The following is a 72089-nucleotide window of genomic DNA, read 5'->3' on the forward strand; positions in this document are numbered from 1 at the left end:
CCCCTGACGACACTGAGTAATGGTAATCAAAACATCTTCGCTCACTAATAACTGAGGAACCCTCCCAGACCCTTCGGTAATTATCAATCGTGGTTCCCCCTGTACATCTGAAGTGGACTTCTACAAGTTCTTGGGTTGTCATGAAAAGTAATTCTGTTGTGTTATATAATGACAATAAATTGTTTGAGCTTGAACTCCATGGACGTGCGTGAAGTCAGATCCATGCCAGACTCCAAAGTAGTTGCAGCAGAGGGATCTGAGAAGGAAAATGGAGGATCCTCCGAGCTTTCACCAACCTCAAGAGAGATGTCTGGTGGAGGTGGTACAGCCAAATAATCTGACCATGCTTTCTTGGCCTTTTTCTTTGCAGATGGCTGACCCTCGGGCCAGGAAGATCCTTCCATAGTCACTTTAGCCAACAGTTTAAGTCACTGGTTCTCTAAGTAAATCACAAGGGAAGAAAGCTGGCTATGCAATATCTCTGGGATGAAAGCTTAAAAACCTCACAAGATGTATGGTCAAGGGAAGCATCTAAACAGAACAAACACTGCTCATGATGATCTTTATGGGGAATCTGTCTACTGCACTGGCATTACCCTTTTCTGGATGACATGAAACCAACAACCAGAACAAGGCAAAACAAAGATAATAAAAACAAAAAAAACAATGGTGCACTTATCTGAAAATGGTTTAGCAACCAGCAGATGAACCTTTGTGCGGACCGATGATTGTAGATAATGTTCAGACTGGTGGCAAAGAAGTTCTTAAGATGGTACATCTGGATGTCACCTTTATGCCCTATGCCATGCATGGGGAGCATACATGCAATATAGTATGTACCAATTACAACCTAAAGGCTTTGGTATACTGGCCGGATGTCAGCCTGACCAAGGCAGGCAAGTAAAAAATACTGCCACAGTGATATGGAAGGATATCTTTAATGATTATGTTGTTTTTTTAAGCACCTTTTTTACAGGAGATGAAGCCTCTCTACATTCCTACTACTATCATATATAAAAGTGAATTCATTGTTACTGCACCAATTGTGTATTTCATAGACCATCTTGGAAACCTTTGCATCATGTATTGAAGTAATTATGTTATCTACTTTAATGTATCAGCATAGCTGGTTTTAAATAGTTTTTATACTTTTTTTTTCTTTTTAAATGTCCATTAGCTCAAATATTTATTTATTTATTTATTTTACATTTGTTTACCGGGATAGTGTGACTGGATACATGTCCATTTTCAGTGGAGGCCCGGGGAGAAAAGCTCCACAAAGACAAACTTACATAGATTACACAGAAGTTAGCAAACAATTATAAAAACAAAGTGATTATATACAATGGGTTAGTAGTGCTCCCTAGTAGGGACTCACAATTGTCATGGACAAACAATTAAAAGTAAGAGACATCAGATTGGAAGCAGAGCTTGGTGATGTAGTTACAAGTTATAATTGCAGAATATGCTTTTAGTTTATAACTTAATCAGGGTTGGTACATGAGCATAGCCAATTCACTTTGAGATACTGTTTGAGGTTTTTTTTAAGAGACTTTTGGAGGAATGTAGGGTTATATAGTTTGGCAACACATTCCAGGTTTTGCCAATGAAGTTGGCAAACATGGATTCACCAGCAGAGTTATTAGCTTTGTGGGTTTGGACCAGTAGTTTATCGGCTGACCGTAGGGATCTTAGATTGCTATATGGCTTAATAATATTTTTAAGTGAGGGGGTATACTCAGGGCGGTACAACATTTTGTGCGCTATTAAGAGTTGATTGAATTGAATTAAGCTGGGCAGTTCTAGCCACTCTAGTTGTTTAAGGTTCTGGCAGTGGTGAGTTCTATTGGTGGAGCCAGTGGCGAATCTGGCAATATGATTGTAGCTATGGGACAGCTTATCTAGTTCGGGTTTGCTGAGGTTTGAGAGTACAGGCAAGGCATATAAGAGAGTAGAGAGTAGGTTTGATCGGGCGATTGCAGTCCTAGCCAATGGGGTTAAAAATGTCTTGTTTCTATACAGTGATCTAAGCTTCTTATTGATGGTCTGTATGGTTTTGTTGACCTGTAGGTCAAATTTGAGATTATTGTCTCTGATAACCCCTAGCAGTTTGGTGCGATTATCTGGGGAAATAGTGGTACCATTGTTAGATGTGACAGAGAATGAAAGTGTGGTGGATCTACTAGTGGGAGAGAAGAGTAGAAGTTTAGTTTTATTGGGTTCAGAAGTAGACATTGATTGGTGAGACAGTTCTCGATAGTGTTAAATTTATTTTGGGTTAAGATTTGCAAGTCGGATGGGGAGGTGGCTGAGCAGATGAGAGTGGAATAATCTGCGTATTGGATGCAGGTGGCTTTAGGGATAGCAGTGTGGAGGTTGTTGATAAAAATAGAGAAGAGTAGTGGACCTAGTATGGACCCTTGAGGGACGCCAAGTGTGAGAGGTACCCGGCTGGAGAGCTTTCCCTGCCATAGTACAGCATGTTGTCGACCAGTCAGGTAGGAATAGAACCACTGGATAGCAGGCTTGTTGAGGGAAATAGATTTTAGTGAAAGAATGAGAAGTTCATGGTTGACCATGTCAAAGGCTTTTGATAGGTCAAGAAAGAGGGCATAGGTTATCCTATTGTCATTCCTGTTTTGGTTTATGGCAGTAGTAAAGGAAAGGAGGGATGAGGTAGTACTGTGGTATGGCCTGAAACCATGCTGGGAGTCGGATAGTAAGTTATTCTGTGAAAGGTATTGCATTAGTTGCTTGTGTACACATTTCTCCATTATTTTGGCTAGTGGGTAAAGAATGGCAATGGGTCTATAGTTGGATATGTCTGAGGAGCTACCACCTTTATGGAGTGGGATGACGTGAGATATTCTCCAGAGGGAGGGGCTAGCATTTTCGGATAAGGTTCTGTTGATGAGGATAGATATGGGATATGCAATGGCATCTGCAGCTATTTGCAGGTACTCTGCAGGGAGGAGGTCAGCAGCGAGGGTGGTAGGTTTTAGATTTTTTAGAAGTGTTTTGATAAAACTAGTGGATATTGGTTGGAAGCTAAATTCCGGGTGATTATTAGATAGATTAGGCATGTGGTTTAAGTTAGAGGGGGTTAGTTGATTTGTTAGGGATTGGATTGTTTCAGTGAAAAAGTTATTAAAGGTGCTAGCTATTGCCTCTGGGGAACTATGGGTGTAGTTAGCCGGGATTGGGTTGGTGGAGTGACCTGGACAAAGTAGTTGATTTAAGCCTGCCCAGAACTTTTGAGGGTTGTTGTGGTTTTTTTGTAGGAGATTTTGGTAGAAGCTTTTTTTATCCAGTAAAACAGATTTTTTTGTATCATTCCTGAGTTGATGATATTTTAGATGGTCAAGTGGGGCTTTGGTTGTTGACCAGCTGGCCCAGGCTCTGTTTCTAGTTTTGATTTTTGCTTTGGTATCTTTTGTGAGCCATGGTTCTGTGTTTGATCTAGTTTTTATTGTACGTGCTGGAGCATGGGAATCAAGGATACTTCGGAATTTAGTGTTAAAGTGATCTATGGCCTCCTCTAATGTTAAATTTTTTAGTTTTGACCAGTCAACTGCTTTTAATTCATTTTGGAATATAGCAGCATCAAAGTTTTTCTTGTTTCTAAATGTTTTATATTTGGGCTGGTGAGGTTTTCCTGCCTTATGTTTTATGATATAGGTTAGACAATGGTCATTGAGGTCATCAGGGAGAGTACCAGCTGTGTACAGTTGGGGTTAGTTATTAACTAGGATCCAGTCTAGAATACTTTCCTTGTTGGTTGGTTTGTTTATCCTAGTGGGAGAGGTTATGGTCTGTTTAAACCCAGATAAGTTTATATGAGTGGGGGGGGGGGGTCGGAGGAGCAGGGGCGCCAGTCAGTGTTAAAATCACCAAGAACTATGGTTTCTTGGGGATAGGTAGTGGATAACCAGTAAAGGAGATCTTCTAGGGTATTTAGGTTGTTGCCTGGTGGAATGTATGCATAGACGATGTTAAGTGTTTGTTTTGGTTAATCTGTAGCTTGGTTATGAGGAGTTCCATGTTATTGAATTGGGGAGGTTGAATGGTGTCTCTATTAGCGGTTAGAGTATTTTTATAAAGGACTGCTATCCCACCTCCTTTCCTTGTAGCATGGTCTAACCGGTGAATATTGTATCCTGGAGGTAGTATCTTATTGTCAGTAGTACTGGGTTTTAGCCAGGTTTCTGTAAGACATATAATGTCTGGGGAGTGGGTTGCTAGGAGGACGTGTAGGTTGGGAATCTTATTGTTAATACTTCTAATATTTAGGTGAAATGCTAGGAGGGAACTAGTGGGAGTATTCATGGGTAGCTTGACTGTGGGGGTTGTGGTAGGGGAGTGGATGTTATTGGGTGTGGGTGGGCCAGGGTTGGGATGAATGTCATCATGTGTTGTAAGGTTATAGTGACAGGATATTCTGAGCTTTAGGAGTTTTTTATAAGCTTTATATAGTCTTTGTCTTTAGGGTTATGTTTTGTAGCTGTACAGGGGTGGTATTTTATAGGGGGTGGTATATTCAGTGTGCAGGGGAAGGTAAAGTGTTTGGTGTTATGTGTGAAGTCGTGGGTGTCTGTTTGACCATTTGGGTAGTGAATACCATGGTCAAGTGTTTGTTCGTAGGCAGTGAGATGGTAAAATAGAAACAGTATAGGCATTTGGGTAATTTGTGTTTTTTTTTGCTTGTTTGCATTTTGAGAGGGGCCGAGCCAAATTTGATGGCTGACTGTGCTAACAGGGTGTGGAAGAATGAGAGGGAAGGAAATGGGTTAAGGGGGCAGGGTTGTTCAAAGATGTGTGAGGTGCTGATTGGTACTTAGCAGGAGGGGAGTGGCAAGGGAGTGGCAAAGTCTGGTTTAAATTTAGCACTAGTGGGGGTGGGTGAAATTTGGGGGCAGGGAGGTGAGCAGAGCGAGCCGAGCACAGCGAGGGTGAGCGGTGTGGGACTGACACTGACTCTGAGAGTTACCTTGGGCTTTTGGTTTGGTTTGTATGATTGTATGTAAGCAGTGTTGTTGGCTGTACTTTAATTTGTTTTATTCTTTTTTAATTTTACACCAGTTTTCAGGCTAATTTTAATTGGATCCTAGGGGTAAACTAGCAAATGTAGTCAATAAGGAGGGAGTGAAATTACTTTACCAAATTAAAAAGTAAATGCTTGGGACTGGAACACTGTGTGAGTGTAAGGCTGATTCAAAGCAGTATAGCCCAATCTAGTGGCAATTGGCTAGATCCCTTCACTGTTGTTGTGCATATACCATTAAGTCTCAACAGTTTACAAAAACTAAATTGTAGTTCACCTATTACAATTGAAAAGCTGGAAGGAGTCAGGTTCTTGTTTCCTAGAGGTTTTACTTAGTAAAGATAGCCAGCTTCAGTGGAGAAGGTAGAAATTGCTTTATGCAATAGGACAGCAAATATGTTTCTTGAATATTTTCACTGAGCAGAATGATACAGTGAATCTTCAGGCTGACAAATTCAGCATTATCTTCACCACCCACCCTCCCTGTAACCCTTCATAAAATCCGTACTCACATAACTCCCCTAAATATTAGCAGGGAGCAGGTCATAGTGGCACTCACTAAGGCCAAAAGCATGGCCTTAATGGGATTAGATAATATCCCTGGTTGCCTCCTAAATATCTTGAAACATAATGCATCAGGACTACTTGAGTCACTTTTAGATTACAGACACAGAATAGGCTATATACCATGTGAATGGATCACTGCAATGGTTATCCATCTTCGCAAGGGTTGACCATCAGTCAACCCTGAAAACTAGAGATCCATTTGTCAGACTAGTCTAATGCATAAAGCCCTGGAGCACATTGTTGTGGAATTGATCACCAAAGGCATTGGCAACCTATAGACACTGGACCCAAACCAGTTTGGTTTTGTCAAAAAAAGTTCATGCCTATTTAACCTAGTAGACATCCCTGAGAGGGTCAACAAGACAATGGATAAGGGGAAAATGGTCACACCATCTACTTAGACTGGCTAAGGTGTTCGATACAATATGCCACTCAGGTATTGTTGACAAACTCATTGAACTAGACCTAAATCCTTACATAACTTGCTGGATTATCATCTGCCTCACAGGTAGGATCCAAGAACTCAGGATTGTTGAGAGCCTCTCCACCAAGAGACAATTCATTAGCACAGTGCCTCAGGGCTCAGATCTAGGATGGATCCTGTTGGACATCTACTTCTCTGAGGCCAAGGCTAATGTCAAGGATCTCTGGCTCTTCGAGTTTGCAAGACAATTGCAAATTGGGAGTTATCATAGATTCCGCCATCACACTAATATCTTGTAAGAGGGTATAACAGACAAATAACTGGTGCCAAAGCAACAGATTAAAACTCAATTCCAAGAAGTGCACTATAGTGCCTTTTGGGAAACAGTCCACCCAGGTTAATTAATAAGACACCCCTAAAAGTTGACCCAGTAGTTAGAGATCTGGGAATATGTAGACAGTAATCTGGCCTTTGTCCAACAAGTAGCCAAGGTAGTAAAAAATCATTCCATGTCATCCAATGTATAGGTATGGGTATGGCATCCTAGTCCGAGGAAGTTATAGTACCATTTTGCTCCTCAGCCCTTATCAGATCCATCATTGAGTATAATGCCCCTTTTGGCATGTACCTGACCAGGCGTATGCAACACTTGAAATACCCACAGAGGTTTCTCAGCAAGAGAATGCAGGATATTAACACATTGTCCTTTACTAATCACCTTAAAGTCCTATCTTCATACTCAGTCTCCTACAGGTTACTGACAGATGATCTATGACTGGGATGTAGCACAGCCTCAGATCCTGCCCTGTAGGACCTTTAGCACATCTGCAAAATGAACAGTACCAGAAACACTAGATCTAAGGATTTAAACTTTGTGACATAAATAGAACATTCTTCTGAGAAGATATGTTTCTCAGAGGATCCCCATGCTCAGGAATAGGCTCCCCGTCCATGTAAAGCAGAGCGCATTCTTAACCGTATTCAAATGTAACCTTTGACCATTGCATGGTAAATCAAAATTTCACCCCTTGTCTGACCCCTATTTCTCACTCTCTTGTGACAGTGACCAACAGTAAATATTCTCTAACTGACATATCCCCCCACTAAACCTTTAGCAACCTCCAACCTAACGTACCCCTCCAAATAGATGCCCATGTTTTTTGGGGATACATTTGGGTTAGTTTGCATGGCTAGCCTGATAAAGGCCCTGGTGATCATTAGCCTAGTATATTCCTATGAACTTATGTCTTTGATGAAAAGTTTCAAAAGAAGTTCCCCCGATTCAACAGCCTAATTAACACCAGTGGTAATCCCCAGTTTGATAATTGGGTGCTATACCAGTTGCTGCATAATCCTGTAGTAAGAGGAACTATCAGATAGCAATATGAAAATCATTTACCACCCCCTAGATAATATAATTTTACAAAAAAGGCTAGAATAAAAAGTTGAGAGAATGCCAGTGATTACATATAACTGAAGTATCTATAACTGACAATTTAGCTTACAGATGTGCACACAAACTACTTGTTGTTGTTGTTGTGTCTTTCGGCTTTTCCCGGTTAGGGGTCGCTACAGCGGAACTCTGGTCCGCTAATGATTGGCAGTAGATTTTTACGTGTTAAGTTGCCAGCTCTGATGCACAACCTTCAATGAAGGTACGCCCATTCAGGCATGTTTCCACACAGAAGACGCTCTAGCTGAGAATCGGAAAGGACATCTTACCGTGAGGCGGCAACTCTACCACAGCACCACCACCGCAAGTAACAAAAATTATTTGCAAAGATCATTACTTTGAATTTATTACTTTTTGGAAACTGACCCCCCCCCCCCCACCACCACCACCATCAAGCCTCACCCTGGTTACCCATGACTGATAGCCAACCACCCCATTTGTTCATCTTATAAGTGAGAGTGGAAAATTGGGAATAATGCCATTCATGTACGGGATGAAGGATTTTTCCACTGTAAGTGCTAACCTCCACCCTGTAGTTGTAACTTTCACTTTCATGTTTGCATGGAGGAACATGTAAACATGTGTGTGTGTGTGTGTGTGTGTGTGTGTGTGTGTGTGTGTGTGTGTGTGTGTGTGTGTGTGTGTGTGTGTGTGTGTGAATATATATATCTATATATATATATATATATATATATATATATATATATATATATATATATATATATATATATATATATATATATATATCTAGGTTCATAGGTTCATACTAGGCTATCTGCCCTAGGGCATTTATGAGCCTAGCCAGAGTGTGCTTGGCTTTCGCCACCCATTTTAAATTAATTTTGCTATGCCCTTTTTCGAGGTTAGTATATTGTGCCTCTGTCTAACAGTGACACAGAAGTGATACCCGGGGTAAACCTATGATCTCCCATCCACTCATCAAGATTCCTCTTGAAGAGAGTCAATGAGGGACTCTGCCTAACCTGGACTGGGATTTTATTCCAGAGTGAAGGGAGCCTCTGGGTTATGAATCTGTCCCTCCAGCATGTCCTATTTATTTCAGTGCTGAGGTTCAAGTCTCTCGAGCACGTAGCTTAATGGGATTTGAATTTTCTGAGGTGCAGCATGTCCATTAATTCCAGGTTGGACATGGCTTTATACGTCAGGCACAGATCGCCTCTGAGCAGGCGGTATGCCACTGAGTAGAACTGGAGTTTCTTTAACCGGGCAGCATATGGCATCTGTTTGAGCCCTTTGATCCTCTTGGTGAGGTACTTTTGGGGTCTTTCCAGTTGCTGCAGGTGTCTGTTAAGGTACATCCCAGAAAGGGCATTGTACTCAATTATGGGCCTGATGAGGGATGAGTAAAGAGGCACGATGACCTCCCCTGATTTAGATGTGAATACCTTCATGATTAGGTGGGCTATATAAAATGTTTTTCTAACCACGTTGGCCACGTGGTTGTCAAATGAGAGATTGCTATCAACTTGGGTCCCCAGGTCCCTAATTACTTCTTCTGTACTTAATGGATTACCACCTATGTGGTAATTTGTGGGCACTTTGTTTTTGCCAAAGGGGATGACTATACACATTTTGGCGTTTAGGTTGATGCCATGGCTCTGGCACCAGTTGTCTGTTTCTATGAGGCCTTTTTGGAGGATGCTTGTGCCGGCTGGAGTGTCGATTATAGTGCCCAGTTTGCAGGCATCTGCAAACTTGGTCAGCCACAGTCCTTCTGTGTTGGCCTGTACCTCAGAGAAATATATACCAAACAAGAGAGGTCCCAGGACTGAGCCTTGTGGGATGCCACTTGTAACTGGTTTGGAGTCTGACATGGCTCCAGCAATTTTAACCATGTGGGTTCTGTCCTTGAGCCAGTTTGCAACCCATCTAGTGACATAGGGGTTTATATTTAAGCTGGTGAGCTTATCTATAATGCCCGAGTGGGGTTTTGTAGTGAAGGCTTTTGCGAGGTCCAGGTAGGTTGTGTGGACCACCTTCCCCTCATCAATGGCCTTGATGACTGTTTCAAAGAAATCGACCAGGTTTAAGAGGCAGGATTTGCCCTTAACAAAGCCAAACTGGGTAGGATCCAGTGTCTGTAGGTCCCCAATATCTTTATTTATGAGGTCCATGATGATCCTTTCCATAGTTTTGCAGACCAAGCTAGTCAGGCTTATGGGGTGATAGTTTCCAGGATCCGTTGAGCCACCACCTTTGTGGAGAGGGACCACTGTTGCTGTACGCCACTCTTTGGGTACATATCCTGTAGTAAGGCTGAGATTGAACAGTAGTTTTATGTTTGGGTTTAGCTCTTCTTGGAGTTCATATAGGATGCAGCCCAGGACACCGTGTGGTCCCATTGATGCTGTGTTTTTTGCTTTGGAGAGGGCGGCTCTTACCTGAGCATCTGAGATGTCAGGGGGGCAGCACTCTGCTGGGATAGATATTTGCCCTTTTGGTGGGCAGGTGGGGGAGAAGTTTGCGCTGAACCTGTCAGCTAGGATGTTGGCAATGTCTGTGGATTTAGTGTATTTTTTGTCATTTTGGACTAATTCTGAGCATATCTGGGAATTCCCACCCAGGTTCCTAACATAACTAAAGAAAGCCTTGTGATTATCCTTAGTGTCCTGTGCAATTTTTCTCTCGAAGCTGGCCATAGACAAATTTATGAGTGCCTGTAGTTTTTTGCTAATACTGATCAAAGATGCCTTCCCTTTTTGGGATTTTGCAGTATCATGTAGTAGCTTCCTCCTTCTATTGTATAGTTTGTTTATGGCTGGGGTCCACCAGACAGGACGTCTGCCTTTGGAGGATTGGATGAGGATTCATATACAATATATATATATATATATATATATATATATATATATGTTTGTGTGTGTGTGTGTCTGTGTGTGTGTGTGTGTGTGTGTGTGTGTGTGTGTGTGTGTGTGTGCGTGTGTGTGTGTGTATCCACTCACTCTGCATGACCTGCAGTGTTGTACACTACTTAGCCAAAGGTAGAAGTCATGGTACTCCCTCTAGGTGTAAACACAACCCTGCCCACATAAGACATACTACTTCTACGTCCCCACAATGGCAGACCCTCCAGCATCCCTGCCAGTAGAGAATCTTATGTCATGTGAAACACATACAGAGATTTATCCTGCAATGCAACTCACCTGGCTTTGAATGAATTGCTTTGACAAGATATTTACTTCATCTAGTCTTTGCTTTGCATTGAGCCAGTAGTGGAAATGAAAAATATGTTAATAACACCATGCAAATCACACACCCATTTTCAGTTTAGCCAAATCCTAATAAGGTTTACTACACAGTGAATGCAATCTTTTAAAGTTAATTTTATCAGTATAGTTACTCCAAGTGCATTATTTCCTACTTTAACAATGCACCTGCTAGAAATATTAAAATGTGAATAAATTCTACTACACTACTTCAATGTACTTCAGATAAAATATTCAGTATATTTAGACAAAGTATATTACATTACTACACTAGAAAACAGTTATCCATCCTTTCAAACCCCTTCTTATCTGACATTTAGCATAACTAAGGTTCTCTATTTTGTTTTTATTTTATATCATGGTAATGTTCTCTGCAGCATTTAAATATCCACATGCATCACCATTTAGAATATTGCAATACAGTACATATTGTATTGGTTATAAATTACATATTGTATTGGTTATAAATTACGTATTGTATTGGTTACAAATTACATATTGTATTGGTTACAAATTACATATTGTATTGGTTATAAATTACATATTGTATTGGTTAGAAATAACTTCAAAAATATATGACTGTGTCTATTTTTTATTTTCATATTCAAGATCAGGCTGTTCAGCTTTATGATACACAAAGTAATCAAAGCAAAACTCTTCATAATAAGTTATGCCATGTCATCTGCTTTATATACTCTGTAGGTGTGGTGTTTTTTTCATTATTAAAACAGTTTTGTTTATTAAGAAACTCAAATAAATAAAAGTGCTCAGATTCATGCAAATGTACATCTGTTTTTATTCTCTGTTCAGAGAAGTGTGACATCACTGGCTTATGTCCCTAAATCTATTAAATACCATTATTTTATATATTGGGAGTATAAGTAATATGATTAATGAATTTTTTAAAAGTTAATAATTAAATTAATTCTTAGTGTAATCATCACACCTTTTCTAATTACACATTCCCCGGGATTCATGAAGCTCGATGCAAGGACGGCGTTAGCCTTGCACTGACCGTGCGGTGTAGAGATTGCGCAGCAGCACAACACGCTTATTAATGAAGGCGCACTGCCATAATTGCCATATGCATAGGAAATGAGTATGAGTGCAGGGGGCGTGTCCAAGCTCTGCACGGAGGCGTGATCATGTCAGCTGCATACGCGCAACCTAAAATGCTGACTAGTATAGCCTGCCTCCAATAGTAATCACTCCTGTCAGTGTCCATGGATACTGAAATGTATGCAAAGCATACAAGACAACTTGCGAACACCACAATAAGAAGTAAACACAAAGGCATGTTGCTGAATATTGTGTCCCCGTCCCTCAAACAAAGATATTTAAAACCCTGTGCCTGTATTCCATTGTAGTGTCACTAGTTATACCAAGTGGAAGCGAAATGCATCATGTTAGCACGCCGCCAATTGCCAAACCTAGCTCGATGGTATGGGTTACCACGTGTCCCACACTGTGAGGGACAGTCCCCCTCTAGACAGGTGTGTCCATACCAAATTCATAATAAATGTGAAATGTCCTGTGATAGTAGGACATAATTAAGTCCCCTAAGTTATGAAATAGTCCCATAGAGTACGTATGCCCATATATAAAATGCCTATATGTTACAAGAAACAGAATAAGAAAGTAAATGAAACAGAATAAGCAACTACATTGCTGCAACAATAAAAGCTTATATGTAGGCATAAAACTAAAGTACTATCCTTTGTAATGACCATGGGTATGTATTGGCCTGTAAACTCAGATGTGTGCCATGAAAATGTCCCATCTAGGTCATCTGAAAAGGTGGCAACCCTACCAATGGTCAGAACATTCACCCAATATCTGCCCATTCATGGTCCAAGTCATCCTTGCCAGGATGGCCCATAGATGAACGGGTATTACCTGGGTCTACCTACCACATCATGAAAGATAAGTATTTGCTGGTACCGATGTGCGTGACATACAGCATGTGATTGATTTGAAATGTCAGGGTAGACCTCACAAGCATATTGGTCCCAGAGATATGTAGTGTACGCAATGTGTTCTATTGAATGTGCCATGGGCCATCAACTAGAGAAGGGATGAATGTTGATTGTGGAATATGGGAGTGGAGGGTAACGGGTAATGTAATATATCGCGAATGGGAGACTGGGTTGGATGCACAATAGGTGAACTGGAGGTCTACGAGGGAGCGGTGTGTGAATTAGGAAGATAACCAAAGAACAAATATACACATCCACAATACAATCCCACAAACATGTGAACATTAAAATGTGCAATACACATGAACAGAAACGTTACCGGCACATACCCACATAATGGTCTGGCCTGAATTGAGCCATCCAACCCCAACACACCTGGATACATAATTGAATACCCAGCATCCCCTTCACAGCACACCACCCCCCCTTCCTGAATGTCCACCAAAACCAGCCATACTCGGGCTACTAGATAGGCGTGGCCATATCTACACATAGTGACCCCTACCCATATCTAGTAGACAGTCTCACCCTAGGCATTCTCAGGATTGCAAACTATGTATCCCTTACATGTATAACCCTACCTTACAGCCATAAAGCAAAGATGGTCATCGGTCCCCACAATTTTTGGATATCTCTCATGGGATGTGTATCTGTTCTAAACATTAGACTTGGTGTCACAACACGATGTCCAGTCCTGTATACATCTGGACACAAGTTGTATGAGCAGTAGCTGTCCACAAGACTGCTCAGCCTCCAGCCGTTCCTGCAGAACCTATGATCTGGGAATAAACACGTGACCATGATGCACATCTCACCATGTGCATTATAGGGAATATATACCTTACACATTCGCATAGCAGCAGTCGGATATAGGGTGCTTAAGGCACTGATAGTAGGAAATATGTCCCATATATCACGTACCAGTTGCATAAAACACTTATTTATGTAAAATACTCAAAGTTACAAGAAACAGGTGAAGCAAACAAACCGCTACAAGAATAAGCGTTCATTTAGGGAAATAAGTAAAGTTCTAACCTTTGTACTGACTGTGGGTATGTGTCAGTCTGTAAAGTCTGATGTGTGTCCCAAAAATGCTCCGCTTTGGCCATATGAAAAGGTGGCAACCTGAGACGTAAGCTGGTATGTAAGCGTGTATGCGCGACGGTAGGTGGAGGTGATTCAACGGTCTGGGAAATGCAAATGAGCATTTAGGTGTATATGCATGTGGATGTACAGACCAATACACACACACACACACACACACACACACACACACACACACACACACACACACACACACACACACACACACACACACACACACACACACATATATATATATATATATATATATATATATATATATATATATGTAGATATGAAGAATGAACGTGGTCTCTATATATTTAATCCCTGTAATAGTTAGTGCTTTTATATATCAGGATGACCATCGGTGAGCACACCTCTGCATCCCCAACCACAGGTAGAATGCTAAAAGTGGAGCGAATGATTTCCCCTTGCTAAGTCTGACTTTCAACTAGGTACAGGGCAATCCTGGTCCCCAGTTGGACAATCCTAAACCCGGAAGAACATATAAATACCCTAACAATTGAACACATGTATGTGCCAGGACTAGAGGCTGTAGAGGTCTGAATATCCTCGGAGTGAGTCAACATGCGGCATGAGTTCAGAGCTGTAGGGAATAGGGAATGACACATGTGTAGCAGTGCATTTTTCCCAACAGGTAAATGAATGCCTGCTGTGTAAGTGAAGTAATGAGGCATGTGTTTGAGTAACTATGCACCTTGGGTATACATATAAATGAGGCAGAACACAAATAGTGTAGTGGTTAGAGCATTCGCCTAACGAAAAGGCATTCACTGTTCAAGGTCGACAATAGCACATATCATTTTCCTTGTGGAATGAATGTTGCTCTGCTGTAAAGCCGACATTTAAACATATAAAGGTGAACGTGTGTATAGCATGGGACTATTAACCAGTTCCTTTCAATCAAAGTGGTATTGTCATAATGTATAAGGCACAAATAAGCATAAATAAGCAACAGTAAACATATGTAACGCACAGTAAGCATAGGCAAGTGCACCTGCGTGGGTGTAAGCAGCTCCCAGCGTAGGAAATGTATGTTAGTATGTACAGATGTAATATATATATATATATATATATATATATATATATATATATATATATATATATATATATATATATATATACACACACACACACACACATATATGTGTGTATAGATATATATCTACATACATGAGAAAAAAAAAAAAAAAATATATATATATATATATATATATATATATATATATATATATATAAAGAATGGACGTTGTAACAGTAAAGCATACACAAGGGATGTGAAGGGAATCAAGAGCAATGTTGGTATTGTAAAGTGCTTTCAGCGTATATCATAAAAAGCTGCCCAGGAGTGAGCAGAGCACCGCTACTCACACCACAGGCAGGGTATTACCACTCTGAGTAACATCGTTGAAATGTTAGGTCTACTTTACACACAGGCAGAATGTAGTCCCATGCTGGGGCCTCCAAAAATTGGAAAGCGCAAATGGATGTATTCCATAACACCAGGAAAGGCACGTATGTGCAAATATACATGGTGGGAGACTCTGTGAATACATGAGGCGGGACAGAATGTGTGTAAGACCTCAAAAGCTCTGGAGAGGGAAATGTGTAAAGGTGTGTCATGGCTGCGATAACAAGTGGATAATGGATGTTATGCCTGTAAATTTAACATGCGTGAGGTGGAGGAACTATGGGTATGCAATTATGGATCCAGACGTGCCAGGGTTGGATGGGCTGGTTCTAGTGGACCGCCCAGTCGAGGTCAGCTAGGTCGTAATAGGTATATATGCATACTCACATGCAGACAACAATATATGTTGATGTACAAATTCTGTAACACATGCATTCCATTTGTTGACATAAATAATAGGAATGTGACCATACAAACATCGACAGTACATGGAATAATAGGCTGCACAGAAGAGGGACAGGTCGAATCACACTATCACATTCCAATTACCATCGGTAATCCCTACATGAACATATAGTGACATCTGTCTGCTGTATAATGTGCTACATACTGATTACAAGATGACTGGAGTGTGTCGGTGTTATAATGAATAAGGCACTAGTATGCTGGTGAAGCTTATAAACATCATTACGCATGTGTAAGTGCATATGAGCAGGGAATGTATTGACATACTGATGTATATATATATATATATATATATATATATATATATATATATATATACATACGCACATATATATATATATATATATATATATATATATATATATATATATATCAGCAAGATATGAATATACATGTATGAATACATATGCAGATATGTCTGTATATATTAATGTAAATATATATATATATATATATATATATATATATATATATATATATAAATGTTACAGTGAAATACACATGTATATACCTAGGTTATGTTACAGCAGTTACAGGTGACATGTTTAGACCGGGCATATGTTGGTGGGAGGTCCTCTCAACAAATGTCTACTTACCACCCAACCCAGCTAGGCCGCTGAGACATACAGACACCCAATAAAGGTAAATACAACACTGGTTCCCAGACCACCAACTGGAAACTACCAGTGGGAGAGATCTACAAGGTCTATACTTTAAAAATGGATAGCGACGTCCCTTGCAGGACACCAAAAATATGGTGCCTTCAATTGATGGGTGTAACATAGTTAAGACCAGGATGTAGCTGTACATGGAACAGTAGGTTGTGCAAGCCTGGTAACACATGAAATGACACAATGTACGACATGTGTCCCAACACGGGGAAAGTGGCCAGTGTGTAGGGGTGTGTTCATATCCCACCTGCATCCACCTGCGTCCACAATAAGAATGAGTGCTGTAGAGTAGTGACAGGTGGGGGAACTATGGGTATGCAATTATGGATCCAGGAGTGCCAGGGTTGGATGGGCCAGTTCTAATGGACTGCCCCGTGGAGGTCAGCTAGGTTGTAATAGGTATATATGCATACTCACATGCAGACAACAATATATGTTGACGTACAAATTCTGTAACACATGCATTCCATTTGTTGACATAAATAATAGGAATGTGCCCATACAAACATCGGGAGTACATGGAATAATAGTCTGTGACCATCGGAAATCCGTACATGAACATATAGCGACATCTGTCCACTGTATAACGTGCGACATACCGATTGCAAGATGACTGGACTGTGTTGGTGTTATAATGAATAAGGCACTAGTATGCTGTTGAAGCTTATAAACATCATTACGCATGTGTAAGTGCATATGAGCGGGAAATGTATTGACACACTGATGTACATATATGTAATTACATATATATATATATATATATATATATATATATATATATATATATATATATATATATATATATACCCCCCCCAACATCAGGGGGTGTGGGGCGAAGCCCCCACCTAGAAAGTTTGTCGAGCAAATGAGCTGTCAGGCAAATGAGTGTCAGTCATTTGAGTTGTCAGGCAAATGAAGTAGACCCATATATATATATATATATATATATATATATATATATATATATATATATATATATATATATATATATATATATATAAAACAGCAAGATATGAATATACATGTATGAATACATATGCAGATATGTCTGTATATATTAATGTAAATATATATATATATATATATATATATATATATATATATATATATGTGTGTTACAGTGAGATACACATGTACATACCTAGGTTATGTTGAAGCAGTTATGAGTGATGTACATATATATAATCATATATATATAAACATATATTTATATATACATACATATATATATATATATATATATATATATATATATATATATACACACACACACACACACACACACACACACACACACACACATACATATATATATATATATATATATATATATATATATATATATATATATACATATATGACAGCAAGATATGAATATACATGTATGAATACATATGTAGATATGTCTGTATATATTAATGTAAATAGATATATATATATATCTTACAGTAAATATCCACATGTATATACCTAGGTTATGTTACAGCAGTTATGGGTAACATGTTTAGACTGGGCATATGTTGGTGGGAGGTCCACTCAACAAACGTCTACTTATCACCCACTCCAGCTAGGCCGGAGAGACATACAGACACGCAATAAAGGTAAATACAACATTGGTTCCCAGACCACCGGCAGGAAATTACCAGTGGGAGAGATTTACAAGGTCTACACTTTAAACATGGACAGTGACGTCCCTTGCGGGACACCAAAATTTTGGTACCTTTCAACCAATGGGGGGACACCATTACGACCAGGATGTAGCTGTACACGGAACAGTAGGTTGTGCAAGCCTGATAACACATGGGTTGACACAACGTACGACATGTGTCCCGACACGGGGAGAGTAGGCAGTGTGTAGGGGTGTGTTCATATCCCACCTGCGTCCACCTGCGCCCACAGTAAGGATGAGTGCTGTAGAGTAGTGGCAGGTGGGGGAACTATGGGTATGCAATTATGGGGCTAGGCATGCATGTTTTGGCTGGCAGACACGTATTAGGACCACCCCCGTAGGTGTAAGTAATATTCCGATGTGGGTATAGCACACGCCCATACCTCCAAAACTATAAGAGCACATCTACTAGACAGTCTGTAAACCATTGGGGGAATACATAGGGACCATATCATTGAACTGTCCCCGATTACCAGGGACGTCCATGATTACGAATCAGAATGCTAACGCAGTCTCAACTAAACCATCCTAGAACTAGTGATATTAGGAGGAAAGGTGGCGGAATACACATAATGAATAATGACAACATGTAAGAGTCATAAACTGCATGCACCTCAGAAAATGTGAATGAATACATATGTGCTCTGTGTCCATCAATGTGTCAGGTTAATAGCACCAACCTTCTAAATGTGTCCCTGAGGTCATTATGCAGTGTCCCTGATTCAGTGTTTATTCTTCCCCATTCGTATGAGAGGTCTGATAGTGAGAGAAAGTGCATGTTCCGCCGCCTACCTTAGAAGATTGATAGAATAAAAGGTATGGGGTTACCACCTGTCCACCTTTGCGAGGTGCACTCCCCTGTGGGCAGTTGTGTCCTGTATAATAACTGTAATTAAGGCAAATGTCCTCTGATTTAGGGCAAAGGCTACCTATATTATCTGTAGTAGTAGCATAAAGCAATTATGTTCCTCTGAAACACCTAAATGTTATAGGTAACAGTATAAGCAACTATAATGCTATAAGAGTATCCTTTTATTTATGCGAAACAGTGAAGTACACCCCTTTCTACTGGCTGTGGGTGTATGGCCCTGCAAAGTCTGATGTCTGTACATACAGGTCCTATAGGGCTGCCACCTTTCCAAATGGCCATAGTGGGACATATTCTGTAGAAATGTCAGACATTCCAGGACTAAACATACCTACAGCCGTGCATAGTACATGATTACAATTATTTGCACAAATAAAAGCTTCATCTAGTTGCATTTGAATTGCTTATGCTACTATACATAACATATAGAAGTGTCATATATAAAATAACTGTTGTATGCAATCATTAATGAAACATAGAATATAATAATGTCCTGTAATCTGGACATGTGCTATGTCTTGATTATTTTTGCACTGTCCCTCGCAAAGTGGGGCAGGTGGTTACCATAAAATCCTACCTTGGCCAATTAAGAAGGTGGCAAACCTATAATAGGTATGCGGTAGCATGACCCATCCGATGGATGTGGCTACCACAACCCAACTACTCATTTGTAATGCAGGCTCTCGGTTCCCATTTATCAGCCAGATGGGAGCAGAGTGTATGCAGAACACACAAATATGATTAATTCACTGGACAGGCCACTGATTCCATACAGTCGAACTTCATGCCGTCGCCTAATGGGCAGCCATTCTGGATACCGTAGTCATGTAGTCCAATGTGATAGGCATTACAAGGTGGGAGCAGATTGTAAGAGGAACACACAGTTATGAATGATTCATTGGACAGGCCACTTATTCTGTTCATTCGAACGCCATGCGGTCGCCTAATTGGCAGCCATTCCCGATACTGTAGTCATGAGTGGCCTTAGGTCAACTGGTGCCCTAGGCAGAGGGCACAATGGCACCCCCCCACCACACCACCCAGTGCCCCCATCCTGGTCTACCTACACCAAATAAATACTGGTAAAGTGCATCCACTAAAGCAGTGCCCTAGGCAGACGCTTAGTTAGCCTATGCCTAAGGCCGGCTATGACTGTAGTCATGTAGTCCGATGTGATAGGCATCACAAGGTATGCCTAAGAGGAACACACAAATATGAATGAATCTTCGGACAGGCCCCTGATTCCATCCAGATGAATGCCATTCCGTCGACTAATAGGCAGCCATTTCCGATATTGTATTCATGTATTCCAATGTAATAGGCATCACAAGGTGGGAGCACATTGTATGAGGTACACACACATATGATTGCGTCACTGGACAGGTCGCAGATTTTGAACAGCCGAACTCAATGCCGTCGCCTAATGGGTGGCCAATCCCGATACTGGAGTCATGTAGTACGATGTAATAGGCATCAGAAGGTAATATTGTGGTCCTCGCTCATACCCAGGGGTGTGAGTGACAGATGCAAGCACCAATGCTGGTGCATTAGCAAGTGCAGGAACGAGCGGGTGTAAGCGTGTTTGGCTACCAGTATGCGAGAATTGTATTGGTTAAGCAATGTAGAGGCTAATTGAGCGTAAGAGGCTGTAACCAGAGGACATCACACAGCGTGGTTATTCAACAGTATAGGAATGTATCCCACCATGTAGAAGTAGAGATGAGTGTTTATGTCCAGCATATAGGTACGTACATATATAGAGATGTATCAGGGACATGCCATATGGCAACAAAGCATTACAAATGAATGAAACAGGAAACACCAGCGATATCTGTATTATGTAGTGGTGTTGCTCTATGTGATCACAAGACTCCCTCAGACAGACAATAGTTGTACATTGACCATATACATCACTCTGTGCATGTAATGTACATTAACACAACAGTACCTGTCCAATCATTATGTGTGAACAGTACCCCTGCAATGTGCAACATCATCATCATGATAAAGGTAAATGGGGTAACCATAGAGGGACCGGTAGTGTTTTGTGTACAATGGGGTCATCCTCCTCATGTGTACCTGAACCATGTAGGAGTGATGTTCATACCAGGACCGTGTGCCTGAGGGACAGTGGTGAGGATAACAGTAATATGTTATGATGCATATTACAAGGGTTTCATGGGTCCAGTGGGCAAGTGTGTGTAATGGAGAGTTATGTATAGGGCAGATGGTGTCCTAGGAGCTGAATGGCCTTATGTGTCTGTAGGTGAGGGTCAGATGTTGGGGAATGAGTGTAGGTATGGCCGTGGAGGATAGGTAGGAGCACAGAAATGACAGCATACAGGGTTGGTATATGACACATATGGAGGGGTTACACCCTGGATGGGGATAGGGCTTCAGCATTCAAAAGCCCATGGGAACAATGGGACAGTGGTCTCCAGCCATGGGCAACTGCCACTGCACCTACACAGCTGCCAAGGAGGCAGTGCTGAGGGCTGTCCAGGACAGGCAGCATCACCCTGTAAATGTGACACTCCACCCTTGAACTGGCGTATCTGGCTTCGTAACCCCTTATGAAGCCACCTACGAAACATGTCCGGGACTGCACGACAGCAGATATGTACCTGTCTAGTCCCGCTCCCAAGGGGGACATGCTCCATCCTCAGTAGTGGAGCCACCAGAAGGTGGTGCATAGCCAACAGAGGTTGATGTTAATGGCTGGGCCCCAGATATGCTAGTGCCTGGTGCCATGGTCAGCTGAAGTGGGACAGGAGGATCTGCCAGGACCTACCAACCCATTCGGCCTATGGAGTTGTGTTTTAAACCCACATATGTCTTAGTGATAGACAACAGCATACAGGATTACCTACAACAGTATGAATAGATATCACCAGCAACCCAACAGATTGTATACATTTGCAGAGGGAGCACAACACATGCATATATACCGCATGGCAACTGTACAATGTGTAGTAGACATGTGACCGCAGCTATGAACAGTTGCCCATCATTGGCTTGTCACTGGGAATCCCACACAATGTCAGTCATACCACTGTCTCATGTGACACATGTCCAGTCAGGGATGCGATGGCAGTAACACATCCCTATCATCATGTACTGTCTGCAGTCCCCACACCATGCTTCTGCTGTGCAGAAAAGTGTGTTCATTGTGTAACACAGGAGACAAATGGTTGCACCCACTGATCTGTTCACAGATGGCCCTACAGATAGGGTTCCCTCATGAACAGAGTACTGTCATGTCTGTATTTTAACATGCAGAATAGCCATTACCACACACATGTTAAACAAGCAGTAGTCTCAATGCAGCATAGCTACACTTACATGCTGTAGTTGTGTGGCACATCACCCTCCTGTCATTAGGCTATTTCCCACTGTTGAAAATGATTGAGGTACATCCAGATATCACCTGCGATGCCATGTCAGAACACCACATCCAGGTACAGTGACTGTCATGGCCACACAGCGACTGTCATGGCCAGATAATAACATCTTTCCCTAGATAGTGTACTGTCTTTATCATGCAGATGGCTATGAGAACACCATCACAGCTGTTCCACATGCAATTAGCTAGAGGAGGACTGCAATAGGTGCAGAGGCCATCACCTGACCATTTCCATCTGTTACAATACACATGTTGCTGCTGTGCAGGTGTACACCTTCACATCCACCAGAGAGTGTGTGTGTGCAGGACATGCAATGTACTCCAGGGAAGGGCTTGGAGATTTCACCATAATCTGCCACATGCTGAATAGTACAGGGTCAAACCCCTGACTACTCATTACTATTACATATGCATGACATTATACATGTGCCACAGAGGTGCCATGTTGCAGTGCTGTAAAAACATGTGTGTAAGTGGGTGAGTGCCATCTGCAACAGATATAGTAGACATACATTAGGTGTGGCACACATGTCAGTCCACGTGAATGAATGCCATTGTCACCACAACCACACTCTAATGGACACACATTGACACCTTTGCCAGGGTGCAAATACACAATGTAACTACTTAGTTTGCCACACCGCAGTAATGCACAGGACCACATGCACCACAGGGGATATCTGGAGGTTCAATGGGCTAGGCCATGTGAAAGTGCTTGACAACTGTTGGTATGCCAACAAGGTTTATACTGGGAGTGACTGTGGTTGGGAGCATCACAAGCCACATGCAGACACAGTGTGCCAGTATTGTCATGCAGGTATGCATTGCTCCATGGGTGTGTAGTGTTTGGCTGTTCAAGATGGCTGTACAATGCTCGGTGAGGGGTAATCCTTGCCATTGCATCACCCGACAATAGTGTGCAGTGCATGGGTGTAGTGCCTGCAATGTCCCACACAGATGGGTACTGCAATATCTGGCCTGACATCCTGGTTACCAATGTGTAGGGTCAGAGCTTTGCAATGCATACCATGTCTGTGTATGATAGTCCTTCACATGGACATTCCCTGGGATGTGCATGTCCTACAATACTGTACAGTGACATGTACAGGTGTACCTGGTTTGGCAGACACATGTAGTGTACACAATCTGTTATACCCAGATATGCTAATACTGGCCTGGTGTGGCAAAACCTGCTTACAGTGAGCAGGTCGGCCCTGCACCTGCATGTATAGAATGGACAGGTATTATGTGGTGACAGTGGCATGGGTCCATACAGGGCACATGTGTACAGCATTGTCTGGCCTTAGTGGATCACATATGATGGCACCACATATGTTGCAGCCATTCAGTGTGGAACATAGTGAAGGCACAATGTCCGCATATATGTGCCAATTGTACCGCTGTACAGGGTGCCATGTCCTCTGCAGGCCACTGCAGTCACACCATTCCTACTATCTGTCCTCAATGTGCATGTTACTAGCAACATAGTGGGATATCTTAGGCAAGGTTGTATGCGCATGGCACATGGGTGCGGGACATATACCGGATACTAGTAGGGCTGCATACTTAGTTCACCAGCCCTTTTGCCAGATGTATGGGTATGGCTTGCCAACTCAGTGCCGTGGCTGACTGACAGCTGTACTCCTCATGAGGTGGCCAATGTGTTATAAGACGGATACTATATAGGAAAACTACAAAACCTGCTCCCAAACATGTCCAATGGGAAGACAATCACAGCCACCTCTACACAGACTGACAGACAAACACACACTTGCCATGTCCTGTATATAAACCCTTACTGTATCACACTGCAGCAACATGCGTTTAGGGAATGCCCTACAGCACATACTACAAAGCACTGTACTTGTCTCATGCAGGCAGACACGCACACACACTTGCCATGTCTGGGATTAGAACACCAACCTAACTACTTTATTACACTACAGCATTACACAGTTACAGAACGCGCTACCGAGATTACTGGGACACAGCACTCCCAGAGGTGTATTTGTGGATGGGTGATATCATCGGCCTTGCTAACGGTGGGTATAAGAAATGTATGGAGTGTGAGCAGTATAAAAGTATTACTCAGTCCTCAGGTAAACAGGGAGACACACATACACAGACACTCACCAAGTGTGTGACTAGAACACCAACCTAACTATTTTATTACACTACAGCATTATGCAGTTACAGAATGCACTACGAAGATCACTGGGACACAGCACTCCCAGAGGTGTATTTGTAGATGGGTGACATCATCGGCCATGCTAACGGTGGGTATAAGAAATGTATGGAGTGTGAGCAGTATAAAGGTATTACTCAGTCCTCAGGCAAACGGGGAGATACACACACGCCAAGTGTGAGACTAGAACACCGACATAACTACTTGATTACACTACAGCATTACGCAGTTACAGAATGCGCTACCGAGATTACTGAGACACAGCAATCCCACAGGTGTATTTGTAGATGGGTGACATCATCGGCCTTGCTAATGGTAGGTATAAGAAATGTATGGAGTGTGAGCAGTATAAAGGTATTACTCAGTCCTCAGGCAAACGAAGAGACACACACACACACAAACATGGCAAGTGTGGGACTAGAACATCAACCTACCTACTTTATTACACTACAGCATTACGCAGTTACAGAACATGCTACCAAGATTACTGGGACACAGCCCTCCCAGAGGTGTATTTGTAGATGGGTAACATCATTGGCCTTGCTAACGGTGGGTATAAGAAATGTATGGGGTGTGCGCAGTATAAAGGTATTACTCAGTCCTCAAGCAAACGAAGAGACACACACACACACACACACAAACATGGCAAGTGTGGACTAGAACACCAATCTACTTTATTACACTACAGCATTACACAGTTACAGAACACGCTACCAAGATTACTGGGACACAGCACTCCCAGAGGTGTATTTGTAGATGGGTGACATCATCGGCCTTGCTAATGGTGGGTATAAGAAATGTATGGAGTGTGAGCAGTATAAAGGTATTACTCAATCCTCAGGCAAACGGGGAGACACACACACACACACACACACACACACACACACACACACACACACACACACACACACACACACACAGCAATTGTGTGACTAGAAAACCAACCTAACTACTTTATTACACTACAGCATTACACAGTTACAGAACACGCTACAGAGATTACTGGGACACAGCACTCCCAGAGGTGTATTTGTAGATGGCTGACATCATCGGCCTTGCTAATGGTGGATATAAGAAATGTATGGAATGTGAGCAGTATAAAGGTATTGCTCAGTCCTCAGACAAATAGGGAGACACACATACCCACACACACACACACACACACACACACACACACACACACACACACACACACACACACACACACACACACACACACAGCAAGTGTGGGAGTAGAGCACTGACCTAACTACTTTATTACACAACAGCATTATGCAGTTACCGAATGCACTACCGAGATTACTGGGACACAGCCCTCCCAGAGGTGTATTTGTAGATGGGTAACATCATTGGCCTTGCTAACGGTGGGTATAAGAAATGTATGGAGTGTGTGCAATATAAAGGTATTACTCAGTCCTCAGGTGAGACACATATGCCAAGTGTGGGATGAGAACACCGTCATAACTACTTGATTACACTACAGCATTACGCAGTTACAGAATGCGCTACCAAGATTACTGGGACACAGCACTCCCAGAGGTGTATTTGTAGATGGGTGACATCATCAGCCTTGCTAAGGGTAGGTATAAGAAATGTATGGAGTGTGAGCAGTATAAAGGTATTACTCAGTCCTCAGTCAAACGAAGACACACACACACACACACACACACACACACACACACACACACAGCAATTGTGTTACTAGAAAACCAACCTAACTACTTTATTACACTACAGCATTACACAGTTACAGAACGCGCTACCGAGATTACTGGGACACAGCACTCCCAGAGGTGTATTTGTAGATGGCTAACATCATCGGTCTTGCTAACGGTGTGTATAAGAAATGTATGGAGTGTGAGCAGTATAAAGTTATTACTCAGTCCTCAGGCAAACGGGGAGACACACACACAAACACATGCACACACCCACACACACAAACATGGCAAGTGTGGGAGTAGAAAACTGACCTAACTACTTTATTACACTACAGCATTATGCAGTTACAGAAAGCGCAACTGAGAGTACTGGGGCACAGTCCTCCAGAGGTGTATTTGTAGATGGGTGACATCATCAGCCTTGCTAACGGTGGGTATAAGAAATGTATGGAGTGTAGGCAGTATAAAGGTATTACTCAGTCCTCAGGCAAATGGGGAGACACACACGCAAACGGCAAGTGTGGGAGTAGAACACCGACCTAACTACTTTATTACACTACAACATTACGCAGTTACAGAACACGCTACTGAGATTATTGGGATGCAGCCCTCCCAGAGGTGTATTTGTAGATGGGTGACATCATCGGCCTTGCTAACAGTGGGTCTAAGAAATGTATGGTGTGTGGCCAGTCTAAAAGCAATTTAGAGTCCACTGGCAAACAGGGACAGACATAAACACACGCCAGTGTCGGGTACGGAACACCTGCCTATTTACAGATTACTATTACAATACTCCATATATACTAATCGTGCCACACAGACTACACATCATGGCTGTCATTATGACCATCTGGGAATGTGGACATCAACAGGGAGGCTGGCAGTTAAGATGTACATACCTGTGAACCTGTGTGTTTAAAGTATGAATCCATCCTGACCTGGAGTATGCCCATCTGTGGAATGGACAACTACTACCACTATACAGGGTTACAATAGCCATGCCCATGCACAGAGGCACATAACCAACATAAGGTGTCACTGGGCATGCTCGCACACATAGTAGCACAGGGCTGTTTGGAATGCACTGTGTCCATCTACACAAGGATATACTGGGCATGCTCATACACTTAGTAGCACAGAGCTGCTCGGAATGCACTATGTGTCCATCTACACAAGGATATACTGGGCATGTTCATACAATTAGTAGCACAGGGGGCATGCTCACACACTTAGTAGCACAGGGCTGGTCGGAATGCACTACTATGTGTCCATCTACACAAGGATATACTGGGCATGCTCATACTCCTAGTAGCACAGGGCTGACTGGGATGCACTCTGATGCTAAACACGTAGGGCCACAGTGGCCATGCTGTTACAGGTAAATGTAAATAACACATTGTAATGGGCTCTGGTGTTGGTAGTTGTCATTGTTAGTGGGAACGCTGCACTACATATATTTGACACAGATCTTTAACAAATCAGCTGTCATTCTGAGATGACATGGCTGACAGTAGGCGGGCCTTTGTCACATATCACATGCATCCATGATACAAGGGAGTGTGGATATTACCCAAGTCGCATCCACCCACACAGTGCCATTCCAAGGCAAATGTCCTAAACACAGGTTAACTCCCATACACCTACAGGACAACTGCATTGTTTTCTTATGCTAACCAGTGCTAGATGTATAGTGTCCATATTCACAGCTGGCCACTGTAGCTCCAACAATGGGGAGTACTGACATCTGTGCAGTGAGGAACACCTGGCTGATGTCTCTGTAGTGCACAATAGCGCTACCACCATATACCTCAGAACCGGACATGTGGGCCATAACACAGGTACGGACCCCTCCAGGTGGTGTACCCACATACATAAAGGCCACTCACATGTACTGACCAGTCCCCCCATGAAAGGCATCATGGATGAGCCATGTGCAGGACACAGTGTCACATGCTGCATTATAGGATGTAAACTGCAGACACCACCATGCTCTCGGACCACCACCACTCAACCATACATGTATGACAGACAAGTATGCCACCATGTGACCCTTGACCTGTGTACTGTACTAAGCTCTACATCAACTGTAGATAGTACACATGTGCTGACACAGTTGAATCATGTGTTATGCAATGCAATGATACCACTGTCTGTGACCAGGTCAGATATACACATACTAAGGGCCCTCAGTACTGTCCACCATTAGCAGATGTCTGTTGCTGTACACCAGTACACACCCTCATATATGGATATGACATACATGTACCTGCCCTGAGTATGTACATGCAACACACACAACATACCTGTAAATAGCATAGCTGTTGTAGTCCTTTGTGCAAACAGGTGGCTACAGCCATTACACACATGCACAAGGAATGTAGGTCCATAGCTGCTGAATACTAACAGTACATAAGGTATGATATCAATGTTGACAGCGGTAACATCCCATCTGTACTGGTCACCCATCATATCATACAACAGTCCATGTGACATGTATGTTATTACACATATCCGCCAATTGCAATGCCTACAAACATGATCAAATGTCAGGATTGTAGGACCTTCACACCTGTACATGTAGTGTTGTGTGTTCAGATAAAATGCCTGTGCAGTTGTTGATGTATGTAGGTGGCGTGTATCCTAGTACATCATGCAGCTGCAATGCAGCCTCAACATTGCCAACTGTTTATGGTGATATGCTGAATGTACAGAAAGATGTACCACAGGTATGGACAGATGTATTGAAATAACTAAATGGTGTGACATCTTTGCAGATGGATGTTTGCTGTGGACAGCTCACAGGTGTGTCACAAGTGGTCCTACAATACCCTGTGTAACCGGTAAGCAATGGTTTTGTTAATTGAAGGACATAACTCACAACTTAGACAGCAGTCAAGGTGATAGCAAAGGTAAATCACTTGACACCTGTTAATAGATATGACATCCCTAGTGCATATATCAGCACTGTTGTCACAGGAAGCGTCAGTACAGTTTGTAACACGTGCAATACTGCTGTATGTCTGACATACATAACATGAGCTAGGCATGTCTGAGATTCACAGTGCTGGCATGTGTGGTTGTGTGTGTGTCCATATTTGTCATGTAGTGTGGGGAATACATCTCAATTGTTACTCACTCTCCTGTACACTAGTGTACATATCTGTACAGACTGCAATGTATAAAGCAGGACATAGGGCAGGGGCGTGTATTTCACACATGTAAATGTGCATGACATAGGTGTATTAATTACTGAATGCCACAGTGTGTATATGTAGGGCTGACTGGTCCCTGAAGTGAGGATATATGTTACCATACCGAACTGATAGGACCCCTCCCACCATCCAGGCGATGCATTCAATTAACCATGTTGATGTCCCTGATCTTAAGCCATACTGACTACTTGTACATGTGTATTCCCTGTGGTGCATCATATAGGTGCACAGTACTGTAATGATAATTTGCACATAGGCAGGGGTCCTCATCCCACCAGTAGCAACTGAGTGTGAGTGTGTGTTACTGTGTCGGTGAAGCCGTGAGTGTGTGTGTGTTACAGTGTCACTGAATACATGTGTGTCAATACCTGAGTGTGTGGGTGCAGTTGTGTGTTGGCATCCTGTCATGGGAACGTGTATTACTGATTCCCATTGAGGCATCACACTTCCCAATGGTCTCTACCTTTGTAATCAGCTAGACCACTCTCTTACCTCACCACTACATGTAACTGTACCTGTGATGTCACCCTTTATGGATGTCACGTCTTTGGCCACAGTAGCTTAATACACAGCTATCCATGCTCTTGGAACAGTAGATGTGTTTGTAACATGGAGCATTCTCACTGGTATGTGGCAGCTACATGGTGCATGCTGGTATATTCATAAATACCTGCGAGTAGTCCACATTGACATATGGGACACTTAACTGCAAACACTGACATCCACCGGCACGTGCAATTAGACCTGAAGAAGGACAGCAGAACAACATGACCAACATGCATTTACTGTTGTTACACAAGACACATACTGTTAACAGTATTGTACACCTGTACTACATGGTATATCTGCTGACTGACCACAGTCCTCAACATTTGTAAACTACACATCATCTTAGTCTGTTCACCCTGTGCATCAGACCATATGAGCATGTCCCTGCACCGATGGTGTGGATGTCAGTGATGCGGCACAGGCATCATCATATGCACAGGGTGTTAATGTTTGCCAGAGGCCTAGGCTGCACCATTGGATGACATCATGTGTGTGGGTTTGGGCCTTTGATCTAACTGGGTGTGTGTGGATGGTATGCATGTGTGTGTTGCAGTGCCCTACATATGTGCCTAGTGTGTGCGTGTATGTCTGTACACAGTTCTCCCATTACAGTTCATGGTGTCCGGCCATGGACATGTGACCTGTGCCTGCTAGGGGTTGCACAGGCACTACCAGACAGAGGTGCAGATTGGGTACTGTCTGATGTCACTAGTCCACTGGAACCATGTCCCTGTTGGGACCGCCCTGGGCCACGTGCACATGGCCTGCTGTGTCGTGGTGTGGACAGCACAGCACCAGATGCACTTCTGCTGCTACCGCCACTATGGGAGAGGGCATATGAGGTAGCTCGTACATGTAGACCTGACACAGATGATGTAGCAGGCCTACATCCACATGCCCGATGCCTCACTCCTACCAGATGTTCCAACACAGACAGCTCATACTCGCGGATTGTCATGCCATGGTCAAGGACTCCAACCATGTCACCCAACCATCTATCCAAAGCATCAGCAATCTGCTGTTGAACATTTACCATTGCCTGGATGCCGTTGTTTAAAGAATGGACAGCAGCCCTCTGTAGCCTCTGATCTTTTCTGTTGCACCATTCAGCACATGCCTGTACCTCCATTACAGCCTGAAACATGCGTCTGGTGACACCAGCTGCTGTGCTCTGTCATGCAGGAGTATGTTGGCCAGAGGTCCTCCTACAAGCAGCACTGGCCACGTGACTGTGTGGGGCACCACCAGTAGTTTGGCTTACACCACAATGTGCAGGCACACCTTCCATAGCCCCCACACTTTCCTGTTCCAAGCTATCATGTTCCAACTGTCCTTCCTCTATGGCCACTGGTGATGGGGTTTGTGCAGGTATGGGATCTGTGTGTGGGGATGAGGTGGATATAGATGGAATGGCAACCAATGGCACAGTTTCACCCCTTGACAACTCTGTGACCCAATCATACATTCATCATCACTGCTAGAGTCTGTGGGGACACTAACAGCTGATGTACCGCAGGAGGGCAATGCACCTACATCACCTGTGAGGGCAGACAAGAACTGTACATTACAAACTATACAATAGACCCACACATACACACACACACACACACACACACACACACACACACACACACACACACGCATGTGATATTACATAAGGCATGCAACGTGCATGTGATATGGCAGACAGCATGCAGTGCAGACAATAATAGTGGTAGTTATCATACATCCCTAGGTTGTACACAACAGCATGCATGTATGATAGCAGACGGCATGCAAATTACACAATCATAGTAGTGGTTTGCATACATCCCTGTGTTACACCATGTGGACGAGCACAGGTTAACAGTACACCTGCCTAATGTGTGGCATATGACCTTAATAATCACATGTAGTATGACATGTGATCTGCTGACATGTGCAATGACATGCATACATGTTTAACACAATGGTCTTCTATCGAATATACAGTGGGGCAATGGTGTACCAATTCAGTGTTGTCTGTCCACCCTACAGATATACTGCAAATTTAGCTGATGTGCATGGCCATAGCAGGGAATCATGAGAAGTCTCTAGTGCTATACAGTGTGAGTTACAGACAGGGTTCATAGCCATGAGTGTGTGCAGATACAATACATATATATTGTGGAATGTGACCCATGTCACTGAGATGTATACACACTAAACCATGATGTGGAAGTTGTGACACAGGCCACTGATGGGTATACAGATGACACCACTGCACATCTGCAACCATATTGCTGCAGCCTGGCAACTATGGGCAGACATGGCAAACACGTCGGTACACCATGTCCCATCTGTGTACCACACACATGAGGAGCTAGTTTGGCATTTATGTCCATCACCAGCAATGAGAATGTACTGTATCTGTGGCCTGATGTGGATACTGTACAGGGTAACTGCTGTTATGTTGCAACACCCTCAAGATGTTCAACACATCCTATGTGGTGGATTGATGTTACGCCTACACAAGATGTGCACAGACCTGAGGATGACTAGCATTCCACATCTACATTATGACCATTATACAAAGGCCATGGCTGAACCATGTGTAGCCATTGTACGACAGGGTGTACACACAAGCACAACACTTCTACTGTGTGTGTTGCTCCATGTCTCTGGCCATCCTCCATGGCCATGTGTGTACATGTGTTGTCCAAATTATAGTGATGGGCATCTATTTCCCATGTCTGCATTGTCCCATATGACATATATGCTCCACTGACAACAGGGTTATGCAGATAAAGGGTGGTATGTGGGATATGTTTTCAGGTTACGTAGGCAGTGTAGCAGTCAGGCCAATAGATGTCAAGGATATGTCAAGATAGCACATCACATTGTGTGACATTCACAGCAGGGCTATGATCCACACCAATGAAACCTGTGTGCTGGCCATACTCCAGCCCACTGTGTAGTACTGTTTGTATTCACTGCATGTGTAGATCAGATCTGTGGTACGTTCCTAAAGTGAACAGCACCTCCACCATTGTATGCACAGCTGTCAACACATCTGGCAATAAAGTTTGTGAGGATTCATGTTGGTGAGATGATTCACATAGTTTGCAGGTGTGGCACATGGATAGTCATTGTGATGCATTGCAAGTCCGACCTGTATATTGTGACAGGACCATACATTATGTGTACATGTTTTGAATGGCCACATGGTAGATAGATTTGTGCATTACGGTTCCTGATAAATAATAACATTCTCACCTGCAATGGGCTGCTGTCACCGTGGAACACCAGAGGTACATAAATAGGTGTAACACAGCAGTATGAGCATAATCCACCCCTGTATAAAGGCTACAGGGAGTAATGTGCATAACACATACACCAGTACATTAGGCTATACTATGGTGTATGCACATGTGTGCATACACAGAGTAGCATACTATAGTATGCGGCATGTGTGTATACATGCCTTGCATATGATGGTACATTACATATTGTACAGTGACACATGCAGCTATATGGAAAATAGTTGTTATAGGTGCAGTACTGACTTACCAGGCAACTCCAGGCTCAGTGGTTGAGAGACACCCACCTCCACAATATCGGTTAAGGCTTGTGGATGTGGTTCTGCAGGTGTCCCCAGGTTGGCCAGTAACTCCTCGGTACGTGTGAGTGGGGGCTGGGTTGGTGGTCCACCACCTGTTGCATCTTGTTCCCTGGTGATTGCATTCACACACTGTTTTGCCTGACTAATGAGGTCTGTACAGTGTCTGCACACCTGCTGGTATGTGCGGTTGTGGCCACCCACATCATTAACCCTCCTGCGAAGTTCCATCCACAGGGCATCCCGCTGCTGTGCATCCTCTGGCACATGGCTGAACAGGATGTCGTGATTATCGAGTAGGCATGGGATGAGGGCCTCATCCTCCAAGCGTGTAAAAGGGGGAAGCCTTGCACGCGGCATACCTGGAATACATAATGATGGAGACTGGTCACAGTACCTCAGAGACATACAGAGCTACAGCTGAACATACATGTGTATTGCATTACTTCATTTTAAATAGTTGTATTTGCAAACCTACATGACACTGACATGTTTGTGTCACACACATGTGACACTCAATGTTGAGTGGATATTATCACCTTATATGTGTGTGTGTGTCACCTGATTACATTGCTCATACTCCATGTGGTTGCTGTCTTGATGTGGGCATGTCTGTTTGCCTGTACTGGTGCCCCTACCTATCAGCACATGGCTGGATGTGTCCACATTAATGCAGTCAACCTTGATGCAGTGTATATGTTACATATAAGGACTTACACTGCCTTAACAGACATAACTTGTGACCCTGCAGACATGCTCACATAAGGTTTTACAGTAGAAATTTCAGTTTTTTCTCTTGAGCACTGGGCACCCACAGACACTTGTCCTGCAACTAAAGAGACTAAATACTAATGTAGGTGCTTAACTTCCAAGTGTCTAAACAGTAAAATACCTTACCTGCATTAACTTAAACAAATGTTAGAGAGTGTATTAGTACATTTCTGCTGTATAGTTCCTTAGTCAAACCTCTGTACTGATGAGTACATCACCAGGACTAAACAGTTGTATATTGCTCTCCATTTAGTGCCTCCCCAACTAAAGTCAAGTTTAATTTGAGAAATACTCAAATCTATAAAAGAGCATTTCATTTCCTCTCCTGTTTCATCTGTAACTAACCACAGCTTTAATTCTATATCCTTTTAAGAATGTCAGAAAATTATACTCTGTGCCCATAACATAGTCTATAACTTAGTGCAAACATATTAAATTACAGTTAAAATTTCAGTTGAACATATTACAATTTAAGCTAATATTACATACTTACCAAAGCCTAAAGAAACACTTAGAGTTGGTGTTAGCCCGCTTCGCTCGCCCTCGCTGTGCTCGGGCTTGCTCCGCTCCCCTCCCTGCCCCCTATTCTCACCCCCACTACTTCTACTTTTATTCTAACCCCTAATCACCTGACCAGTAGTCCAACCCCTAATTCCCTAACAACTAGCCCAACCCACTCATTCTACCTCCCCCCACCCCCAGTCCAATTACATCCCACACTGATCCCACTCCCAAAACACATTCCCAGGCAACACAACTCTACCCTCACACACAACCAACCAGAAATCCTAGTTGTACTTCTCACTCAAAGTAGTATCATGTTACCCACACTCACATCCCTATCACTAGCTCTACTATCGCTAACCTTCCTAACTTCCTTACAAACAGATCTACCGCTGCACAACTGCTATCACACTACCCACACTAGCCCACCCTCTCAAACCCACTCAGACTTCTACATCTGCCCTACAATCATAAATCTTACAACTACATATTACTCACTAACAAAAATTACACCATCTCATCACACTAAGAAAAACTCTCATAGACCAAGCTTGCAAACAATTAATATTAAAAAACACATACTGACACTCCTACAAATTCTTCTAACCTCTGGTGACATTCACCCAAATCCAGGTCCCCTCTCAGCTAGACAAACATCTGACCTGTTAATCCTTAATCTCAACATAAGAAGTATTACCAATAAGCTAACAGACCTACATGCATTCATAGCCCACTACAACCCTGATATACTCGCCATTACAGAAACCTGGCTTACACCCAGTATCCAAGATGAAGTCTTTCTTCCCCCAGGGTATAATACACTTAGATCTGGTAGAACAAACAGGAAAGGAGGAGGAGTAGCCATTCTCTTTAAAAACACCCTTAACCTCCAGCTCCTGCACACCACACCACCCACTTTTCAAACTGCTGAAGTCCTGTTTTCTGTCCTATCCATAAGAAACACCAAGAAGATTAATATAATATGCTGCTATATACCTCCAGGCAACAACTCGCTCATAATAGAAGACATCCTACACTGGACAAAGGACAATCTACCTTAGGAAACGATCCTACTAGGAGACTTTAACACTGACTGGGTAACCTGTAACTCCAGCAGCCCCTCTACACATATCAATCTATATGGGTTCTCTCAACTAATTAAAGAACCAACTAGAATAGATGAGAAAACAACGAGAGAATCCATACTGGACTGGACACTAACCAACTATCCCAAACAAAACTATACAGTAGGCTGCCTCCCAGATGACTTAAGTGATCATCTCCCCACCTTCCTACTCCAGAAACACTCCAATCAACCCAAACCAGTAGTCTACAAATTTGTACGAGATGACCGTAACCTTACCCCAAGATACCTAAATACTGTCCTAAGCCACTGCAACTGGGAACCACTACGGACACTCGGGTTAGACCAGGCAGTAGACTACTTCAATACAACCTTCTCTAACATCCTTAATAGTCTAGCTCCCAGCAGAAAGATCAGAGTTAAAGCCAACTACGCACCCTGGCTAAATAGAGACACCAGAGCCTTACTAAAAGCTAGAGATAAAGCCTGGAAAATCTGGAAAACTGACAAAACCCCTAGCTCCAGACAATACTATCAACAGCTTAGAAACAAGGCCTAGGCTGAATCCAAAATAAACAAACAAAACTATTTTCTTAGCGCCCAAAGGAAATATTCAAATAGTCCACAAAAATTCTGGCATGCCATTAACTCCCTACTAAAGCCAGGCAAAACCACAACCCCAGCACCCATCTCTACTAACAATACCCTAGACATAGCTTCTCAATTTAATAACCATTTTACTAAATCCATCTTAGCCCTGTCCAGTCAAATAACCAAAAACAGTCTACCTCAGTCACAACCTAACCTATTCCACACCACCCCCTCTTTCAGCCTATCACCAGTGCCCACCTCAACTATCAAAAAACTCCTCCTAAAACTAAAACCAACCACACTAGCAGCTGATAACATACCTGCTGCACACCTAAAAATGGCTAGTGACTCCTTATCATATCCTGTCTCCATCCTTATCAACCGCTCCATACTAGAATCCTACATACCCAAACTCTGGAAAGTATCTCGCATCATTCCTCTCCATAAAGGAGGTAATTCTTATGAATTTTCCAACTACCGACCTATTGCCATCCTTTGCCCCTTATCCAAAATTCTTGAGAAATGCATCCACTTGCAAGTGATGACATTTCTTAACACACACAATCTACTATCTACCACACAACACAGTTTCTGTCCACATCACAGCACTACCACAGCCCTTTTATCTTTCACTAATTATATAAACCTTCACAGGAATGATAACAAATATGTATCAGCCATTTTCCTAGACCTCTCAAAAGCATTTGATATGGTCTCTCATTCCATTCTACTAGACTCACTAACATCATTATCCTTCACCTCCTCTACTATAGCCTGGTTCAGAAGCTACTTGTCTGACAGGCAACAATCAGTCCAGTGGAAAGGAACTCTGTCTACACAACTTCCAGCCACCATAGGTGTCCCACAGGGCTCTATACTGGGCCCGCTGTTGTTCTCTATTTTCACAAATAACCTCAAATGCTCTACACAACATGCCACACTCATACAATATGCAGATGATTCAACTCTGATCTGCTCCGCCTCATCTCCCACCACCCTACATACACTCACTCAAGATACCTTTATCTCAGTAGAAAAATGGATATCTGGGATCCAACTAATTCTAAATCCCAAAGACAAAACTGCTACTATATACCCCTAATAGATAAAAAAACCTCTCCTTTACCATAACCTCTAATGACGGCACCACCATCTCCCTTCTAACCACACCAAACTTCTGGGCATTGAAAAGACAATAATCTCCACTTTGATGTTCACATCTCACATACCATAAAACTAGTACACAAAAACTAGGCTCCCTATACAGGCATAAGTCCTTTCTCTCACAAAAGCAAGAGTCACTCTTGCACAAAGCCACCTCCTCTCAACTCTATTATACAGCACCAATCTTTACCCAAATCAGACAATGTGACCTAGACAAACTAGAATCATGCTACAATAAAATAGCCAAGTTTGCTACTAACTCAACCTATAGAACCCATCACTGTGCTGCACTAAAAGAACTAAAATGGCTTGAGCTACCTCAGCTACTTAACTATCACCAGCTGGGCACAGCCTACAATATTCTCAAATATCCTGAAAAAAAACCCTCATTATCCAACCTACTTACTATCTATACTACAAACCAATACCTAAGATCCAGTGAAAAATCTCTCCTCTCCATCACCAAGGCTAACAATAATGCAGGGAAAGCGCTCTACTCCCACACAGTTGCCAGAAATTGGAACTCTCTTCCCCTATCTGTGTCCACTGCCTCCTCCACATCCATATTCAAAAACTCCCTCAAATCGCACCTTCTTAGTACATGGTTATGCCCTTGTATCACATAACCCTACCCATACTACTATTAACTCCCCAAATTCCTCTCTGATCACATGCTGGAGCTTTGATCCCCTGTAGGCTTGGTCATCTGAAAGGGTACTTTTAACTGTAGAATCTTACTTGACATATTTTCTTTCCCTACCAAAGTATGACTGACATTGTCTTTTTACCCATGTTCTATATCTTTTACCTGGAGTGTTTTTTATTAATTCTTGTTATATTACTATGCTCAGCATACATGATGTAACCTGTTTTGTGTATTATGCTGGATGTACTGTATTTGTATAACTTGATGTTGGAGCTTTTCTCCCCGGGCCTCCGCTGAAAATGGACCTGGTCCAGTCGGAATTTCCCGGTTAACAAATGTAAAATAAATAAAATAAAATAAAATAAATGTATGTGTTCTGCCAAATACATCTACATGGCACTGTACAGTGATTCAACATCCTGCCATGTATTACCTGTGTTGCACAAGTGATACACATGGGCTACTGGCTAGCCAGATGGTATTTGCAGGGATGGATATCAACTACGGCATGTACATTCAAAGTCAACTAGTGGGCTATATGCCATGGGCCATGTATGCATCTAGGATGAAAGGTTACCTGGCAGTAGCCGACAGGTGGGTCTATGCGGCCAGGTGGAGCAGTGCCACATTACTGATCCACAGGGTTAATGATACATATACCATGCGGTCATCACACCATGTCTGAGAGAGGAGTGATGTGCAGCTTTGATGGACAGGAATGCATAGTATGGCAGGACTATGTCAAGTGTATGGGACAAGGATCTGTCCAGCATGTGACAGGTGGATGTCCATGAAGTATGTGTTCGAGATCAGGATGAGTACGTGTAGCATGTCCGACATCACTGGATTGGGCATGGATTTATTCAGGGTATGCATCATGCTACATAGTGGAGATGGGGAATGGGAAGGCTGGTGTAGGCCATCTGCACATGGTCAATACCCCTTAAAGGAAATATGCGATCTGATATAGGTCACTTGAGTGGTCTGTATGGCTGGACAATGATCTGTATATTCATGAATGGCACCCTGGTATTATTAGGGTTGCCACATATGAGTCCCTGACAGGTGTGGTGACATAGACATCACAGGAAAGACAACTGCCCAGCTGCATCCCTCACACACAAGTGTCCATTATGATGACTGCTGCCTATGTGGTAGTTCATGGGTACAGGGTTATTAATATCGGGGTGATAATGCGAGTCAGCTATTGCTCCTAGGTCATAGTCATTTGCATACTTCAACAGGCAGATGCCTTCTGTTTGTCTGTGAAGTATGGACTACAATGATGGAGAATATAATTCATTAACCCTGACATACTGTAGCTGCCACTGGTGTGATGATCACGTATTATTCAGTCACCTTCTGTAGTGTTGTTTCTGCCAGCAGTCCTGTTGCTAAACACTCCTGTGACATAGGAATGTACATCTAGTATAGCAAGTGTAGGTGGTACACAGTATGGGGGATGATGTCCTATGACCTGACAAGGTTATGATATGCAGTGTGACATCAACCATACTGTCATCTACATCTGTACTGCTGACATCACTTAAGTGATCAAGGTTCATGGCCTTCCAGACCAGACTCAGCAGAGTAGTAGTGCAGTACTTCCCATTATCAGTGGTGTCTCCCCCTTTGTTGGGTTGTGATACCTGTTGGTGTGCACCATTCAGTGTGTACACAACCTGACATGGAGCTATGTTTTACATGATGTGTACATGGAGAGCATCTTGTTTTGCCATATGTGTATGATACAACCTGTGATGTGGGCAGGTCCCATGCAGACTGAGTGCAGCTTGTACCTGCATAGTTGTGGGTACAGGGGCCCTGTGGTGTGCATGGATATATGTTTGTGTACCTGTTGGGGGAAGGGGGCCATGTTTTTATATTATCCAAGACCCTATCTGGATTGCTTATTCATGCTAAGCTCTTGTTCAGGACTTGTAAACAGCACGTAAGCTAATGATTACTATAGCACTCAATCTTCCACATCACCTACAGTTAATGGTGAACAGGTTTTGTACATACTTTTCTCACTTGCGTAGAGTAATGTAGCTGTTGCACTCACTTTCCTCAATTATCTAGGTGAATGTAGTTCTATATTCAGGCATGTCCAAGAGTCAACTGCCAGTGTTCTCACCTGTCGATCTGATGAATCTGGACATCTTGAGGCAATGTACACATTGCCTCATGTACACAGACAAGCCTCTCTGCCTACCACCTAACACTACAACCTGTGCGAGATGCACTCCACTCATCTAGCCAAACTGGAGGTAAAGGTCTCTCCAACCTAGCCTGACCTTGACTGTCATATGGAGAAGGTACACAGTCACACAACACTACACTCATCACATAAGCCTCACTGTATCTACCCCACCATTAACTGGGAAAACTACTCGTGTACCAACACATTAGCTCAAAGGTTTCTGGAATTCATAAACACCAATGCCCTGACTCAACATATCCACACACCCACCAAGGGCAACAATATCCTAGACCTAGTCATTACCAACATGAATGACTGGTGCTCCACACGTAAAGCCAACTCCTCGTTGGTCCGATCAGACCATGTGTTGAACACCATTGATATCCACATCCCGCACCTACCCCTCATTATGCGAACCACAGTATAATATGTCTACAAGGTCAACTACATGCTTTTTAAGGCAGTCGTGGTGGACGTCATGATGCCCATGCAGATGGACAGTACTGTTACAACTGCTGAATCCAACACAAATGCACTCTATAAGCACTTACAGGAGTGCATGGCTTGTTCTATCCCAAACAGAACCAGGACGCTATACTCATAATTAACTAAACCAATCTGGTGGTCCCCTGCCATAAACATATTGTCCTACAGGAGGAAGACACTGTTTCAAATGAGAGTACAATACCATGCATGGAGGAGATCCCTGGCCAGCCTCAATAAGAAGGTGAAATTCCTTATACAATCCTCCAAAGCTAGCTACAAAAACTATAACGCAACTAATACGAACAACAACCATAGAGCCTCGATGTCAACAACCAGATCTGCCCTGAGTTACAACACAAAGGCATGAACATTACAGAAACAATTGATATTGACAACATCCTGGCAGATCTCTCTGAAAGCTGCACACTCTGAAGGCAATATCACAGCATCCATGGGACCAGACAACATCCCAGGCTGCATTTTACACGAACTTCGGATCGTACTGTCTCCTCACTTATGCACCATGTTCAATAATAGCCTCACATCGGGCATAGTGCCCCCTGAATGGCGCACAGCAACAGATATTCCACTCCACAAAGGTGGTGCCACAACAGAGCATGGGACCTATTTCCCTATAGCCCTGACTAGCCTGATCTGCAAGGCTATGGTGCACATCATGGATCACTATCACAGAGACATTGGGTACTCCCCAACCTTTGACCCCTCCCTGTTTGGCATTGTTAAGACCAGACCATGCCTCCTAAACCTGGTGGGCTTCTTAGAGACAGTTACCAAGGCATTAGATGAGGGTAAGGAGGTCCACACAGCCTACCTGGATCTCTCATAGGCTTTCAACACCATTCCTCCTTCTGGTATTATCAACATACCCATCTGCCTGAACATTAACCCCTACGTCATGTGATGGTTTGCAAAGTGGCGCACGGACAGAACACACAGAGTAGGAGTTGCATACCCTAGGTCCAACTGTATACCAGTTACAACTGCCATCCCCCAGGGCTCAGTCCTAGGACCCCTCATGTTCTGTATATACTTCTCTGACATACAGACAAGTACAGGAAGGCTTTGGCTGAAAAGGTTTGCAAACAACTGCAAACTAGGGGAAATAATTGTTTTCCCAGCTGTTACAGACACCCTCTGGAAGGGTCACACTGAGACGGATACCTGGTGCTAATATCATGGCGTCAAGCTGAATGCCTAAAAGTGCATAGTCATCCCCTTTGGATATAACTAATTATCCACAAACTACCACATAGGTGCTAGTCCTCTACATACAAAAAAGGTAATACGGGATCCGGAAACACCAGTAGATAGCAATCTCTCCTTCGATACCCATAATGACAAGGTGGTTAGAATATCCTTCTACATGGTCCCCCTAATCTCTAATGGGTTCGCATCCAGATCAGAGGGGCCATTGTGACTCTACACATGTCATATCAGACCCATTAAAGGATACAACACCCCATTTGGGAGATACCTTACAAGACAACTGCAACAGCTTGGAAGACCACACCAGTACCACACCAAGATGATTACTGACCTCAGACAGGTGACCTATGCAGCCCAACCTACGAAACTCCAGCTGTACTCAGTTGAATACCGCATACTCGCAGGTGATCTCTGCTTGACATACAATGCCCATGTCCAACCCTGTATTGCTGGATATGCTCCACCTAAACAGAAGCCCCTGAGAGCCACATGATCTAGGGATATACACCTAACCACAACGATGAGTAGGACGTGCTGAACGGATAGATTCCTGACCCGGACACTCCCTATGCTTTGGAACATGATTCCAATGTAAATCAGGCAGGGCCCATCATGAGTACTCTTCAAGGGAAACCTTGACATGTGGATGGGAGACAGACATGTAGCCAGGGATCACTGCAGTGTCTCTGCTGGACAGATGCACAATTGGCTCTGCCATTCAGAGGCACAGGGAACCAACCTATGGGGGTGATGAAAGACAACACACGCTAGCTAGGCTTACAGATACCCTTGGTAAAACAGTCTAGTTCCTACCTTCTCACATATTACATGTCTTATGTGCATGGATAGTTAAATAGCTCTTCCATTTTACTTTGCTATCATGCTGATAAACTGTCGGCTCACTAAAAGACATATGTAGCCTGTTATTGTGTATTGTAAATGCCAATTGACATAACTAATGTTTGCCTACCATTATAGTAATGCTATGTAGCTTGTAATACATATCTGCCTACAATACTTTACATTACACAGTTATTGGCACAATATCCCACAATGCAAAACATACTTGCACAGTGGCCCAATCTTCCACATGTTATTCTCTGTATTACACCCATACATATGGCTACAGTTACAATATATCAACATATACTATACCCTGTTATAGCACATACTTGTTGGACCAACCCTACCACTGACGTCGGCTGGTGAGGAGTAGTTCTGTTCAAAGCCCTTATATAGCATCCCTTCTGGTGTATGCGGTGTTTGCCTTGTGACCTACAGCAGTACACACAAGTACTGCAAGCATGACTATGATCAACAATACATCACTACACGATAACTGTTTCCACTATATGGGTTGCGTGCACTTTAAATACTACAGAATAGTACTACATACACATACATACTGACTGTTCTACATACCTTATTAGTAACCCGACGTATCGTTAACCATTGATTCAATCCTTTTTGGTCTGTGTTTCAATGTTATTTGTAATGTTCCGCTGGTATATACGGATGGTTTGAATGTGTGATAACACATCCTTTTCTAGTTACATATCGGTAACGTGTGGTATCCTGTCCACCAATTGCTGTTCCAAAGTAGTTGATTGGATGCACATCAGCTGTGTAGCTACTCCATTAGCCGATACCATGGCAACAGTGGTGTATAAGTGAGTACTCCTTTTGGGCATTGTCTGTTTGCCTTACTTTCAAGGGAGATGGCCTAGATGTGTTATAGTGATATACTTCAACAGCTATATAGAGAAGACACACAGAGATATACTAGCTTCCTGACTCCCATGGACTGTGTGTAATGGCTAGACAATTCAGTTCTACATGTAAGTACAGCTGTTATATTTTGGAACAGTGCTACTTATGCAGGGTTTGTTTGTACCTGATACTTCTGCAGATGTTTAAGTTTGGCAAGGATGTTTGTCCAGCTCAAGGACGTATGGCTATGCATGAACTGTTATGTGGTGTACAGTGTGCTCACCAGATATCCTTGATTTGGTGTACAAGTGTAGCATACTGTGCTGTTATTCACTAATTGCTAACACATCCCGGTGTACGCACAACCCTCTGAAACGGGATTAGTGCAAATAAACCCTATTACATTAGCAGCTGTTCCATTGTATAACAGCCACTATTTCACTTAGGGCCATGTTAGTGTGTCTCTGACAAGGTATGTTAAGGTTTCTGCAGATGTCATACAGTGTGTGAATGATTTGTGATGTTATTACAGTTTGTATTGTAATATGTTTGTGTGTGGGGGTGATGTTGGTGGGTGTGCTTAGCAAATGCAGGTGTGTAGGAACTGATTTTATACATAATGGCTATGTGAGTGAGGGTTCCTTCCCTATTTGAACACCTATCCTTTTGTGGACTAATACAATGGTATTTGCAGGCTGATTCATTAAGGCACTGTTATGTGGTTCCTGTACAGCATGCAGGTGATGTTAGTCCTTGATTCCCTTCGGTCATACATCTGAATGTAATAACATGTTACTACATGATAGCTGTGTATTTATGTCATAGGTATTTGCAGTCATCGTAGTTGTGTTGGTGACTGACCCTCTTTAGCTAGGGTTGCCACCTTTTCATATGTCCATAGTGGGTCCTTTTCGGGACACACATCTGATTTTACAGGCGGACACAAACCCACGGTCAGTACAAGGGATAGAAATTTCATTTCTTGCCTAAGTATAAGCTTATTCTTGTAACAGTTTAGTAGCTTATCCTGTTTCCTGTACCATGTAGGTACTTTAGATACAGAAATAAAGATTGTACGCAACTATTACAGTACATATGGGACATAATTATGTCCTACAATCCCAGGACATTTGCCACGTTTAATATATTTTGTCAGGACACAACCGCACAAAGAGGGAGTGTCCCTCACAAAGTGGAACAGGTGTTAACACTATCATTGGCTCATGTCCATAGCGCATATTTGTAATGGTGTATAGGCATATACTCTCTATATCCTTTGTTCATAAAGGTTGGTAGTGGCGGAATGTGTGATTGCTATGGTCTATGTTATACACATATGTGAACACGTCAACCGCTGTATATGGGAGACCTACGGAATCCCGAAACCACAGTGTTCCGACGCACACAGTCCCAGGAACAGACTCCCATACCCCACATTACCGACACTGACAGTAACTCGCGAAGGTAACACAAACATGGAACACACACATGCACACACAGACACACTGCTACCCAACACATCCAAACAAACCATCCTACACTACATATGAGCAGGTGGCCAAGCCCCCCTACACACCCCATGTAGGTGCCTGTGCCCCACATACCACCCCCTACTTTAATATTCTACATCCTAGGTCACACAAACAGATGCACAAAGCTAACCCACAACCACACATTACAGTCCCCCAACAACACACACCACACACAGAACACACACTTACACACACTACAGCCCTAAGAAACACACGTTCACACAGTAACCTACCCAAACTGCAACACCAGAAGCACTGACTAACTGTCCATTAACATCGTGAGATTACAACTCACACATCTGGTGTTTCGGTGCTGTGTTCTTTTGGACCTTAAGCCTAGGGATTACGTGCGTCGGTATGTAAAGCAGTCAGTATGTGGTAGGTATCCCATTTATATGTACCTCCATGGTTATGTAGATGTTGTTAACCTATCTATATATCTACATATATATGTATATCCCCATATATCGACATATCTCTCTCTCTCTCTCTCTCTCCCTCTGTGTCTCTCTCTCTCTCTATATATATATATATATATATATATGTATATATATATGATGATGTGTATATATACATATTATATATATATATATATATATATATATATATATATATATATATATATATATGTATGTATAACATACACCTTTCATTGTGTACATGCCGGTTTGTCCTATTTCAACAAATTCCTTCCTTTTGTGTTTTATCTTGTCAGTATACACAACTGCCATTGGTACATCTCAGGTAGCTTAGTGGTATGTTACTGTGATGAATGTGTACATGGTTGCGTGTTCTAATCCTGGCAGTGATATCTTACCTCTCAGAGCAGGCACTGGTAATGCAAGGGTGATGAACGCATATTTCAGCGGTTGTGTGATCCACATGTTTATTATTCTGTGGAGAACTACCTATATATGCAAGCTGTGTTTAAGGTATACTATGTAACATGCACACATCTGTGAAGATTCCTGTCAGGGATACTCCCCATTATTTGGAAACACATCCCTGATTACATTATACAAAACCCCTCACTAACACTCTGGGGAATCCTTGCAGAGTGGATGGTGAACAGTAGCTACACCCCAGGGATCCCGCAAGTGGCTCTACTCCACAGAAGGACAGTTAGTTGATCGATGGGGTGGTGACAGCAGACACATTTTGCCTATGCTTATGAGTGGCCTCGGCGGTTGGGCACGTACCTACCTATGTATCTATGAACCTGTACATACAGTATGGACACATGCTGGTAGCTTAATATAATGTTTGGGTATTGACTTACCTTGTGCCAATGACGGTTGTGTTTAGAATAGTTGAGGGCTACCTATGCAGGATGCACACAGTAGACCACCTATACATGACAATTTACTGGTGGTCATGTGTGTGTGGCATCCATGTTTGCTGTGTGGGCAGGTGGAGAAGGGTGTCAGTCCATGAGGGCCTACACTGTCAGTGTGTGTGCTATACGCTTCCTCTTTGCCAAGGCATGGGCATGCTGGCCATGCCTCCGTCTGCCTACTGGGGCTAGCACAGGGTGTTCATGGTCTGAGCCCCCCTGTGCCTGTGGGTCCCTTGGCAATGGTGGTGGGCTGTGATGGCCTTCACCATTCTGTCCCTGCTGCAGCTGTTTCCGCAGGATCATATTATGTAGCATGGCACATACTAAGAAGATGTGGGCACACATTCCTGGTGAGTACTGCAAGGCTCCACCAGATATGTCCAAGCAATGGATTCGTGATTTCAGCATCCCAAACACTCGCTCTATGATGATTTTGGTTTCTGCATGTGCCTCATTATGGCATTCTTGCATGGCTGTGTGTGCATTTCTGATGGGTGTCATCATCCATGGTTCCAGTGCATAGCCAGCATCTTCCACCAGGTGGCTATATGGGATGTTCCCCCTGGCAAATACCTGATACAGCTGTGAGGCATGCCAGATGTGGGAGTCGTGATAGCTTCCAGGACTGCCAGCACACACATCCATGATAATGCGCTGGGCATTGCACACGACCTGGCAGTTGAGGGAGGGGAATCCCTTGCGGTTTATGTAGCACCTGCCCAGCTCACTGGGTGGTGACTTGATGTGTATGTGCATGCAGTCTGTTGCACCCAGTACCTCCGGGTAGTCCGCCACATGGTGGAAGAGACACATATTGCTGGCCAACTCCTCCTGCATTCGGGGGAAGTGTATGTGCTCATTGTCATATGGTAACATGGCATCCAGGAACTGGTGGAGTACCCTGGATGCTGATGCCTGTGAGATCCCTATGATATCCCCAGTTGGCCTTTGGAAGGTACCTGTGGCTACTATTCTCAAGCTTACACATACCTTCATGTCCACTGGGATGGGTTCCCCTCTGTTACTTCTGGCTCTGAGGCGTGGCTGGCACAGCTCAACAAGTTGCTGTATGATGTCCCTGTCCACCCTGTAATGCTCTACTATCTCCAGATCATGTAGCCCCTGGTAGGTTACCCTGGGTCTGAACACTCATCTCCTCCTCCGGTGCCTGAGATGGTTGTCAGCATCCTCCTCCATACCACTGTCAGTCTCCAAAACATGCTGGTGAATCAAAGCTATGGCAGCCCCTAACATATACATATTAAAAGTTCGCCGTCTGTATACACCAATGGTGCAGAGGGTCTGGGAATACACAAGTGTGTGTGTGTGGGGCTTTCACACCTTATACTATTGTGCAATGGCTGATGCTGGTGTAATTGGGTGTTTTGTGCTATTCTAGCTGCAGGGTATCTTAATTATAGGTTTTACAGCAGGTACTGCTATTGTGGGGCCTTTGGTGTTGACTTACGCTTGTCTGCCGTGATTCATCTATTGCCCTTTACTTCTATTTTCAACCCAATTCACCTCCCATTGTCAGGCATGCATCCAGCTGCTGCCTTTCTTGTTTTGTGCTTCCACAACCTAGGGTTGTGTTGGGAAATGTGTTATGCAGCTGATCTACAGCAAGTTTGCTTTGTTCTGCTGTGACAGTTCTCTTTTCTTTGCTGTACAGCACCTCCCCTTTCCTGTTCTGCAGGTAGCTGCTAGCAGCCTTGTTAGCTATTGTCTATGGCCCACTGTAAGTTTCTAGGTGTTAATTACTCATTTGTACTCCAATTACCATGCTGCAGCATTTCCTTATTGTCTTCCCGTATCCTTCCTGTTTCAGCTGTGGTGCGTGCCGCGCACATCCGTTTACTGGGTTTCGTGCACATTTTCATCCATGTTGACATGATCTTTTGTTTACCTTGTGTGCTCTCAGCTAAGCAAAGCTATGGCTACTTCCACACCCCTATCCAGCGGCTTTACTTAGCAACACCCAACACAGATTAGCAATGATCCAATGTGCTTACAGATACCGTGGCACGCCCCTCTCTAGATGTCATGTTTACCTCCAGGCCACTCCTCAGAGTTGTAACGGTATGCCGTGTGGTACATCCTTATGCCGGCGGGACATTTGCGATTCAGTATTACTTGACTCATTTGCATGGCATTGACTGCTAATTCCTAGTTACTGCACGGAACACTGTCACAGACCCTTAGCAACCCTTGCGCCATGGTTGTGGTGTAGCATGCATGCCATTGACTATTATGGGGATATCATGAATGGCGTTACATTACAGTTTTATGACATCTAAATATATTTTCATTATGATCCCGTTTGCTCACCAATGCACTGCGGTTTTAATTTTCGTTGGTGTGGCCATGAAATTAAATGTTAGTTTTTATATGTTGTGCATGTTGTTTTATGCCATTGGCTATATATTTAGCCACTGGCATATATTAACATTATAACACATAAGTTTGGTCCACTTTCATGGCTCCAATTTTATATTTGACAACATGTAAACCGTTTTTTGTTTGGTTTATATTTCTACACGCTTACACTATGCCTGCACAACTTCATGAATCGCTATATACCTTCATTTGCATGCTACACTGCTGCGCATGGGATAATTAGCATACATGCACTGGGAGCTGCGCAGCTCTGGCGTACGCTGGTAGTGCACATGGAAACAGTTCTTACCTGAATCACTCGACGGCCATATTTGGTGCTAGATCTCCGACGCTACTCTGGCACATGGCGCAAGCTTCATGAATCCCAGGGATTGTTTATTCATTCATTAGATGCATGCTTGGGCTGACCCTATAGTTGGAACATTTCTAGTAATGATTTATGTGCAAAGTATACAAATACATTGAAAATAAACAAGACCAGTACAAGTTATTACATAAGTACAATGTAGATCACTGTGCATTCTTCAACAAGAAAAAACATTGTTACAAAAGTACAATATACTGTATTTATTATATATTTACAGTTTTGTTGATACTTTTTTTTCCATAAATAGCAGGTTCTCATAGGTTCATAGGTGATTACTAGGTTAATGGCACAAGCGCCTTTACAGGCCTAGCCAACAGTATGTAGAGTATGACAATATTAGGTTTCCTATTATGTGATCTCAGATGCATTGTATCGAATGCCACGTGATCAAACATAAAAGAATGAAAAGGCATAATAGCAAAGTGGCTTTTAAGCAAATTCTTTCCCTGGGAAAGAATTTGCTTCGCCGCTTCCGTTGCTTTGCCATTTTCAGCACTGTAGTGTGATCTCTGAGTTGGTATGTTTAAGTAGGGGGTGTGGGGGGGGGGTGAAGCCCCCCACTTTATGTAATGTTTGAAAGTTTTTTTATTTGTTTATTTATTTTTTGGAACAGCGATTTTTTTTTCCCTTGGAAAAAAATCGCTGTTCTGAGGTTTCGATATTGTAAGTTTTCACTTACATGGGGTCGATTAATTGTAGTTCACTTTTTTAAGTGTGCAATGATGTAATGTAGACCCTAATATTATACCGTATTTCCGCAGAGGGGGGGTGAGGTACTACAGGGCAGTGAGTCTTTGGGTTTTGGATCCCTGAGTCATTTTCTAGACTGTCTTTGTCCATGAAGAGAGTTTCATACAGAAGGATTTCTTCACTACTGTAGCTATCTGGTGGTCAAAGGTTAGGTTGCTATCGCTAAATAATCATTAATGCAGGTGAGACTAGAACCCATCATCCGAAACTGATGCCTTATCCATTAGGCCACTGGGCCCATGATGGGTACTGTCTCATATAGTTAATGGGAATAGATAACGGTTATGTTTTTCTTTAGTAACTAAAGGCAGGATGATGCTATATTTGCTAGTACTGCAATTGAACAGCATACAGTGATCTATTGTTTATTTCTATGAAGAGATGCCTTCATTGTGGACTATGCAAGGGTTGGGAGGGTGGCCTAATGGTTAAGGTGGTTGCTTTACAAGTACAAGGTGCAGAGTTTGACTCTTACAAGGGTAATTGGCTAGGCGTAAAATGGCTCGCAAGGGCAGTTAGCTTAGTACTAATCTATGTACCTATGAACCTATGCTGCTGTACATAAGGGATTTCCCCTGAGGATTTTCTCCTTCATTTCAACAGCATGCTGATATGTTGTCTAGTATGACAAATTTCATTAGATGATTGAGCATGTTCTGTCCTGTAATTGATCACATTCCCTTTCATGTCTATTTTTTACCCTGAGACTATCACTTACCAGGAATGGTTCTATTACCCTCAGCTCTGAAACCATGTACAGGAACTAGATGGCTGGACTAACTGACTTTTGCACTAATGCACAATGCTCATTGTTGTCGGGAGATTCACGTCTCATATCTATGCAAGCATTTCTGAACTTTATTTCCTGATTTATTAGCTCAGAGTTTTGCAGTCCTGCCTTTTGTTATGGAGAATTAAGTTAGATATAATGCCTTTAGAATGTCAGTATTGTTTATATTATGCAACACTTGGAAACTGAGATTTATTTATTTATTTACAGTTTGTTTGCTAGGATAGTCCATTGGGCCCGAAGAGCCCATTTTCAATGGAGTCCTGGGGAGAAAAGCTCCAACAAGGTTAAGAATTAAACAATTAACAGTAAACGATAATACACAGTTTTAAAACTTAATAGTATATAACTCCAACCTGGTTTAAGAATAGATAATATAACAACATAAACAATATAATACAAATGTAAATATTTTTTCTCCACTCTGATTTATTTCCATTTCATTAAAGATTAATTAGTGACATGATGCGATGTCTTGTAACAGGATGTTGACAGGGTTCAGGTTTATTATGAGCCACAAGGTAATACCCAGTGGCTTATGCACTTCATCACAGGTTTATTCATTCTGAATCATATATCACACAGAATAACAAAGTATTTCAGAGTACTTGGAAGCAGTTAATTTGTAAAACAAGTTATTTTTCCAGTCTGGAAATTTGCATTATGTTTTTGTTTGATAGAGTGTGTCACTGGTTTACTGAGTAAGCATACAATATCTCATAGTAAGAGAAATGGCATTAAAGCACTGTGAAGCTTGTTACGGTGGGAAAATATATATTTTATTTTTATTCTAAACGGGGAGATTTGTATAAAACAGTGTTTTACATTTGTATTACTGCCAGAGGTCCAAAGAAGATTTTCTTAGATAATAATGTTTATGATAATAGAATATTGAGCCACAGTTTCCTTATTTAGCTACACATGCTATACAATATGCAGGGTACATTCAATGGCCAGTAATGGGAATTTCAACCTGTCCCCACTACATCCCTTTCCAGCAAAGATATCTCATGCCACCTTTTAAACTTACTGCACAGTACCTGTGAAAAGTTTATTGAAAATATATGAGGTTAGGAAAGGCACACCCAAAAGGAATGTGCATATGTGCCTACATGTACCAGTGCACAGGCTAGAGGCAATAGTTATCAAAAGTCCTCCAGCCATGGGTGGCATATATTTGGAAGACATGGAAATTCAAAGTGGAAACAGCTCAGTAGCTCATTTGATTTCCTTGCACACTGATGTTTCCTCATACAATGCTTGTCATGAATAAAAAATACAGCATTAGATGGCATGGTATGGCAACAAAGACTAGGTAGAACCCTTTGGGCGCATTGGTGATCTAGACCTTATCTTGAAAAAGTCAGGGTCATTGAGTCTGACTCTGTGGTACAGAGGAATGGAACCATGACTGCAATCCTGTTGACTGGGGTTTCAACAACAGATCCAGCACAGGAGGAGCCAGACACAGAGATGGAGGAATGATGGGGTTTTCTCACTCATCTTGAGCTGGGGAAGGAATAGATGTGGACAATTGGCAGCACACAGGAATTGTGTGATTTCTCCTGTGGAATCAAATAATTCATCACTCATATTTTGGGGAATTTGTGTGGGGCTTTTTTCTCACAACATTCCTTGTGGAGTTAAGACACAACCAGTGCAGAGAGTTTATTGCATGTCTTCTCCTCTCAGCATGTACAGGGACTTAGGACCATAACAGAAAAATGTGAAGCAACCAAGATGGCTACATAAAAGATGATCATTCATGGTCTGATCTCTCCCCCACCCCAGTGATATGGAATGAATAAGCTAGGAAACAGAGAAAGGGTTGATCCTTGGCAGGTAGTGGAGATAAATGAAAAAAGAGAGAATGTTAACACCACTGAAATGTTTCAAAATAGTTTTCGTGAGATTTTAAAATTAATGACAGTGAATGTATCATGCCTGTATCTAATAATGAAGCACACAGGTGTGACATAAATCTATGCTGTGGGGAAATTCCATCCCTTATATCTTGAAAACTGTTATCTACCCCAACGCTGTATGTTTTCTCGGCTTCTTCCTCTTAAATAACTTTATCAAGAAACTAAGACTTCCAAGACTAAATGAGTATTGCTTAACAAACCCAGTGGTTTTATCACCCAGCTTTAATCAGTTCATGAGTAAAACTATAGATCCATAACAATTTGAAATATGCTCAGTTTACAAATAACGAAATGTGCAGGAACCTATAGTCCATACTAAAACAAAAATGCAAGTATAAATAAAATTAGGCACATACACCAGATACTAGTGATACATTTCCTAAAAATGCAGTGTATTTTTTATTTTAAGTAGCTTTCATTTCAAAGTTCTCAGTTTTTTTAAAGACTATCAGCTGTTGTAAAAGTTCAGAAAATAATACAGAAAATATGATAGGGAATATTTTGCCTTTTCAGGATAGTCAGTTTCAATGTGTCTAACTGAGTAAAACATCTGAAGTCCCTTTGAGGTAGTAGATCCAATGAACCACACTATCGGCCGGATTCAAGAACCAAAAATCTCATGTGCAGGAGCAGTGTAGCTGCTCCTGCATGGAATATGGCCGCTGAGGGATGCAGGAACATGCAATATTGACGTGCACGAACGAGCCAACACTGTTCCTCATGGAAACCCATGTGGGATGCTAATTATCTCATTTGCTGGTGAAAACCATGCAAATGAGGTAAAATAGCGATCCAGGAAGTAGGTAGGTAGCTGTGCAGGAACAGGGTAAGCTGCAGAAATGTATTTGGCTGCTAGCAGAATACTTTTCTGCAAAAATGAAAACAGAGCCATGACAGCTCCAATAAAAGCATGTATCCTAATCTGTAGGCACACCAATGATGAAATATATGGCCACTGGCATGTTAAAGCATTTCATTTTTATAAAAGTAAAAGTTTATTTTTTTATGGCCAGTCTCGGCCATTTAAGCATAGGGAAGCTCCACACAAACAGGATTGTGGGGAAAATAAAAAAAAATAAGTTGAAAAGTCCATTTTAAGGGAAACCTGCATTTTTCCATTATACTCAATGGCAAGCAAAATCAAAACATTGGCAGGGAACAGTGCTTGCTAAGGGGAAGGCTCTTGTGTAGTGCAGTAACTATGGAGTAAGGCAGTGAGGTATGTTAATGAGGGGACTTATACTGAATCACTGTTTACCATCATGTGAGCAGCTAACACAAAAAGGGGTGTGTAATGCTTGCTGTATGCAAATTGGAGCTCCATTGACCGGGTTTGTGCTTAGCTAAGCACAGCTAAACGAGGGTGTGTGTCTGAGGCTGTATACTCTTATTCCATAAACTGAGGGGCGTGTTCACACCCAGGGGAGGGACATTTATTGCTGTTTACACTAGCTAAACGGGATCTTCACAGCGCACCAGGGCTTAAACAGGAAGGATGTAGGAAAAAAAGAAAGGAAATAGCAGGACAAGGGAAATGCAGTACAAATCAGAAATATGGGATTCTGCAACTCACAATGGGCCATTGAAAGCAATCAATAATACAGCTGGCAGGTGGCTGCATAGCTGAAAATGGGAGGAGATGTAAGTAAAAAATAATAAAAAAGGGCAACAGCAGAATAAGGGACATCATGCACAAATTGCCACTAATGCCTCTAACACTCACAATGGCCAAAGCAAAGCCATGAATAATATAAGTGGTAGCTGGAATGTATCAGAGTCAGCCAATCATACAGGCAGCATCTGCAGCACAACAGTATAAAGTATGGAAACACCTTACAGTTTGTTTTTTCCCACAAACTGTGCACCATTGGTGTACACATGTGGGGGAATTTTAACTGGAAAAATGTTAGGGGCTGCCATTGCTTTGATCCATTAGCATGTGCTAGTGACTGACAGCAGAGAGGAGGATAATGCTGACAACTGCCACAGACCAAGGAGGAGGAGAAGAGTGTTCAGACCCAGGGTAAACTACCAGAGGCTACATGATCTTGAGACAGTAGAGAGCAACAGGGTGGACAGAGACATACTTCAGCAAATCACAGAGCTGTGCCGGCCTCAACTCAGACCTATAACTAACAGAGGGGAACCCATCCCAGTGGATACCGAGGTATGTGTAGCCTTATGAATTCTATCTACAGTTACTTTCCAAAGACAAACTGGGGACATGATGGGGGTCTTACAGGTATCTACATCCAGGGTACTCCCCTAGTTCCTGGATGCCATGCTACCACATGTCAGTGAGCACATTTACTTCCCCAACACCCATGAGGAGAGGACCAGCAATATACATCTCTTCCACAATGTAGCAGAATACCCAGAGATACTGGGTGCCATAGACTGCATGCACATCCACATCAAAGCACCACCCGGTGAACAGGGTAGGGTTTACATAAACTGCAAGGGCTTCCTCTCCATCAACTGCCAGGTCATGTGCAATGCCCAAGGCATTATCATGAATGTGTGCTTGTAGCCCTGGAAGCTATCATGACTCCCACATCTGGCATTTGTCACAGCTGTACCAGGCATTTGCCAGTGGGGGAATCCCATATGGCCATCTGGTGGGGGATGCTGGCTATGCACTGGAGCCGTGGATGATGACACCCATCAGAAATGCAGACACACCCACACAAGAGTGCCATAATGAGGCACATGCACAAACCAGGATCATTATAGAGCATGTGTTTGGGATGCTGACGTCACGGTTCCACTGCCTTGACATATCTGGTGGAGCCTTGCAGTACTCAGCTGCCACATGTGCACACATGTTCATAGTATTTGCCATGCTACACAATATGATCCTGTGGAAACAGCTGCATCAGAAACAGCACAGGAAATGGCCAAACAGCCCACAACCATTGCCAAAGTCCACACAGGCACAGAGTGACTCACAGGAAGAGGCCACTGAGCATGTTCCAGTAGGCAGATGGAGGCATGCCCTGTATGGTCACGCCTTGGCAAAGAGGCAATGCATAGCACACACACTGACACTGTAGTGTCCCCAGGGACTGATGCCTCTCTCTGACTCGTACAAACAGTAAAATGGATGATACACACATCACATTACCTTTAACTTACCAAGTATAGGCAGTGTACAGTATGCATCCAACACATGTGGCCCTCAAACACTGTCCTCATAACTGCTGCAAGCACAAGATAAGTCAGTCTTCTTAAAAATAAATCAATGGAATATATGTTCTGCTAGCATATCTATGGTAATTCTGCATACATGCAAGGGAATGGGGTGGCCTACTGGGATAGCAGCACACAACTGACAGCTATGTGGGACACCAGGAAATGTCTGACCAAAACTGGCCTCCACACACACTATGCAGTAGTACCCAAGGTGGCAAATCCCACTGCAGTATATGTATGGGGGACAACTAACTGGGGGGTTCATAGGTCACAGGCATGGATGTCAGGGTGGGGATCCCATAACCACCCCTCACAACCACACAGCAAGTCAGCTGTAAAAAAACACAGAGAAATGTCTGATAAAGGCACACAAATGGCAGCAATGTTGAATTAACCCCCTCACACAGTGATAGTACAGCAGGACCCGCAGTTGCAGTAAGGCTATGAAGGGTAAGAAGTCTGAAACTCAAATGTATGCCAGTACAATCTGGCCTGGGCTTTTTACTGATATGCCTCCAGTCCCCAAGACAGGGCACAATAGTATGGCAAATGAAACCAAAATATAAAGCAAATATCAGCACAGTCTGTGTAAATGTGTACAGTTGACAGGTGTGTCCCCCCATATACTCACACAAATGCAGTAATATATATGTTTGCATGGAAATAGCAGCATTGCACACATTGGCAGAGCTATACCAATACACATGAAAACATATTGCCTGTCCACAATATGCAGGGGTCAATGAGCTATGTGTATGTGTGGTTAATACTGTCTGGATCTGGCCAGGACGTTTTCTGGCAGTAGTCCTGTACTGTCCCCATTTCTATTACCTGACAAATGTTTAGGTTATTGAATATCTAAACATTGATCTGGTAATAACACAGGGAAAGAATTCCCTTGGCCGTTATGCAAAGTTATCCCCTTTCCCCACTGTAGAGCGATCTTGGAGTTGGTATATTTAGTTAGGGGATTGGGGGGCACAACCCCTCACATTTGGGGGTGTGGGGGATGAAGCCTCCCTTTTTCATTTTGGTTTAATTTTTTTTTTTTTTTTGCAGCCAAGGGAATTCATTCCCTACGTTAAATTGGCCATTTGTTGTCTTAATTTTTCAATATTACCAGATCAACGTTTAGGTATTCGCTAACCTAAACATTCAATCGGGTAATATTGATGCTACTGCCCTAGGTACAGTGCTGCCTTTGACAGGGCCATGTGCAGGTAACTGCAGTGCCAACTGTTATGCATGTCAGTGACACCCACTGCTCTGCCACTGACATACCTGGGAATCACAATGCTATGTGGAATATGCTGCACATATTGCTGACATCTTGAAGGATGTGTAGCAGAGGTGCCAATGTTTTTGTGAATATAAGTGCTGTGTGGTACTGTTGCCAGTGGTCATTCTCAATAATCTTTTTTCTTATGTTTGCTTTTACAAATAATGGACATGCCTACACAGTTGAATGCACTCTGTACCCACACCCATAACTCCCAACCTCTGAGAGCAAGATGCCTGGACAAGGGCATAAATAAAAGTGGAACAAAGGCATAATGATAGGCATGCATTGTAAATTTCACCCTTACATACTGAGAAAGTTGGTAGGGTGGGGGGTTTGCAGTAGTGGTAACTGTCTCAAGCTTATGTATTCTGAAACAGTGATGTCTGTATTATTTTGCAACATCACACTTCAGTTATATGTCACTAACTTGCCATAAAAACACATGTTTGCATAGAAAGGATGAAACCTCTAGCCAAATAGCTGGACAACCTGCCAACAAATGTACAGGTCAGAGGTATGCCTACACAAGGCTATGATATCCCAGGTCAGAAAGATACCACACAAGCAGGAGATCCCCAGCCAGTATCTCACCAGGTTGCTGGACTGTTTACACAGCTGTGTGTCATTACTACACTGGCTGTAGCTTTACCTCACAAATGGCCTTTTTGGGCAAGAATTTACATAGCTGCCCTCATAATATTGGTTTATGCATCATACAACTAGTATTTCTCTGGTAAAGCACTGTGATGATCTGAGGATATCTGGCACTAGGTATTGACACAATACATTGCAATTTCAGACTACAGATATGTCAGAAAATGTCTGCTAAACAAAACAAGTCCCCTGAGGAAAGTCCTGTGTACTCCTGAGAGGTATTGCTGTATCACACAAAACCCTGGACTGGAGTGCACCTATCTCTGGAATGGAGTCCCACCCTAACTTTAGAAGGTCACACTGGACATGCGTCTACACTTAGAGAATCACAGGACATGTTGAAACCCATATTGGAATATATTACTCTATTATGTATATATGTCCATACATACAGGCAGCTATGTATGCCTCAACTGTCCCCACATACACACGCATCAGGCAGGATTATCCTCAGCTAGCTGTTAGTTGTCCATATGTGATATATCTGCATCTACTAAATAAAATAAGAAGGGCAAATGTAGCTCAGTCTCCACAGCTAAAGACCATGAATCCAACAGTTCCAAAAGACACTTTATAAACAAAAATAAATTACTGTGTTAGCACTTTCATTTAAAACCATGTTAAACTTCATCAGACCCAGAGTCTAACATGGTTTTAAATGGAAGTGCTAACACAGTGATTTATTTTTGTTAGTCTTTAGCTGTGGAGATTGAGCTACATTTGCCCTTCTTATTTTATTTAGTTTGTGCTTGTTTTTCATTAGTTCACTGATATATCTTCATCTGTTGCATGAGATACACACACATACAAATGGGCAAGAGATAACAACATATGTCAACAATACACACATATAGATGTGGGAAACTGAGAGTCAGACAGTGATACAGAGAGAGAGAGAGAGACACAGGGGGACACAGACAGAGTGAGTAACACACAAGAATACCCTGAATGGCATGCAGTGATATCCTGCTGTGGACAGTGGCATACCAGTTGTAAACAGTCACATGTGCCAGCATAAAAGGTGAGCCCCATTGTGTAACAGTACTGAGGTTGAGTTTATAATATCACATCACCTGCCTGTGTGTGTCTGTCTGTGTGTGTGTATGTGTGTGTGTGTGTGTGTGTGTGTGTGTGTGTGTGTGTGTGTGTGTGTGTGTGTGTGTGTGTGTGTATGTGTGTGTGTGTGTTTCCATAGGTCCAAGTATTAGGAGAGTCTACCCACTCAGTACATTTCACATTGCCCTACTTCACAAGATCTGTTGCTTTCATTCACCTTATAAATACCATTGCAGAGTGATCACTGCTATAAGCTCTGTAGCACCTGTGGTAAGTGTATAACACTATTGTAGAAATAACGTGATAGGCAGGGATTCTAATCTCAGTACTGGCAACTGTGTGTATGACAGCAGTGTATGTGAGAGTGAGGGTGTGAGTGTTTGTAGGTGAAACAGTTTTAGGCCATTCCCACCCGCAACATTACCCAGTGCCTCACTTTATCAGTCCTGCTGATGTCATTCACCTTATTGGCACCTTTGGCCAATTTTCAGCCCAGTAAGCACCATAGTGTGTATGATAACTGTGTAACACTGTAGTACAAATCACTAGCTAGACAGGGGTTCTAATCTCAGATGTGACAAATGAGTGTGTCTATGTTTGTGAGACAAAGTATTTTAATAAGTCTCCCACTCAATGCCCTACTTTATCACTCTTGCTGATGTCATTCCCCTTATTAGCACTTTTGGCCAGCTGTCAGCCCAATAAGCTCCTTAGCATGTGTGATAACTGTTTAACACTGTAGTACAAATCACTCCCTAGACAGTGGTTCTAATCTCAGGTCTGGCAAATGATTGTGTGAGTATGTTTGTAAGAAGAAGTATTTTGATAAATCTCCCACCAACTACCCTACTTTATCACTCCTGCTGATATCATTCCCCTTATTAGCACCTTTGGGCAATTACCAGCCCAATAAGCTCCATAGCATGTGTGATAAGTGTGTAACACTATAGTACAAATCACAAGCTGGACAGGGGTTTTAATCTCAGATCTGGCAAATGATATTGTGTGTATGTTTGTAAGAAGTATTTTGATAGGTTTTCCACCCAATGCCCCACTTTATCAGTCCTTCTGATGTCATTCCCCTTATCAGCACCTTTGGCCAGTTCTTAATCCAAGAAGGTCCATAGTGTGTGTGAGAACTGTGTAACACTATAGTACAAATCACTAACTATAAAGGGGTTTTAATCTCAGATCTGGCAAATGATTGTGTTTGTAAAAAGAAGTATTTTGATAAGTTTCCCACCCACTGACCTACTTTATCCCTCCTGCTGATGTCATTCCCCTTATCAGCACCTTTGGCCAGCTGTCAGCTCAGTAAGCTCTGTAGCATGTGTGATATCTGTGTAACAATAGAATACATCTCACTAGCTAGACAGGAGTTCTAATCTCAGACCTTGCAAATGATAGTGTGTGTATCTTTGTAAGAAGAAGCATTTTGATAAGAATCCCACCCAGTGCTCCACTTTATCAGTCCTGCTGATGTCACCCCTTGTCAGCACATTTGGCCAGTTGTCATCCCACTAAGCTCTGTAGCGCATGTGATAACTATGTAACACTATAGTACAAATAACTATATAGTCAGGGGTTCTATTTTCAGATCTGGCAAGTGTGTGTGTGTGTGTGTGTGTGTGTGTGTGTGTGTGTGTGTGTGTGTGTGTGTGTGTGTGTGTGTGTGTGTGGTGTGTGTAAGTGTGTATGTTTGTAGGAGGAAGTATTTTGATAAATTTCCCACCCACTGGCATACTTTATCAATCATGCTGATGTCATTCCCCTTATCAGCATCTTTGACCAATTCACAGTCCAATACGCTCTGTAGCATGTGTGATAACTGTGTAACACTATAGTGCAAATAACTCGATAATGAGGGGTTCTACTCTCAACCTGGAAAATGTGTGTTTGGGTGTGTACATGTGTAGGAAGAAGTATTTTGATGTTACCCACCCACTGGCCTACTTTATCAGTCATGCTGATGTCACTCCCCTTAAAGGTTCATAGGTGTTTACTAGGCTAATAGCCCTGGAGCCATTACAAGCCTAGCCCATAGAGGTGCACTGCCATTGTGCCACCTGATGTTAGTTCCCAGTGCCCCCATCAAGTAGAGCCACTGGAGTGATCCATAGGGTGAACTATCTCTTACCCATCCACTCATCAAAATCTCTCTAGCAGGGTCATCTAGGTGCTTTGCTTGACATGTATGGGAAGTCTAGTCCAGGGCATGTGTAGTCTCTGGATGAGGAACCTGCTCAGGGCTACTGTCATACCTGCCTGGCCCACATAATCTGAAAGCTCCACCATGTGTCTTATCATAGAGTCCATGGAGGTGCATTTCAGGTCATTCACACACACATGGACAATGACAGAGTGATACTTGTAGTTGATGTGTAGTGACCTGACTGGGAGTGTTATGTGTTGGATTCTGGCACCTGACAGACAACTGACTGTTACCTCCTCCATGTTCAACCTAATGAGTGGGACATCTGTGTGCCTCACTATTGAGTCACCTATGATTACTGTAGCAGGCAAGGTGGTTAGCCTTTGCGGCTTAGGTTGAGGGGCACACTGTGTAGGTGAGAAATGTGTCCTGTCATTTGTGCTGTGTTGTGGTGGTCGAGTGGGTGTCTGTCTTGGTCATGTCCGCTGTTTGGGTAAATGTCAATTGAGTGCATCTGTGAAGGTGGGCCTGTGGTTATTATGTCAAAGCTGTGATAGTGGGTGTTCTTGAGGGGTATGTGTTCCATGTGGTGTGTTGCAGGTGTTGACCCTTCTCCTCTAGACCAGCTAGTCCAGTCTTTGCTGGAGAGTGCATATCTTCCAGTTCAGTGATATAGGGATATCTCTCACAAGTCTGAGTATTGTGAGATTAGACGAGATGGTTGTCTGTGCACATGAGGCAGTTGCAACAGTGCCTCAGAATGCCAAAGTGCACCAGGTTAATAGGCAAAAGCACAGAGAACTGAACTTTATTCATGTCAGGAGGAGTGGTTATAACTACTAAGTACTGGAGCTAATTCCATGAGGAACGACTACAGCTGATGGCTCTCAGGTGTGCTACAATAATTGATAAAAAATGTTGAAATGCAAAGATATTAGGCTATCTAAAGTGCAGGAGAGAAAGAACTATCAAGATCTAAGGGAAAAACTGAAGGCAAACTTTCTGGCACCTGTAACAGTTTACCTCAGCTGTGCAGTTATCAGCATCTTTGGCCAGTGGTTAGCCCAGTAATCTCTGTAGTGCATGTAATAGCTGTGTAACACTATAGTACAAATAACTAGGTAGACAGATGTTCTAATCTCAATACTGGAAAGTGTGTGTTTATGTGGGAATCATATACTGTCTGTGTTATAAAATTTTGAGTTGTGTACCATCCTGTAAACTTCCCATTACCTTACTTTACTAGGCCTGCTGATGTCATTCACCTTAGAAGTACCTTGGGACTAATGGAACTCATGTAAGCTCTATGGTGCATCTAATTACTGCATTACACTATAGTAGCAATAACTAGATAAATAGAGTTTGTAATCTCCCTATGGGCAACTGTGTGTGTTTGTGTGAGAATAATATACTGTGTGTGTTATACCTTTTTGAGTTGTGTACCACCCTGTAAACCTCCCATCACCCTACTTTACTAGGCCTGCTGATGTCATTCACCTTAAAAGTACCTTGGGAGTAGGTAAAATCATGTAACCTCTGTGGCGCGTCTTTTAAGTGTGTACCACTATAGTAGAAATTGCTAAATAGGTAGGGGTTCTAATCTCATTACTGGCAATTAATTGTGTGTTTGTGTGAGAATCATATATTGTGTGGGTTAAACCATTTTGAGTTGTGTACCACTCTATAAACTTCCCATCACTCTACTTTACTAGACCTGCAGATGTCATTCACCTTAGAAGTACCTTGGGAGTAGGTAAAATCATGTAACTGCATAACACTATAGTAACACTATTGTAGAAATAACTAGGGAGGCAGGGGTTCTAATCTCAATGCTGGCAACTGTGTGTGTGTGTGTATGTGTGTGTGTGTTTTTCAGTGAAGATCATATCCTGTTTGGCTGATACCATTTTGATTTGTGTACCATCCAGGCCCATTTACCACCTCTCAATGGCATTACTTTATATAGCATGGTAATGGCATCTGCCTGACATGCAACATCTTAAACCATTGTGCACACCATACCAGTCCTCTGTACAGATGTCTATGGAATATCCAGATGTTTTCAACCTATATGTGGTCTGTGTCCCTTAACAATGCCCATGTATGTGATATTGTTCCCAAATCAGCCAGTGAGTGTAGTGACACATATGCTAGCATTAGGCATCACACATAACTGTAACATCATGCTGATACAACATCTGCTACACTATCACTTGCCCAGGCTTGTAGGAGCAATACATGACTCCACATCCTATTTCTGGTGGGTTATCTCCCAATCCATGAAGGCATTCAGAACATTATGTGTTGTAACAGGTAGTGTGTCTTGTCCCATGCATATAATCTATGTGGGACATGTCATGTGTATGTAGTAGTACAGTACATCATAGGTTCATAGCTTCATAGGTGTGCACTAGGCTATCAGCCCTGGAGCCTATGTAAGCCTACCCCAAAACGATTCCCTGGCCTCTTGCTGCCTGATGTTAGTTCCAAGTGCCCCTATCAAGCAAGGCCACTGAAATGATCACTGGGGTGAATTTTCTAGTGCCCATCAAGGTAAAAATGTAGGTTTACTAATCTGTCTATTGCCAACTGTCTATGTTACTGTGTGCACATCCCCTGTATCAGTCCTTACTGTGTGTATGCAAAGGATATACCATTTTGTCTACCTGTTCCACCTGGTGAACTCAGGAATACACCACAAACCTGTCATACACAGTATCATGCATTCCGTCATCAACTGCATCAGGGTTGAGTGTATGGGAAAGAAATTGCAGGGTCAACAGGTGTTGACAGGTGAATCTGTCGCAGTTAATGTAATGGCTACGTTTGTGAGGGACCTACTGACAGTGCTGCAGTAACCTATTCTGTATGTATGAACCTGTGATACTACACAACACTTAGCTGACATGTCTGAAGTCTACATGTCTGTGACAAGGGGTATGTATCCAAGGTCACAATGTCTGACAACAGTGTCCCTCACACACTGTTGCATGCATACACACCTGGTACATGTACATATAAAGCTGTACCTTGCCTATGACACGGTTGGTGTATTCTCACTCTGCCATAGTCCCTCTTGGGAATGTCTGCAAGGCCACAGCCTGCAGACACACGGACACCTGGAACACAAACAGAACACAGCATGTCAGACTACATTCAGTCGGTGGTACTAACAGCAATAATGCATCCTGGCTAATAATGTACATACATCTGTATGTGTACCTGTAACAAATGCAAGCGGACAGCACCTTACATAGTATTACATAGCTAAACTGTACTATATTTACCCTGTGCATGAGATCCATACTAGCATGTCCCTGCATCAATGGTATGGATGACAGGGATGTGACACAGGTATCATCATATGCACAGGGTGTGGTGTGGGTTTGCCAGAGGCCTAGGCTGGACCATATGGTTGACATCATGTGTGTGTGTGTTTGGAGGAGTATGCAATAGTTGGGCTGTGCAGAAGGGCTGTGTGTGTGTGTGTGTGTGTGTGTGTGTGTGTGTGTGTGTGTGTGTGTGTGTGTGTGTGTGTGTGTGTGTCTGGAGGTGACCTGCCTGTGATAGAGATGTGTGTATGTGTATGTATGCACACAGTTACACCATGTGGCTGCCCTACACAGGGGTATGTTGGACAGCTGTGGACCTTACATGGCAGGGTGTCCAGTTCACCATCTTCCAGCCATGGACTTGGGAACTGGTCCTGCCAGGGGTATCACTGGCACAACTAAGCCCAAGATCAGATGCAAAACTGCTTCTTGATGGTGACTGCTGTCTGCTGGATCCATACCTCTGATAAGACCGGACAGGGCTACATGCCCATGACCTGCTCCGGTGTGATGTGGACAGCATCCCCCTTTGATATTGCTGGTGTCACTGCCAATACAGGAGTGTGAAAGTGCATGGCCCCATAGACTCTCAGCTGTTGTTGGTGCTGACCTACATCCACATGGCCGATGCCCATCTCCTACCACATGCTCTAGCACAAACATGCCACGGTCGAGGATTGCCAAGTTCTCATCCCACCATCTATTCATGACCTCAGTATTTTGATGTGTGGCCTCAACAAAGTCTTGTATGTCACCACGTAAATCAGGAAGAGTTGCATTCACCAACCTGAGTATTTGTCTAGTGTGGCATTCGCTATGCGCCTATGCATCTATGACAGCCCTAAACATGCGTTTGGTGACTTCTGCTGTGGCACTTTGACAGCAGAATGACGAGCAGCAGTCCTCCTGTGAGCACCCCTGTCCATCCGCCTGTGTGGGACCTCACCTGCACTCTGTCTATGGTCAGTGTCTACAGTCACACTTGCCATAGTCTCCACATTAGCCTGTTCAATGCTCATGCCAAATGTTCATCATCTGTGGCAACTGGTGACTGGGTATGTTTGGGCATTGTCACTGTATACAGGGATGGTGTGGACAAGAGTGGGATGCCAATTAGTGGCACAGATTCAGCCTCTGACAACTCCACCTGTACCTCACTATTCCTATCATCATTGTTAGATTCTGCAGAGATAATGACATCAGTTTCCAAGAGGGAGGCCCCCAAACCCCATCACCACCTGTGAGGGGAAGACAATATATGTACATTTATACCTGCACTTTGAGGTTGGCTGTTACACACACACACACACACACACACACACACACACACACACACACACACACACACACACACACACACACACACACACACGCACACACACACACACACACACACACACACACACACACACACAGACACACACACACACACACACACACACACACACTTACAGGTGGGGTGGCACAAATCTGTTAAACAGACCACACATTACCCAAATGATGACACACATGACACATGGCCCTCAGCATCAAGGATTGCAGCTAGTTTTACTACATGTAACTAACAATATAGAGCTCTAGGATACATGATTAGTGTTTGTAGGTGATGACCCTTCCCCAGCACAGACTGCACCCTGTACACATCATTGCTGTTCACCTGTATAGCACAGTGTCAATACTACATGAACATACCTCACAACTGTATAAATCCTCGTAGGATGTGTAGATGTCTGGCTCATATGTTTGCTCTGTTTCACATAACTCATGTGTTTTTATGACACATAACTTAGATGATCTGAGGAGTGACATCACTGATTAGTGAAATAAATTTGAGTGTCAGACCTCCAAACCAACAGTAAATGTATGGTCACACAATTCCTGTTACACCACCAACCTTCTAAGCTTACAGTGGATATGATAAGTGTACACAACCCTGTTAACATGCCATGTTCTTGTAATATATGAGATGACACAACAATAAAGCCTTCAAATATGTTATCCACCTTTCATGTGACATATGACCTGTGCAGTCCAATCAATAAATAAATGAATGTATTACGTGTAAAATATAATGACTGCAATATGTAGAATATAGTAGTTGCATAAGTGTGCACACCCTTAAAATAATACTTTGTTAAAGCACCTTGTAAGTGACTACAGCATTTTCTCTTCTTGTGAAGGTGTCTATCAGCATGGCACATCTTGACTTGGCATTATTTGGCCACTCTTCCATGCAAAGGTCACCCAACTCTGTCAAATTGCCAGGGCAGCTTATGTGCACACCCCTTTTCAGGTCACACTGGGGTTTGTCTATCTGGTGTAGGTCTAGACTCTGGCTGGGCCAATCCATAACCATGGGTGTGTTCAGGATGAGCCTTTCTTAGGTAGCTTTGGGTGTATGCTTCGGTTCTTTGTTATGTTGAAGGCTGAAACCCCTCCCCATCCTCAGCATTCTTGCAGCACCTGATGAATTTGGGCCAGATATGAGTGTTATTTGGAACTGTTCAGAATTCCCACCACACTGTCTACAGGCCCAGTTCTGGCTTTGGAACGGCATCCCCACAGCAGGCCACTGACACCAGTGTGATTCACCATGGGGATGTTGCTGTTCAGGTTAAGAGGGATGCTGCTTGTACACCACACATACATTTTGGAATTGTGGCTGTGATGTTGATCCATAGTCTCATTCCTCCATAACACATTCTCACACATGCCTTTGGGAGACTTGATGTGCTGTATTGCAAATTGTATCTACCCCTGGATGTTTTTTGGTGCTGGGAAATGCTTCCATCTTCGGACCATACTCCAGTACTTGCAAGAGATTCATGCAACTCCCTCAGTGTTGCTGTATGTCTCCTGGCAGCCTCTCAAACAGGTTTTGACATATCTTGTCCCCTTTTTTGGAGGAACATCAGGTTCTTTTCAACAGCACTGTTGTCCCATATTCAATCCACCTTTTGACATCTGTCTCCACTGTGTTTCATGGTGTATGCAATGCTGTGGTAATGTTGTTGTACCCTACTCTTGACTGATACCTTTCAAATATGACATCCTTTTGCTGCTTTGTAAGCTGACTGCAAGCCATGGCTGTTGCTGTTGCAGGCAACTGAGCAAATGTCATGAATATCCTACTTGGAAAGCAGACTGTTATTTGGTGTTACTCAGAGTGCTTCTACTTGATGGCAGGTGTGTGCCCAAGCAGACTGAATGTTGTTAGTAAATCACAAGCTGCTGCAATAAAATATTATTTGAAGGATGTGCACACATATACATCCAGCTTTTTGTAAGGTTTGTATACTCCATATTTGGTGCCCCAGTCTCAGTTTGTATATATATATATATATATATATATATATATATATATATATATATATATATATATATATATATATATATCACAGACACCTGGCATCTTAACAGGGGTGTGTACACTGTTTATATCCACTGTATGAGAGTAATGTTTCACACATGTCCATACCTTAGGCCATTTGTCCCCCCATTTTTTTTGGTCTATGTCCAGAAGTCATGCACTGACAGGTTGTGAGGTATGCTACAGGGATGTTACATTCTCTTCAGATAAGCCCCTGTGATGACCACTGTGATGCAATGCAGTTAACCCCACCACAAGTGAACATACACATAAAACAATATGACTATGAGTAAAAGTTTTGTGCATGGTACATTGCATGGCCTTCACATGCCTGTGGTATTTGCAAACCACAACAGAACAATTCCATATTCACCAGCTTCAGGCTGCCATCCCATATGCAGACCAGCTTGACCTAGGTAGTTGGGGGAGAGAAGTATTCTCAGCAGACTTACATGTGGCATTGATACAGGATGGATGCAGCATGTCTGCACATTTACAGTACAACCCCCAATACTACACAATTTGCTGTCCTTCACCATAGATATGCACTTTTGTGCATTAGAAAACCCCATCCACAACTGCGATCTGACCTGACACATGCACATAGATACTCTACAAATACAAGTATGTCTACTACACTAGTCTAGTAATCTCCACTGGGGCCTTACCTGCACACTCCTTGCCCATTGTCTGGGTGCCACCCACCTCCAGCATGTGGGGTTACCCTTATGTCATATTGGGATGGGTGCCCCAAGGTTGCCGAGGAGCTCTTCAGTAGGTGTCAGTGGGGGTTGTATGGCTGGGCCCCCACAACATGTGGCTGTGCGGTCTCTGGCCACTGCAGCAGCCCTTTGCTGGGCATGGCATATGAGATCATTTGCCCGATGCTGGACCTGCTTGTATGTACGTGTGTGCAGGCCGACATCATTTACCCTGTGGACTAGGTCATCCCACAGGCCGGTCCTCTCCCGCAGATGTTGCTGGCTCCAGCCAAGCATTATGGCACAGTTCTGTAGTATAGCTTCTATGATTATATTTGTCTCAGACGCTGAGAAAGTAGACCTTTGCTGATATGACATTGCACCTGGAAGACATAAAAAGGGAAACACATCACAGGACCTCATACATCTGGCAACAGTATGCACAGAACCTGCACAGCTACATTGAATACCAGTAGCCACCACTCACAACCACAACATACCCCTGTAATTTATCAGCACTGTATCTGCTTGCATTGCACTGCTGGTCCTGATGTGTCATATTCCCCTCAATGAGGGCTAGTTAATTTCATAATACTTTACTCATCATTCATGGCTGTGTAGAGGGATGACATTGTCCATCTTCAATGTGGATGGTGTGTGGATGTTGTCAAGGCTTGGTGTGACAACAGTGTGTAATGGAGCTGGGAGCACATGCCTGAGTTCATGTAGGATGCGGACAGGGATGTTATCAGGTCCCATGGATGCTTACGTTTGTTGCCTTTCAATAGGTAATATATACCTGCTCACTGGTGATGAGGGGAGGGGTGTGGGTGCTGTGCATATCCAAAACTGTTTAAAAAGCGGATCGCACACAATAAGAGGGCTGGAACGCAGGTTTAATACTCCACAGTAAAACAAATACACGTAAGCGCTTTCAGCAGGTTAGAATAACCCGCCTTCTTCAGACCTGTGCTGTGCATATCCACCTATAATGATGTTGAGCCATTGTGTGATGTTTGCCCTAAACCTATGTGCAGCAGGTTGGCAGTAGCTATGTTGTGTGTGTATGTGGTCTTATTGTCCACCATTACAGGGTGGGTTGATTTGCTGCCTCTGAGATTGCAGACATATGTGAAGATGGCCTTGTGATTAGCCTTGGTGGATGTGTCCAATTTGTACTCATAGTTAGCCTTACAGTACTCCACCTGTGACCTTATATGCTTGATCAGACAAAGGCTGACTTGATGCCAAGCTGGTGCCAGCTCCAGATTTTCCCTGTACAGCCAATATAGAGACCAATTCTGTGGTTTGTGTATTGCTGCTATCCATCAAAGGGGATTACTCTACTTTGGTGGAGGCAGGTTTAACAAGTAAGGTATTGCTGAGTCCATACAGCTATGTTGGTGTTCATATAGCTGTTTGTAGTAGGCATGGACACACAGTCATAACACAGTTGAACACCTTTCCAATTTCAAGCAGATAATCATGCTTATTGTAGTACCAATGGCTGTGTCAGGGCAATGCAACAACTAGTAGCTGTAGAAATGTCACTCTATTGGATGCACAGTAACTAAAATTAGACACATGTACAACATGTACAGCTTATTTTACTGACATTTTGCATCCCGTGTCTATTGTTATGAGGCAGCCAGATACACCTGCTCATACTGACATGTGCACAGGTAATACCTGATATACATTTCTGTTCTAAGTCAGTATGGCACACTGTATTCACACTCTTGCTGCCCAGTCATCCCTCTCAACCCGTTAGAGCAGGACATCTGTAGGACACCACACAGATGGGGAGCAATGGGACAAAATTAGTGACACTGTCTTAATATTGCTGTAATACACTTGAGTCATTCAATAGCACAGTAGCCTTTGCATTGCCAGACATACCCAGGAGGAGTCCAACACTCATATGGCAGGAAGAGATGAGAAAGGCTAGGAGTGTGGTAGTGAGGGTATGAACTTTTAATGTTGGCAGTATGACTAGTATAGGGACAAAACGATCTGATATGATGGCCAGAGACAGAGGAAGGTGGATATATTGTGTGTGCAAGAGACCAGATGGAAGGGGAGTACAGCTTGGTGTATTGGAGGCAGGTCACGATAGTGCTATCAGGGTGTGGATGGGAGGGTAAAGAGAGTAGGGATTATTCTGATGGAACAGTATGCCAAGGGTGTTTTTGGAGGATGACATCAGTGTCTGATATAGTGCTCCAAAGACATGCATCTGGAGCATTTCTCCTCGGGCCTCCGCTGAAAACAGGCTCTATGGAACCTAGTCGGACTTTCCCGGTCAACAAATGTTAAATAAATAAAAATAAAATAAATAAAATAAAATGTTTATGAATCTGGAAATGGATGGTGTAATGATGAATGTTGTTAGTCCATATGCTATGCAAGTTGCTTGTGCTGTGGATGAGAAAGAGAAATGTGAGGTCAGATGGATGACTTGGTGATGACTGTACCCAAGGGTGAGAGAGTGATGATTGCAGCAGACTTCAATGGCCATGTTGGTGAAGGGAACAGAGGGGATGAGGAAGGGATGGGTATGTATGGTGTTAAGCAAAGGAATGCAGATGGTGGGATGGTAGTGGATTTTGCAAAAAGGATGGACATGGCTGTGGTGAATACATACTATAACAAGAAGGAGGAGCATAGGATGACATACAAGAGTGGAGGGAGATGCACACTGATGTAATATATCCAATGTAGGAGGGTCAGTTTGAAGGAGATTGGAGACTGTTAAGTGGTGACAGGGGCAGTGTAGTTAGGCAGCAGAGACTCTTGGTCTGTAAGATGACGTTGATGATCAAGAAGAGGAGGAGTGTGAGGGCAGCACCAAGGATCAAATGGTGGGAACTGGAAAAGGGGGATTGTGAGCTGGAGTTCAGGAAAGAGTTAAGACAGGCACTGGGTGGCAGTGATGATTTACCAAATATCTGGGTAAGAACAGCAGAACTAGTAAGGGAGACAGCTAGAAAGGTGCTTGGTGTGCCATGTGGATAGAAAAGGAGTACATACGCACCTGGTGGTGGACTGAAGAAGTACAGGACAGTATACAGAGAAAGAGGTTGGGGATAAAGGAGTGGGGTTGTTGGAAAGATGAGGAAAGTTGACAGGAGTATAAGGAGATGAGGTGCATGGCAAAGAGAGGAGGCAAGGGTTAAGTATGAGGTATATGACAATTTGTATGACAGGTTTGACACTAAGGAGGGACAAAAGGACTTGTACCAGTAGGCTAGACAGAGGGACTGAGCTAGGAAAGATGTGCAGCAGATAAGGGTGATAAAGGATAATGAAGAAAACATGCTGACAAGTGAAGGGAGTGTGTTGAGCAGATGAAAAAAAGTACTTTGAGAGGCTGATGAATGAAGAGAATGAGAGAGAGATGGTTT

The sequence above is a fragment of the Protopterus annectens genome, chromosome 2.part2 (assembly GCF_019279795.1).
Source record: "Protopterus annectens isolate FY-2018-M chromosome 2.part2, PAN1.0, whole genome shotgun sequence".
NCBI classification, from domain to species: Eukaryota; Metazoa; Chordata; order Ceratodontiformes; family Protopteridae; genus Protopterus; species Protopterus annectens.